The sequence below is a fragment of the Zingiber officinale genome, chromosome 1A (assembly GCF_018446385.1).
Source record: "Zingiber officinale cultivar Zhangliang chromosome 1A, Zo_v1.1, whole genome shotgun sequence".
Lineage (NCBI taxonomy): Eukaryota > Viridiplantae > Streptophyta > Magnoliopsida > Zingiberales > Zingiberaceae > Zingiber > Zingiber officinale.
Genome location: NC_055987.1, coordinates 177,237,525 through 177,309,613, shown reverse-complemented (window position 1 = coordinate 177,309,613; position 72,089 = coordinate 177,237,525). Strand labels below are relative to the sequence as shown.

Sequence of the window (72,089 nt, the reverse complement as noted above, 5' to 3'; positions counted from 1 at the left end):
GAGTCTTATTTGTCTCACCGTATTGGAACTTTGGTTGTTTCTTCATCTGGCACAACTCTTTTAGGGGAATCATCATCTAATGAGAATGCAATGTAATCAATGGTTTATGATGCTATGAATGTTGTTGATAATTCAAATATAGATGAAATACCAACACTTGAAGTTCAGAAAATGTATGATATGTTAAAGGCTAGTGAAAGAGAAGTGTGGGTAGGAATTCTATCTGGTCATTCCCAATTATTAGCTATTGCAAGGTTATTGAACATCAAGGTAGAGCATTATTTTTTAGAAAGATGTTACAATGACATATGTTAATTGATGTCTGAGTTAGTTCTTGCTGATAATGTCATGCCTGATAGTTTCTATAATACAAAAAAATTGGTGGGAGGTTTAGGTTTGCCTGTGCAGAAAATTAATTGTTGCATTAACAACTGCATGATATTTTGGAAAGAAGACAGTGAACTGATTGAATGCAGAATCCGTACTCACCCTCATTATAAGCATAGTAGTCGCATACCAGGAAAGAAAAAGAAAAATAGTGTATGTAAAATTATGTATTATTTCTCATTAACTGCTAGACTCCAATGCTTGTACGCATCTACTGCAACTGAAAGCTATATGAGATGACATCATGATCATGTGCACGAAGAAGGTATAATATGTCATCCTTGTGACTCCCTTGTATGGAAACATCTTGATACAACATTTTCCTCATCTGCAATGGAACTACATAATGTGAGACTGAGACTTTCTGTAGATGGATTTCAACCATTTGGTCAGTCAGAACGGCAATACTCTTCTTGACTAGTTATAATAACACCTTACAACTTACCGCCATGGATGTGTATGAAAAATGAATTCATATTCCTTATTGTACTTATTCCAGGGCCAACTAATCCAGAAGAGAAGATATATATTTTCTTGCAACCTCTCATTACTGAGTTGAATGAATTATGGAATGTAAGGACAGTGACTTATGATGTTGCAAGCAAAATTAATTTTAGATTGCATGCTTCATTATTATGGACGATCAGTGATTTTTCAGCATACTTAATGTTGTTAGGAAGAAGTACAGCTGGTAAATTAGCATATCCACATTGTATTATAGAGTTCAACGGATTTTCATTATCCTGCAATGGGAAGGTATCTTGGTTTGATAATCATCGTAAAATTTTACCAGTTGATCACTTTTTCAGGTGAAATAAGAAAAATTTCATTAAGAATGTTATAGTTAGAAAACTTCCTCCAACAATCAAGTTAGGTGAAGAAATCCTTGACCAAATAAACAGTTATGATTTTCTACCAGTATCTGAAGCTAATTGTGATGAGATAAATAAATACATTATTAGGTAGTGCAAGTGTGGTTGGAAGAAAAGGAGTATTTTTTGGGAGCTGCTATATTGGAAGTATCTACTCATTTGTCATAATTTAGATGTGATGCACATTGAGCAAAATTTCTTTGATAATATTTTTAATACCGTGATGAATGTGTATGGAAGAACTAAAAACATTGTAAAATCACGTGAAGAATTAAAAAAACTAGTCAACAGACCAAAGTTGCATCAGGATGAAACAACTAATAAATTCCCAAAGGCTTATATATTGGATAGAGATGGTAAGCAAGCTTTTGTAATTAGTTGAAAGAAATCAAATTCCTAGATGGGTATGCCTCGAATATGGCTCAATGCGTGGATATGAACATGCTAAAGATGTTTGGAATGAAAAGTCATGATTGTCATGTATTTATGCAAAGACTTATTCCAGTAGTTTTTATTATTTACTTCTCAAAATGTTTGGCAAACACTCATAGAATTGAGTCTATATTTTAGAGATTTGATATCAAGATGTATTATGATGGATGATATGCTTCAACTAGAAATAGACATTCCTCTCATAATATATAAGCTGGAGTGTATTTTTCTACCAAGTTTTTTTGATTCAATGGAACATCTACCAGTGCATTTAGCATACGAGGTATGAATAGCTGGTCTTGTGCAGTTCAGATGGATGTATCCATTCAAACAATTTTAAGGAAATTAAAGAATAATGTTCATAACAAAGTAAGAGTTGAGGAGTCAATCTGCAATGCTTATCTGGTTGAAGAAGCATCCTTTTCCTGCTCCTATTATTTTGCTGATAATGTGAAAACTAGACATTGCAAGTGTCCTAGAAATTCTGATGATACTCAGCCAATAGACCAATCTATGCTTTTTATTTTCAAGTTTCCTATTAAGCCAATGGGAACATATATTTCTAGATGATTAACTCAACAAGAATAACATGCTGCAAGAACATACATACTCTTAAACTGTGATGAAGTCAAACCCTACATAAAGTAAGTTGACTTCTTTAATCAAAATATTTATCCAATTTAAGTCGTTTCCCGATATCCTAGTTTTCTTAAAATTACCTTATTTTTCAGCTTGTATGAACAATAACTACAAGTATAAAATCCATCAATTCATACAAGTGAGATAGCTGAAAAGTTAGAGACAGAATTTGCATTATGGTTTCAAATCTATGTAAGTTAGAAAATAATTTTAATTTCTTACATCCATATTAAATTATCAGAGGCATATTTTATATTATAACTAATGTTATAGGTGTCCTATCGGAGAATATCTAATGTGTAAGATTCCAGGATAATCAATCTTGAATTTGGACCTCTCCGTAAGATAATAGTGTACTTTGGCTACTATGTTAATGACTTTAAATTTCACGTGACACAACGAGATTCATGCAGACTAACTTTCAATTTGGGTGTTTGCGTGAAAGGATCTATCAACAACAATGATTCTAGAGCTGTGCAAAAAAATCGAAAAATTGAAAATTGGACCGGAACCAATAGGTTATCGGTTCTGGTTAACCGGTTAAACAGTTAACCTATTTTAAACGGGTCTAGTTAACCGGTTTTTACTAGTTTACTGATTCAGTTCCGGTTTAAATTTTTTTGGGTCAGTTTAACTGATAAATCGATAAACCAGTTAACCGGAACCATTTAAAACCGGTTAACCGATAAATCGGTCTAGCCTATTTCAATTTTCAAATAGCTAGCACCAATGCAACATATCTTCACCAATTGAGAAGTTATTTCAAGTACCCGCAATTAAGAGATTTTTGAAAACGCTGACTACTTGTAAGGGATCTTTAATAGTAGAATATCTACAAACCCAAACCAACTAACAAGGCAAACTTCTTGATAAGATCCTAAATCAATAATTCAAAATCTTCTTTTATCTTGGAAAAGCAGGCAAAGTATAAAGGGGAGAGCATCTGATATATTTTTATTACTGATGTTGAACAACTGCGTGAACTTGCATCCGATATATATATATATATATATATATATATATATATGCAGCACAATATTGAACAACAGTTAATAAACTACCATGATAAACTATAGCTTTTGAAAAATAGAAGCTCCATTTAACATGTTTCATGGAAAATAATAATAAGATAAAGAAGTCAAAATCTTGTTATTAAGTTTCTAGTGAACAAGCTTGACTATTAGGAGAATCTCCTAGAGATAAAAATGCGATAACCTTTTCAGAACTGAACTTCATGGTGGAGGTGACAAGATGACACGCCACTAATAAAAATGCTAGCTTGTTGGTCACCACGATATCAAGTTGTGCAGCTTGTTCGACGATCAACTTGTAGCACTTCTTTGTTGAAACACTGTGCTCAATTTCAGCACATTAGGTGCTGTTGGGCATCATTAGCAATTCCAAATCAGCAACATTTTGTACAACACAGTCCACAAACTTCTTATTCAGAAAATAATCTTTTATTCAACAAGAAAAGATTTGTCCAAGTCTAACAATCTAACATTACACTAACAAATAACAACAATCTTCATCTAATCATCTTCCAAATAACCATTAACCATCATAACTAAAATTAACAAATAACAAATTAACAACAATCTTCATCTTCCAAATAACCATTAAATATCATAACTAAAACTAACAAATAACAAATTAACAACAATCTTCATCTTCCAAATAACCACTAACCATTCGAAAATATCTTAAAAATACATTAACACATGTTAAACATCAAACATTGTCTCTTTTCTAACACAAATTCAAGATTTCTAAAGGATTTAAAATTGAACTCTTCAGACTTTAACACTTCAACTTCAAATCCTAGAATCTGCAAATGTGTTGAAACGGAAATGTTAACATGAGAATAAAAGATTCAAACAAGGATTGCAAAGAATGCCAAATTTTAGATATAAAATAAAAAAAATTGAGAATATATTTTAAAATTTTCATAAAACTTACCTTTCACTTGATTCACCTAATCACTTCTCAATTCTGCATAATGATCTTGGTAGAGAGAAGCCACTATAAATTATCGAAGAAAGTACAATCCTTTTCTAATGGACTCAATTCTACAACCAAAAATATATGTTAATACTTTATTTCATATAAATTAAACATTACAAAAACTAAAATAGTCAAACATAATACCTGCTTTAAATTTTTGTAACACTAATAAATTTTCCTCAACTGTCATTGGAGACCCAGTAGCCTGAAACCAATCTTGAGCTCAAATCAACACTTGTACGATTCTAGGAGTTAAAGAACTTCTAAAAAAATCTCATACCCTACGTCCAGTGCTAAATGTTGATTCTGAGGCTACTACAGAAATTGGTATTGCAAGCAAATCACAAGCCATCTCTGAAAGTATAGGAAATCTTGCCTTGTTATTCCTCCACCAAGCTAAGATATCAAACCCTTTTGTATATGGATGGTTTGGCTCAGCCAAATACCTTTGCAATTCTAAAGTTGAATCAATTACAACATTGACTTTCAATTTTTGATACTGCATTTCCAATTGATGTATGATATTTTATCTATTTCTTGCATAAACATAAGAAACTGTTATTGGTACAGAAGCACTAGATGATCGAACCTGTGTTTTGATAATGACAAAGGGTTCAAGGTTAAGTTGTCTTGTGATCTAACAAGTGTTGAACTAAGTTTGTAGGAAAGTCCTAAGTGTACTTAGGCAAAAGTCCTAGTGGATTCTAGGCAGGTGAAAAATCCTAGGAGGAGGTAACCCTAGGTCCTAGGGAGTGGTAACCTAGGTGGAAAGTCTTGGCGGGTTGAGCACTTTAGGCGAAATCCTAGAGTCATGGATTCTAGGTGAAAATCTTGGTGGTCGTGGACCAGGTGAAAGACTGGATGGGTCATAAATCGGACGTCCAGCGGAAAAGTCCTGAAGTCTCAGGCGCTGAGCAAAAGTTCAGTCAGTCTAGAGGACTAGTTTGACAAAAGGTAATTTCTCATAAGAGGAGTATGTGAGGACGCATTCTCCATTGAGGGAACAGTAGGCGTTGGTTCGACCTAGGATTTTCGAGAAATCCAAAAATCAAAACCGGACAGTCCGAAGACTGTTAATCACTTATATTATTCATATTTTGTTGTGCTAACTTTGTTTTGCAGGGTATACTTTGTTTGTAGACTAATATGCCTTGCAGGAAGGGAGTTGCACAAGGAAAAGCTTGGATGAACAGTGTCCGAGATAGGGGTGCAAATGAGCCAGGCCACTCGTGAGCCACTCGTGAGTGGCTCGGTCAAAGCTCGACTCGAGCTTGAATTTGATCGAGCTTGAGCCGAGCCTGAGCCGACTCGTTTAACATTCAAGCCGAGCTCGAGCTCATTTAACACTGGCTCGAGGGCTCGTCGAGCCTTGTTAAGCCAGGTTAATTTAATATTTTAATAATTAAAATTATTATTACTTTTAAAATGAAGAATAAGTTAAGGAGGAGTTTGTGGCTAGAGCATGTCATTGATGTATTTGAGGTCTACGGTTCGAATCCCTACTTGAATAGACTTTTAATTTATTTTTCCAACTCAGGCTCGAGCTCGGCTCAAGCTTGACTTGAGCTAAACTCAAGCTCAAGCTTGAGCTCAAACTCACAAGCTCGATCGAGCTCAAGCTCAAGTCAAGCCTATGTAGTTTTCTCGAGCTCGAGCTCGAGCTGGCATAAGCTCGAGCTCAGCTCGGCTCAATACAACCCTGGTCCAAGGCACCTCTGGGGCTATTGGAGGCGCCTCGGGTGCCTTACTCGAAGGCCTCGTGCAGCAAGGTGTGAAGGAACCTTCAAGGAGCTTGAAGGTGCCTTGGATGCTGGGTGGAAGGCGCCTTCCATGGAGTTTGAAGGTGCTTTTGGACAGATATAATTTGTAGAAAGCGGATTTCATCGACGACCGAATCTATCGGGATAAATGCTTAGCTAGAGGCGCCTTCCATGGAGCTTGAAGGCGCCTTCAACAGCCTATATAAGGTAGTCTCGAGCCGAGCCTCAATAACATTGACTTTTGCGATCATTCTATGGCGTACTGCTCTAAAAGACGATCATGCGACTCCGTTATGCAACTCCGGTGACCAAGCAATGCAACTCCAACGACCGAAAGCATGACTTTCTAAGATCCTCAAAAGTTGTTGGTATATGTTTAATTATTGCACTTAATTGTACTTTCAAGTTGTAATTCTCCGAATTTATAGCGATTGCCCAATGAAAGCGATCAACGATCGCGGGCCTTGGACTAGGAGTCGTCACAGGCTCCGAACCAAGTAAAAGAAAAGTAATAGTGATTGTTTTACTTCTGCTCTATTTCTATCTTTCGCTACAATACTATGTATTTTTCGAAAAGTGTAAAAAAGTCACGAGCGCTATTTACCCCCCTCTAGTGTATCTCAATCCTACATCTGCTGTATCTGAAACAAGAACTTCTCATGAACTTGAAGAAACAGAAGCTGATGATGAAGTCATAAAAGAATCTCCCGACCCATACAATCTCTTGTAATCATCATACATCTCCTCCATGGCTTGTTTTACACTATCAAATAAGGTTCCACGTAGATCCTTCTCATACATATTTGTAAACATGAAAGAAAGGTATCCCAACTTTCATCTTGGGTCCATAACATCAGTCATAAAAATAACTTTATTCATCTTTGATACATCCCACCAATACTTATCAAATTTCTCACCCATAGAATATGCCATTGTACTTGTGTTAAGATCAAGACTCTTCTTCAACTCTTTTATCAAACCATCAATTTCACTAATATGAGACAAAATCATTTGAAGTGACATACTTACAGGCAGAAACTTCATTAGTGATATGATAAAAGTATTCCAAATAATCACACAAGTTCTTTGCATTATCCCAATCCTCACTAGAAGGCACATTATGATCATCTTCTTTTAGAGCTACTACCATATCACCATGCTTCTTAGCATAAGATTGAAAAACTTGAATATAATTTAAAGATGAGGAAAGCATGATGTATGTGGAGTTCCATCTAGTTGGAACATCCAAAGCAAGGTGCTTCTTGTAATCAATGTTTTCAAGTAAAGCTACTTTTTTTTTAATATTCCAATCCTAGCAAGAGACATTCTAATATACTTTATGGTTGCCCTTACATTCTTCACTGATTCATCTGTTATTTTCAACCCATCTTTGATAATTAAATTCAGAATAAGTGCTAAACACCTAACATGAGACATCTGCCCCCCTAATATGCAATTAGGCCAATTCATAAATTTTCTTTTCAAATACAGAATTGCCGTGTCATTTGAACTTGCATTGTCAACTGTCACGGTGAACACATTATTAATGCCCCAATTTAGCAATCATTTATAAATCAACTCACCAATATCATTGCCTTTATGACTAGAGACAGGACAAAAATTCAAAATTCGCTTATGCATCTTAAAGTCAGTATCAATAAAATGGGCAGTTAGACACATATAACATTCCTTTTGTTTTGAAGTCCAAGTATCAGTCGTCAAACAAATCCTACCACTTTCATTTTTAATAAATGACTTCAATTTATCCTTTTCTTCCATATATTACTTATAACAATCCCTAGTAATAGTAGACTGAGATGGAATAGAAAATGAAGGACAAGCCACACTCATTAAGTATTGAAACCCTTACCCTCCACAAATCTAAAAGGCAGTTCATCTACTATGATCATATAAGAAACAACATTTCTAATTGGGTTTGATCGAATTTCCAAGCCTGTAAATTGGCTTTTACTTTACCAGACACCTCATCAACGTGTCTTCCAACAAAAGTTAATTGACTTTGTATTACCTTTAAGTCCTTTCTATTGAGAAGATTGTTTGGACATTTAGGAATATGTTGCCTCAGAGATGTAGTGCCATTTTTGCTTGGATCCGCACAGTAAATATGGCTGCAATGCAAACACCTTGTCCTTTGAATTCCATCATCTTTATCAATATAAGTTTCAAAATGCTCCCAGACGATTGAATGCTTCTTTCGAGAACCAACACCACCCCCAGCTCTTTTTCTTTTGTTCTTGATATCTTCAGTCGATCGTGAGCCAGAGCTACTATCACTCTCAGTATTCTTGTTAGATTCTTCAGTTGCTATTGGGTCATTCTGCAATGTATTGAGCACATTTCTTCACGTCGCTTCTGTTTTGAAGTCCAAGTTTTAAAAAGAGGAAACAATAACTTTTTCAATTCTTCTGCTATGGTGATAACGGTGCTACCTGTGTGAGCATGACTGCTTCTTTGTGCTCTGACGGAGTTGGTGACGATGACTGACGGTGCTGTGGTGGCCTCTGATATGATGCAATCAGAGCTTCCTGTTCCTTCTGCTTGGAAGAAGGTCAAACTATCGTTGACTACGTCGGCAACACAGCAGCACGCTAGCACCGATCGACACAGTAGCACAAAATGGCGGGTGGCGGAGACTGCTCTTGGACAATGTCAGTGACTCAATGTCTGTGGTGATGCCTACCAGTCAGCTAGGCAAAAATCAAGAATTTGGGTGGAGTCGAGGAGAGACAGAGAGAGAGAGAGACGTGGTCACAAGTGAGGTGCTTTGATTTTGAGTTCTCTTTTAATTAGTTTGTATTTAAAAAAACCAATAAGGAGCCCACTTACCCAAGCCCACCGGTTCTCGGTTGGAACCGGTTAACTGACCAGAACCTGTTTAATCGGAACCGATTCAATCAGGAAGAATATCGGCCAGTTATCCAATTTTATATAGCTGACGGTAAACTAAAATTAACTGGAATCGATAAATCGGTTAACCGACCAGTTGAACATGCCTAAATGATTCTGAGTTTGAATATTATGGGAGACTTGAAGAAATCATAGAGGTTGAATATCCTATCTTACCCATCAAAAGATGTCTGTTTTTTAAATGTTCTTGGTATGATCCGACTCCAAATACAGGCATCAAAATACATCCAAACTATAATTTAATTGAGGTAAATGCAAACAAAAGCTTTAACAAGTATGAACCTTTTATTTTTGCGGTACAAGCGAGGCAGTTTTTCTATCTTGAATACCTCATGAAGAGGAGAAGACCTAGTGAATGGTTAGTAGTTTGTTAAACAAAGCCTCGCTCTACCATAGAAATTTTGAACTCTATAATCCAAAACCATGATGCATTTCAAAATGATACAGTGGAGATACATTTAGTAGATTCTTAGATTCAATCAACGTCTCAATTACTTGTAGATGTTAATATACCTTATGAAGAGAAAGATGATGGAGAGATGTCCGACAGTGAGGAGCTTATTGAACTAACAGAGTCTAGTGAGACGTACCTACAAAATGTTAATGTTAATGATTAGAATTCTAATATCTCACTAGTTGCACTCTATTATTCATTAATGTTAAGGTAAATTTCTATTTTAGATCTAAATATTTCTGGTTATATCACTAGTCATACTCTAGTAGTCATTATTGTTTTTATGATTAAAACTAATGTGCAAGAGTGTGTGTTATAATGTAATTATGCAGATATAGAAATGTCTGATGTTGGTGGCCAGATTGTTTTGCTGATTATTAAGTGTTGGTAAGTATTGGTATTATTAGTATTATTCACTGCATCTATTTGTATTAAAATATTTCTCATATTTTTATTTGTTAAATGCAGTTTTACCCCAGATGGTAATAGACTAGCTGCCTACATCACATCAAAATTTAAAGAGCGATTTAGCCCTGCTAGTACTACATGGAAGCGGGTAGACCAAGAAATGAAGTAATTTTATTACGATGATTTTTTGGTTAGTAATTTTAATTATCAAGATTTTTTATATTTTTTATAATAATTTGTGAATAAATTATTACAAAAAAGATATACTTGGGACATGAGATAGAATTTTATGCCACCTGGAACGTAGCTTGTGCCAAACTCTATAAAGACATGCTATACAAAGCAAGACAAAAAGGAATAAAATCATCATTTGTACCTAAGGACATTTGGGCTACATGGCGAGCCATCTTGGCTGCAGACAGATGGCAAGAAAATGCAATGACAACTTGAGCCAATAGAAAGAGTTGAGCTGGCTGGCCCTAGTACCGGAGCGACAAAGCATACCACTGATTCTGATCGATCGTCGAGCATGCCTTAGACTTGATGAGTTTACAATTAAAAAATTCATAAGAATTTTGTACTTGGATTATAAATGAATTCTTATATTTGGAAATATTTACATTCTTTAATATTTAGGAACAAGAGCTACAGCGACCTCCTACTTGTTAGGAGATATTTACCAAGACACACAAGTCAAAAGATGACAACTTTATAGATCGTCGATCATCGACATTAGACATAAAAATATACACTTGAATATATTTAATTATTAACAATGATGACTTATCATCTTAATAAATATCTGATAAAAATATTTTTTTAATGTAAATAGGAACAAATTGTTGCTAGGGTTGCACATGCATCTCAGCCTAGTTTAGAGGGAGGTGAGGAGCAGACTTTATCCACTGACTAGATAAATGAAATTTATTATGATGTGGTCGGTGGAAGGAAAAAGTTCTCCACCCTCTATGGTCTTGGGCCTTAGGCAAGAGTCGTATATGATCAAGAGATGACTCTTGGGGCTAGGGATCGTCCTAGCACATCATCTAGCACATTCGAATCATCTACTAGAGTAGATGCCTTAGAGCAAGAAAACACAGATTTGAAGACCCGACTCTCGAGCCTAGAGAGAGAATTTCAAGCGGAGCGACAAGTCTGATTGGATCTTGCGCAAATTGGGCGGGATATGCAGGCCTTCATGGCTCAGATGAGTGCAACGCCACATCATTTTACCTCTCAGGAGACTCAGGACCCTAATAACCCTCAGCACCCTAATACCCCCCTATTAGTATATTACCACATGTGTCTTGCCATTACATTTTGTTATTTTTTTTTGTTCACTAATGAAATTATCTCTAATGCTGCAGTATATCTTTTCAGGAACTTTGATATCTATTTTATACAACATCATCATGAGATATCCAAACTAGCATTTAGGAATGTAAATTAATTTTGTATTATTAAATTTAATATGTTATTCATAATTGTGAATTAGTTTGTTCTTTGTTTTAATAATAGTCTATCATATTAAAATTTTTGCAAGATTGATTACTACTAGTTAGTTTTGGATTGGATTTTCTTTGCTAGAAGGTATTGTATTATGTTTTTAAATGTTTAGATGTTGTTGGAGATGTTATTGGAGATGTTTTGATATTTACTTTTGTTTGTTGATTGGATATTTAGTTGTAGTTTTGTGCTTGGATTATTGTTACTAGAGATGTAGTATTATGCTTATGGTTGGATATTTACATTTAGATGTTATTTTGTGTTGTGTTTGTTTAATTGTGAATGTGTTAGTGTTGTATTTGTTTAATTGTGAATGTGTTGTGTTGTTTGAAAACCATCGTATGTGATGGGTTATATTGATATGGAATGTAAATAGGGATGAATGCAGAAACAAAGTGAAGCTGCTGGAATTCCTAGATATTAGTGACGGAATATTAGTATTCTGTCGCTAATTAGCGATGGAATATTAATTTTCCGTCGCATTTATTTCATGAAATTTGCCTAGGGTATACGATATCTTGCAATAGTTTTTTGGGTTTCGTCGCTAATTAGCAACGGAAAAAAATAATCGGTCGCTATTTTTTGGCCCAGAAATTGTCTAAATTATAAAAGCTTGCGACGGAATTTTATTATTCCGTCACAAATTAGAGACGGAATTGTTTTTCCATCGCTGATTAGCGACGGGAGAGTAAAATTCCGTCTCTAATTAGTGATGGAATAGTAAAATTCCGTCGCTAATTTGCAAATAAAATAAAGTATGATTAGATAATTAAAAATATCGTCTATAGTTAGCGACGAGTTATTAATATCTATCGCTATTATTGAACTAACACCGCTAACATAAATAGCGACGGGTTATTAATATTCGTCTCTAAATTTAGCGATGGAATTTTTTTCCGTTTCTAATTAGAGACGAAACTTTACATTCCGTCTCTAAATATAGTCAGCGACAAAAACAGTAGTGACGCTTTTAAACTGTCGCTATTCAATCGCTAAACGTGATTTGCAATGGAATAGCAACGGAATATTCCGTCTCTAATGTTATTTTTTTTCTCCATATCCATGGGGTCTGCACTAGGGGGGCTGCCAAGGTAGCGGATCTATCTTCTAATGCTATTTTTTAGTGATATTTCTAACCATATTAGGATGATTGACAACCATACATTGGAATCAAATTTTTTACTATATTTGAATAGTACGTAGCCATTCATTGAGATTTAATTTCTAGCTATATTGGGATAGTCCTCGATCATCCACTAGGATTAAATTTGTAACCATATTGAGATGATAATTTCCAAGAGTTTTCCTTTGCAGCTTTATGTTCACCCACAAACTCATCTCGCATTAGGTCATATGCCCCTTAGATGCACTAAGCTCTTAGTTTATTCCATGTTTTATCCTTCACTCTTCATGAAGCAATGTTAGCTGGACCTGTTTTGTCACGATGAATGTATCCCTTTGAATAATATTTGGATAGACTAAAAAAATATGTTCGTAATAAAGCAAGACATGAGGATCTATTGCAGAGGGGTATATTGTCAATGAGGCATTGGCTTTCAGTTCTTTATATATGAGTCAAATTGAGACAAGGTTTAGTAGGCTAGAACGAAATAAAGATACTCAACCAGTAACATGCAATTTAAGTGTCTTCTCACAACAAGCACGAGTGTTTGGCAACTAATGTAATCTAAAATTACCTTTGATTTTGTATAAAAAAGTGCATTGGTATATTCTCAATAATTGTAAAGAAGTTGACCAATATAGGAAGTAAGTTTTTTATATTATATAATTTGATTATTTATATATTATTATAAAATTATAACTTAAATATTTATTTATGTAGCGAACATCTGTTGGTTGCTACTCGGAATACCGTTCTAGTTCTCCTGTATAAAAATTTGTACAGACATAGAACTATCCTAGCTACCCATGTGCTCTACTGAAGTTAAATTTGGATTGCAAACGATGCTTAACATTATTAATCCAAGTTGTCCTTCAAAAGTTAAACTTGGGTTGAAAACGATACTTAACATTTTTACTCCAAGTTTAACCGATGTGATCTTCCTAAGTTAAACTATATTACAGAAGTTAATCAAATATCTATTTTAAAGATCGGCTTCCATGTTAAACATGGCGAGGTACTAGGCCTTCTTGGGTATGAGATCATCCACCACTTCCTAGACAAAGCCTCACAGAGAAATCAGATATTTAACTTCTTACAGTAAACTGGGTTTAACTATAGAGACCTCAATAGAAGCACATTATCGAAACATAAAATCGAAAAATAAAATTGATAACAAAAATGATAACTTAAAATCGATAGCCTCTTGTGTTTGATTTTTCAAGATCTATACAAAAACATGAACTAGTTATGATGCGGAAACAAATAACTAGTTATACCTTTCTTTGTAGTTAAAGACCTCTTGATCTTCTGTTATATTCCTCTCCTCCTCTTGGACGTCGTGTGGGCGACGATCTACCAAGATGAAATCCACTTGAACCACTTCTTCTCTCCAAAACTCTCGAGCCACCAAGGGATGCCAAAATAGGAAACTCCTCTTCTTCTTCTTCTTCTTCTTCTTCTTCTCCAAGTAGTCCGACCACCAAGAGATCTCCAATGCCTGATGCCGCCAACCCTTATGTTTCCTTTCCTCCAAGCAAGCCGCCGACCCTCAAGGAAGGAAAACAAGGGGAGAAGGGAAGGGAAGAGGGGCCAACCACTAAAGGAATAGAAGAGGAGAAAGCCTAGGTTTTTTTTTTTATGAAGGCACCCTCTACCTCTCTTTTATAATCCTTGGTCATGGTAAATGATATGGGTTAGGTTTCGTGGGTCCACGATAAGGAAAGTAAAGGAAGTAATAAACCCAAGGAGATAGAATAATATCGGCCGGGATATACCTCCAAGGGAGGTGAGTTTGTATCGATCGAAATATGCTTCCCAGGAGGAAGATCTGTATACCTCAAAAGAGGTAGGCTAATATCGACCGGGATATACCTCCAAGGCAGGTAAGTTTGTATCGATCGAAATATGCTTCTCAGGAGGAAGATCTGTATACCTTAAAAGAGGTAGGCTAATATCGGCCGGGATATGCCTTCAAGGGGGAAATATCTGTATACCTCAAAGGAGGTAGGATAATATCGGCCGGGATATACCTCCAAGGGAGGTAAGTTTGTATCGATCGAAATATGCTGCCCAGGAGGAAGATCTATATACCTCAAAGGAGGTAGGCTAATATCGGCCGGGATATGCCTTCAAGGGGGAAAGATTTATATACCTTAAAGGAAGTAGGCTAATATCGGCCGGGATATGCCTTCAAGGGGGAAAGATCCATATCACTTGGCGTATACCTCAAAGGAAGTAGGCTAATATTGACCGGGAGATACTTCTGAAGCATGTAGAATAGTATCGACCGAGAATGCCCTGAAGAAGGAATGTTAATATCAGCCAGGTCGACCAACACCTTGGAAAAATACTTGATAAGATATGACCTATTGCTAGTTAGGATAATTAACATAGAAGGGCGCGAACAGAAGCCTCACGAGGAAGGATAAAGATAAATATTTCAAATAAGATAATTAATGAGGATATCTGCAATAGGTAACCACATGACAGGTGTTATATATTTCGGCGGGAAATGTGCTTTTAGATTATTTTGCAGGTGCTAAACGACAAAGGAGGTACATCTGGGGTACAAGAAAGATTCCTTAAAAGTCATTTATCACAAGTACACAGCTTATGTCATCTCATAACAAACTCTAACAAACCGGGGTCCACTTCATGACTATGGAGGTTATATGAAGTGGTATAAAAAGAGGAATCCTCTCTGTTGGCAAGGTAAGTTCAGATCATCGTGCACATTCATAACCCTAATTTTTCAACTACTATTCATCTTCTTCCTCTTTCTTCCACACCGAGAGAGATTACTGACTTGAGCGTTGGAGGGCCTAGCCAGGGATTCCCACCCCGGTCTGAGGTCACTGACGGTAGTGTTGGTTGGTCTCTTGTGCGCAGGAAGTCTTGGAAGCTTCGGATCTGGGTTTTTTCTCTTCAGATTTGGATTTCCTCTTTGTCATCGAGTCTTCGTGGAGGAGGACCTTCGGTGACTCTATTTTTTCCCGATCCGCTTTGGGTTTCTCGGATTGGCGTTCTACGAGTATTATTCTTCATCAGCGTAGTGGGTTTCCTTCTTCCGGATCTCCGCCTTGTTCATCTTCTCAGACAGGATCAAATTTGGTGCCGTCTGTGGGAACTTCACCTGAATCTGAGACTATAGGATGGAAGAAGCCGGAAAATCAAACCTACTCACTATCAGTCGTGAGGATTTGGATTTCCTCATCAACTCTCACGTTCAGAAAGCCTTACAACAACAGCAACAACAACTTCAAGCCCACACCGGAGCTACTCTACCAACAACTCATAATCCAGCAATATCAACTACCGAGCATCGGAAAGGAAAGGAACTGGAAGAAGAAGAACATGCATATTTTCCTCCAGCTATTGTTTCTCCGACAAGACGTCCACAAGCCTTTCTTCGCACTCCCATGGATCAAGGGGGCAGGAGACCCGTGTTCCAAGAGTCCTCTAGAGAAGCACCAGATAGAGAAAAGCGTAAAATCAAAATGATAACTAGTGATAGCTCACCAGAGAAAGTCATCTCCCCATTCTCTCAAAATCTTCAGATCGGAGAATACACTGAAACAACAGATCCAGAAGATCATCTGTTGAAATTCGAGAACGTAGCATTATTACAACAATTCTCTGACGGGGTGAAGTGTCGGATGTTTCTCACTACCCTCGGAGGAGTTGCACAGCGCTGGTTCAAGAGATTGCCAGAGAAGTCTATTCGGAAATTTAAGGATTTCAAGAAAGTCTTTCTACACCATTTCTCTAGTAACAAAAGGTATCATAAGACTCCTTGGAGCTTGTTTTCAATTAAGCAAGCATCTAAGGAGTCCATTCGAGCATACATCAAAAGATTCAATCAGGTAGCTATTGATGTACCTAATGCTACCACTGAAATATTAGTTAGCGCTTTCTCTCAAGGTTTATATGATAATGATTTCTTTAAAGATTTAGTAAGGAATCCTCCTGTTAATTTTGATTCCTTGATTGAGCGTGCCATCGAGTTCATTAATGTGGAAGAAGCTCAAGCTGCTCGTAGAAAGGAGGGTGTTACCTCTTCTCCTACCCAGGTTAAGGAGAAAGCTCCGGCCCTTGTGCCTCCACCAAGAGGGCCTAGAATAACTCATCCACCCCATCGATAACCAGAGTATCATCCACAAGCTGTACAACATGTAGAGATACAGCCAGAGGCACCAAGGAGATGATGCACTTATCATAAAACTATCCGTCATCATACTGAAGACGATTTTGTTTTAAGAAATAAACGAGCTAATAGGGAGCGTTATCAAAGGCAGAACTATTATCGACAGCAGTACCCCAGGCAGCAAAGTCTACTCAAACTGGAATATCGCCCGGTTGAGCCTCGGCAGGAGGCAATACCAGTCCCGGCCGGTACCAGTTAAGTGTCAGAGAAAGCACCCTCTGAAACTGTGACGACTCGGCAGGAAGAAAACAGGAGCAATGCTGTTCGGGGCAATATCAATATGATTACGGGCGGACCCACTGATGGGGATTCTAATAGGGCCAGAAAAGCACATGCCTGAAAACTGAAAATTCATGCCGTGGGATGTAGCATGGAACGAGCGGCCGGTCCCGAAATAAGTTTTGGGACCAGAGATCTTGAGGGGATAGAAATACCCCATGATAATGCCCTGATCATCAAAGTTGTGATAGCCAACTACGCCTTCGCTCGTACCTTCATAGACACGGGCAGTTCTGTCAATATTATATTCAAGAAGGCTTTCGATCAACTGCAAATCGATCCGAGTGAGCTTCAACAGATCGTTACTCCTCTATATGGATTCACAGGCAACGAAGTACAACCGTTGGGCCAAATAAAGTTGGCTATATCTCTGGGAGAAGAGCCTCTGATGAGAACAAGAAGATCTTATTTCATGGTAGTAGATGCTCCATCCTCTTATAACGTGATACTGGGTCGACCCGCCTTAAACGAGTTTAGGGTGGTCATTTCTACTTTTTGTCAGAAGATTAAATTTCCTGTGGATGACCAAGTCGGGGAGGTGCGAGGTGATCAGAAGACAGCCAGAAAATGTTATGTAGAAATAATTCGAACTGAAGCTAACACCGCCCGAAAGATTCAGAGAATGGAGGTTAATGTCATTCGGGAGAAGCAGCCCGTCCTGGTTTATGAAGAGAAGGAAGAAGTTCAGATCTAGGTCGGTCGACCTGAAGCTACTACATATGTTGCGGCTGATCTTGATCCTGCTCTGAAAGCCGAATTGGTGCAATGCCTGAAGAAGAATAATGATGTATTTGCCTGGACGCCCAAAGAAGTCTCGGGCGTTTCTCCTACAGTTATGGAGCATTCCTTGCATGTCTTCCCAAATGCCCGCCCGGTCATGCAAAGAAAAAGGAGTTTTAGCGCGGAACAAAATCAGATCATCAAAGAAGAAATAACTAAACTTATGGAAGCAGGTTACATCAGGGAAGTATAATTTCCAAGCTGGCTAGCTAATGTGGTATTAGTCTCTAAGCCTGGAAACAAATGGCGAGTATGCATTGATTTCCGGGATCTCAATAGAGTTTGCCCAAAAGACTATTATCCATTACCTAGGATCGATCAATTGGTAGACTCCACTGCGGGATGCGAATACATCTCTATGCTAGACACTTATCAGAGCTATCATCAAGTTCCCTTAACTAAAGAAGATCAAGAAAAGGTCAGTTTTATAACATCTGAAGGTACTTATTGTTATAATGTTATGCCTTTCGGACTAAAAAATGCAGGAGCAACCTATCAAAGGCTTATGAATAAGGTCTTCTAGAAGTAGATTGGTAGAAATATGGAAGTATATGTTGATGACATCTTAATTAAGTCTCTTCAAGCTGCTGATCTATGCAGGGACGTAGAAGAGACCTGCAAGACATTGAGGCAATATGGGCTCAAATTAAATCCGAGCAAATGTTTATTCGGCGCGAAAGGGGGGAAGTTCCTAGGATATATGGTGTCTGAACGAGGGATAGAGGCCAACCCGAGCAAGGTCAAGGCGCTGCAGAACATGGAGCCACCACGCAACATGAGAGAAGCTCAAGGATTGACCGGTCGGATTACAGCCTTGTCTAGGTTTATTTCCAGGTCAGCCGATCGCAGTTTTCATTTCTTCAAAATACTTAGAAAAGCCAATAAATTTTAGTGGAATGAGGAATGTGATAAGGCTTTCCAAGAATTGAAAGATTATTTGTCTACTCTACCTGTATTAGCTAAGCCTATAGTAGGAGAGACTCTGTGGGTATATTTGTCGGCTAATGAAAATGCTATAGGTTCTGTATTAGTAAGACAAGAAGGAAAAGAGCAATAATTTGTATATTTTTCTAGCCATTTATTAAAAGGAGCTGAGTGTAGATATACTACACTAGAAAAGTTGGCTTATGCATTAGTCTTGACCGCTCGGAGGTTGCGCCCATATTTCTTATCACATGAAATTATTGTATTAACCAACAGTACTCTTGGACGGGTGTTACTCAATCCAGAGGCATCAGGTCGGTTGATCAAATGGACAACGGAACTTGGAGAATATGACATCCAGTATCAACCTCGATCAGCCATCAAAGCACAAGCTCTGGCAGACTTCATTATAGAAGTTCAAGGCCCTGAGAAGAAAACATTTGGAAAGTTTATGTAGATGACTCCTCAACTAGACAAGACAGTGGAATTGGTGTTCTTCTTATATCTCCAAGGGAAGACAGACTTCAACTCTCCATCAGATTGAATTACAGAGCTACCAACAATGAAGCAGAATATGAAACCCTGATAGCAGGATTGTAGGTCGCTCAACATATAGGGGCGGTTCGAGTCCTTATCTATTCTGATTCTCAGTTAGCAGCTCAACAACTATCAGGTAATTTTGAAATTAATAATGACAGACTCCGATTATATGCTGAAGAGTTCGATAAGTTGAAATCTCAGTTTCAAGAAGTAAATATACAAAAGGTTCCTCGATCTGAAAATCAGGTAGCAGATGAATTGGCTAAGTTGGCTTCTACTATAGTGCCATGGAGTCTAGATCGGCCCGTAGAACAAACTCTGTTAATATCTTGTATTGAAAGACAGACTGAAGCAGAAATTCAAGGTGATTGGAGGGCTCAAATCATATTGTATTTACAGCAAGGTATTCTTCCCAGTAATGTAGAACAGGCAAGGGTATTTAAGAAAAGAGTTGCTCAATACACTATGGTAGGAGAACAGTTATATAAAAGAGCTTTTTCTAGACCTTTACTCAAATGTATTAGTACAGAAGACATACAGTTTATCCTACAGGAAGTCCATCAAGGTTCATGTGGTAGTCATATAGGGGGAAGATCGTTAGCCCGAAAAATCTTATTAGCAGGATATTTTTGGCCTACTCTACACGCAGACGCCAACAAAGTGGTAAGAACTTGTATTTCTTGTCAAAAATATCAAAATATCTTACATCATCCCACACAGTTATTGAGAACTTCTATAGTTTCATGTCCCTTTGATCAATGGGGCATGGACATAGTGGGTCCATTTCCTATGGCAGCTGCACAAAGAAGGTTCTTATTGGTAGCGGTAGATTATTTTTCTAAATGGGTGGAGGCAGAACCACTTGCTCGGATTACTGAAGATGCAGTTATTAAATTTTTATGAAAAAATATAATCTGCAGATTTGGCATTCCTCATAAATTAGTCTCCGATAATAGAAGGCAATTCCAAGGGGATAGGATCTTAGACTGGTGCAACAGTTACGGCATTACTCAAGCCTTCACTTCTGTAGCTTATCCGTAAAGTAATGGTCAAGCAGAAGTAACCAATAGGGAAATCATAAGAGGTTTAAAGACCAAACTGGATCATGTCGGAGGTAGCTGGGTAGATGAATTACCCAGCGTTCTTTGGGCATATCGTACTACGCCTCGAGAAGCTACAGGAATCACTCCCTTTCAATTAGTTTACGAAGGAGAAGCAATAATTCCCATTGAGGTGGGAGTAGAATCTGACAGAAGACAATTATATGATGGGGACAATGAAGGTCGATGACTCATGGAGCTAGACTTGATAGAGGAGATTAGAGATAAAGCCGCTACTCGCCTGGCATCATATCGACAGCGGATGAGACAAAACTATAACAAAAGAGTTATCCCCATATTTTTCCAAGTAGGAGACTTGGTATGGAAGCGAATTAAACCTATCGGAGATGTCAGTAAGTTGGCACCACAATGGGGAGGACCTTACAAAGTGGTAGAAAAACTCACATCAGGTTCATATTATCTCCAAGATACTGAAGGGAGAATTCTAGAGCGTCCCTGGAGTGCAAATCACTTACAGCCTTATCGAACCTAACTACATCATACTACTCAAGAATGTGTCTGGAGAAACAAATTACAATTATTTAAAGTCCTCGGTGACTGAGGACAAGTATACCCACAGTTCATGTACTTTACTTCTTTTAATAAAACCAAGCAAGACAAATACCGCCACGGAAATAAGCATGGTTCATACAGATTGATAAATATCGAGAGGACTTTCATTATCTATTTCGAGCAATTTACAGGGGAGGAACCCTAAAGGCCTATTCAGCTCCCCTCGAGAATCCAGAGACTTTAAAAACTGCCACAAGGTTAGTACAAACATCATATTCTCACACAGAATGTAGTCGATCAGAAAATCTCATGAAGTAACTCAGACGGGTCTTCATGGGAGGAACCGGAGACTTTAAACCATCATAGAACATAGTCGATCGGGAAATCTCATGAAGTAACTCGGACGGGTCTTCATAGGAGGAACCGGAGACTTTAAACTATCACAGAACATAGTCGATCGGGAAATCTCATGAAGTAACTCGGACGTGTCTTCATGGGAGGAATCGGAGACTTTAAACCATCACAGAGCATAGTCGATCGGGAAATCTCATGAAGTAACTCGGACGGGTCTTCATGGGAGGAACCAGAGACTTTAAGCCATCACAGAGAATAGTCGATCGGGAAATCTCATGAAGTAACTCGGACAGGTCTTCATGGGAGGAACCGGAGACTTTAAATCATCACAGAGCATAGTCGATCGGGAAATCTCGTGAAGTAACTCGGACGGGTCTTCATGGGAGGAACCAGAGACTTTAAACTATCACCGAATATAGTCGATCGGGAAATCTCATGAAGTAACTTGGACGGGTCTTCATGGGAGGAACCGGAGACTTTAAACCATCACAGAACATAGTCGATCGGGAAATCTCATGAAGTAACTCGGACGGGTCTTCAGAGGAGGAGAGTTTTAACTATCAGAACATAGTCGATCGGGAAATCTCATGAAGTAACTCGGACGGGTCTTCATGGGAGGAACCGGAGACTTTAAACTATCACAGAACATAGTCGATCGGAAAATCTCATGAAGTAACTCGGACGGGTCTTCATGGGAGGAACCGGAGACTTTAAATCATCACAGAACATAGTCGATCGGGAAATCTCATGAAGTAACTCGGACGGGTCTTCATGGGAGGAACCAGAGACTTTAAACCATCACAGAACATAGTCGATCGGGAAATCTCATGAAGTAACTCGGACGGATCTTCATGGGAGGAATCGGAGACTTTAAACCATCACGGAACATAAGTCGATCAAGAAATCTCATGATTTCAGAGCCTAATCGTCTGCGGGTATACGGACATGAAGCCAGGATTCAAAAGGATTCTAGGCATATGATGCATTATTCATCTGGAAGCCCATCTATATGAAAGTCTTTACTTAAAAATTGTTTGGGATATTATACTCAGCTCAAAGCTCAAGAGTTTTATATAGTTCTTTATCCGATATCAGCCGGGATTATTCATTCTTTTGGAAATATAAAGCACACTGGATGTTATCTGCGGAAAGATTCATCAAGATAATGATTAACTTCAAAAGATGAGCAAGGAATTCTAGAATAAAGCTTATATTTAATGTTCAGAGGCATTTCAAGAGAGGCATTCTCAAATCAACACAATAGAAAAACAGGTAAGTATTAAAAATTTCCTATACAACACGGTCATTTAATTGCCAGACTTTGGTTATACTTCTTTTTATTGCTAGTTCTGCACTTACAAGCCTTTTATGAATAGTTTCTTTAAACATCTAGAAAAGGACCTTTCAGATCTGCGGGTAGTTCTTCGTTAAGCCTGCGACGATTTATGAAAGAAAGGGGAGGTTCCTTGGGTAAATAGTCACCCTCTCATAACTGTTGAAGAACTCCCGATACAGAATGATTTAAAACACCTACTATCCTACGAACGAATTCTGGAGCAAACGATGGAGATTTTAAGTAAGCCAGTCGCCACTCCTCCCATCGACTCTTCTCTTGCTCCTTATAGCTTTGGAAATCAGCCTGCAGTTTTGTGTTTTGATCTTTCAGAGCATCCTTCTCTGATTTAAGTTGTTCCAATTTCTTCTGGAGCAGTGACAATTCAACATCTTGAGCTTTCCTTTGCTCTTGTTCCTGTAGGATAGTGAAATCGTGAGAGGCTAGGTCTTGAGCTTGGTCATAAAGACAGACATTATGAAACTTCTCTACTTTCTCTAAAATAAGACTTTTATGAGAAGCATCTGAGAGAGCTTTCTCTTTTAAAGCAATCTCCAGCCGGAGACCAGAATGTAATCGATCCACCTGTAATTCCAAAGTTCTTCTTGCAAGCTCTTTATCTTTCAATAATTGCTGGCACTCCTCCAATTCTTGTTTCAAGGTCCCCAATTATCGATCTCGTAGGGCCACTTTCTCTTGCAGCTGAGCCAAGTCGCTATTAGAAGAAGGAGAAGTAGCCCTCAATGTGTCCAGTTGAGTTTTTAATTTTTGATTCTCCTGATCCTTAGTCGTAAGTAGCTGGTCGATATGTAGACTTGAGGCAAGGAACTAAGCAAAAGGATAATATAGTTAGAAATGAGGATACGAAGTTGACAACATATAACTAGAAATACTTACAGCTACTGCCTGACGACTGTGTCGATCAGCTCGATGTGGAAGACTAAGGCCTCTTAGTTGTTCTTGACCTTGTATCCAAGATTCGGCTAATAGGCCTTGTAGTTGTAAGTAGCCATAGCTAGATGGGTCAGAGGATCGCCCTAATTGAGAGGGTAGACCCACAGCCTGTTTAAATGAAGGTCAGGGAATGGAGGAAATAGGAGGTAGAGAAGAAGAAGAAGACGCAACGGGAGGAAAAGAAATAGTAGAAACAAAAGGAGCAGAAGAAGAAGTAGATGGAATAGGTGGCAGTACAGTGGAAGTTGATTCAGTCATAGGAACACTAATGGTTGAAAGAATAACACTTGGAGAAGATCTCCTGCAAGGTGTTCGTTTTGCTCGACGCCCAGAAGCCAAGGGAGGCAGGGCTAATGTGAGAGGTGCAGAAGACACAGAAGGGATAACGGCCACCTCAGAAGCAGAAGCAGAAGGAGCTGAAATAATAGAAGAAGAGGGGATGAGTAGACCGGGTCTCATCATCCTAAGAAAAGATTAGAGATAATGTGGGTGGGAGTTATCGGTGCCTTACCTCTCTCGAGAGAAATGGGCGCTGGGACAAGAGGAGCTTGCACAAAAGTACCAAAGAAATCACTAAAGGGAGAAGCCTCAGTAAGATTTGACTTTTTAACTAAGGTAACAAAAGACTCTTCTTCTTCCTCCTCCATGAGTGCGACAGCCTCTGCCCGTCGTTCTTCTTCATATAGTAAACCCAAGGTGGAAAAATTAGGATTCGATCGGCGGTCACGCAACCATTCTTCCCCAAGATTATTGGCAAAGGACTTAGTCATAGCAGGATTCTTGTACATAAAGGCTGGAAGAAGAGCATCAGCTGAAATGCAGGAAATAAACACCATTATAAAAGAGACATACTAATCAGTAAATGAGAAGTGAAATGATCATACGTACCAAAAGAACTATCCAAAGGAGTGTCAATGTTGCCTATCCCAAAGGGAAACATCAAACCCTCCACAATCAGATGCGGCAAGCTGAATTTTACTCCCCTTAGTTTAGATAGGGCAAGAGCTACAGAAGGATCGTTAAGAAGATTCTGAGTGCTAGGAAGTGGAGGCAGATCATATATCCATTGAATAGGAAACGGAGGAGGAGAAGGGAGACGCATATAGAAAAACTTGTGATACCATTCCCCTTGAGGACGAATTCGGTTGAACAAAATGGCCTTGGTACAAGTTTGGAATTTGAAAACACCAACATCTACCCGACGAGGGACAAAAAAGTGATGAAAAAGACGGGGAGACAAGGGAAAATCTAACAGTTTGGATACCCCGATAAAGCCCATGAGGATAGAAAAGGATTGAGGGACGAACTGATTTAGTGGAATATTAAAATAGAGACTAACATCACAGAAGAAAGAGTGAAGAGGAAATCGAAAACCTTGTAGAACTTGGTCTCGGAAGATAGATATACACCCTAAAGGAGGAAGATGTGGACCCTCATGGGGAGCGGGACAGATTATATAAGAAGGAAAACCATAGGTCGCCTGTAAGTCCACTTCTTCTATATCTATAAGGTTGGAAACACACGAGAGAAACCATGCAGGAGGAGATGCTGCCATAGAGAGACGATAAAAGAAAGAGGAATCAAGGAAGAGGAAAGGAGATGGAGGAAAGCGGAAGAAAACTTCGTAAACCCTTGTTTTTTCCTTCGACCCTGCGCTGAAACCCTCAAATAGAAACAGCAGGAGAAAAGAAGAAAAGAAAAGATATTTAGAAATTCCAACCGTCATAAATGAGTGATAAAATCAAAAGAAAGAGGTAAGGTTAAGTAATCTTCCTCGAAAAATATGCAAAGTTTCTCTAGAAACAATTCTTGAGAAAGCTTGGAGGATATAAAGAAAAATTAATCCAGTAATTATAGGGTCAGGTTATAGGTGTAATAAAATAAGGAGAAGTTAAGTGCGAGGCAGCAGGCAGGACTTAGTTAGAGATTACTGGATACGGTCTGTAAATACGAAGCGGGCGGTTCTGATGGATCGACCGAGACAAAGAGCACGCTAGTATGTCGACCAAAAGCTTATCATAATGAGTCAAATAATATACACTATGATAAAACCATCTGAGACTCGATTAATACGTGAAAAGGGCATATGAAGACATAGGGGTAAACTGATCAAGTAAAATAAATCGACCAATATTAGGGACATCATGATAGAAATGTGTCAAATCAGGCGAGACATAGCTACGCTATGAAATATCGGGCGATATTTATCAATCTTGATATATACCGTCCGGTCATGAGGAAACGATCTAAGACGTGACATGGTTGTAGGGTGACAAACCAAACAACATTGGACACATTTATATAAAACAGATAACTATCATGAGAAAGAGTAAAATTAACAACAAAAAGGGAATAATCAGCGTTACGTGAGATCGTCATTACAGAGTTTCTGCCCTCCTCTTTACAAGAATTTGAATTCAAGTCAAAGTCAGCTTAGGGTACAGATCAGGGGGTTTGTTCTCAATAAGTCTGCGACGGTTTAGGAAATTAGGAGGGACACGAGCTAAGTAGCTCTCCTCTTGTAACTGGTGAACCGCCTCTTTCGCTCCCGCAGTAAAGGCTGACAAGATGGACTTCACGATCGACCTGTTGAATTCGGGAGATTCAATCATGGCAGTAGCCTGCTCCCTGTAACGAGTATCTTCGTTATCCTTGTATACCACCAAAGCCATTTGGGAAGTCTTCAATTCAGCTTCTTTGGCAGAAACCTCGGTCTTAACTGAGTTAAGGGAGGTGTCTAAGGAAGTTATTGCATCTTCCTTCAGCTGCAAGGCTTTGAGTTTTTCAGTCAATTCTGCCTCATAATTATCCTTTAGTTCGCCAAGTTTGGAAGTCAATTCCTGGTTAAGGTCCATAACCGATTTAAATTGTGCTTGAAGATTTTCAATTTGCGTTTCGAGTTGTTTCTTGGCAGCAGCAGAAAACGCAGCAGAAGATAACTCAGCAACCTCTTGTCTTAGCTTGTCATTTTCAGACTTCAACCTCTTGTTCTCAGTATATAAGTTATGCATCAGTCGAGAAAAACCCATATTTTCTATCCATCGCTGGAAGTATAATAAAAATCTATAAGATAATAGTTGAGAAATAGAAAGCAGGCGTTAGTAAGCACACCTGATTCTCCTTATGAGAGAAGCGATCAACTGCCTCAGGAATAGAGAGCTCCTCAAAAAGGGGACAAACTTCATCCCAATCGCTAGTAAAAGAGCCCCCTAGTAATATGGGAAGAACGGGAATGGTGGAAGGACCAGCAGAGAAGGAGGAAGTAGGAATGGATGGGGGGGCAAAGACTAAATAAGAAGAAAGTGAGGAAGGTAAAGACCCAGAAGTCGGAATAGACAAGGGAAAAGTGAAAGATACATCACCAGAAGCACTGGCATTAGAGAAGGGTGAGTTAGGAAAACTAAGGGAAGGATAGAGTTCCGCCAACGTCGGTCCATCAGAAGGAAGGTCAGCCGAAGCAAAACCCTTTGAAACTAGCTCGTCAGTAGGGAGGATGAGCCTCCTTTTTGATGGAGGAGCTCTGGTAAGTTTGCGCCCTGGGCGTTTACCCTTAGAAAGTTCAGTTATCGATTTACCAGAGCTGCTAGGAGACGTGAGCTCAATGAGGGGAAGAGGGGCAGATGAGGAGACAGCAGCAGCCGCTGGTGAAGTAACAACGGGTAAAGAACTGGCAAGGATCTCTGCAGAAGGACCTTCAGGAGCTTCAAGAGCTTCAAGAACGCCCAAAGAACTGGGTACTTCAGCTAAAGGGGCTGGTTCTTCGATTGGAGGGGGAAGAACAATGGCAGCCAGAAGTTCGGTTTCTTTGGCGTGAATGACATCCTCTTCCAGACGTAATTCTTCATTAATCAGAGCGTCATAAAAGCTTTCCACTGCATAGAAAAGAGAATAGTTTAGTTAGTTAAAAGCAAGAAGAAAGAAACAAGGTGTTACCTAAAGGAACTCGAGTATCGGGTTTGACGGGGCTTAAGCCAAACAGGTATAGGAGATCAACCCGTAGCCACTTAAGAATAGAAAGTCGATGATTTAACAATTTCTCACAATAGATAGGGAAAGAAGGATGAAGATGAAACTCCTTGACGTCGGGCAAGGGGGGCAAGAAAGATTTCCAAGCATGAGACCAAGGAATGGGTCCTAAAAACTTTAAGAAGAAAAAACGGGATTTCCAAGCTTTGAGGGACGAGGGCATATCCCCCGAAAGAACCATTTTAGTCCGCGAATGAAACAGGAAGACACCAGATTCCGAACATTTGGGATAAGAGAACATGAAAAAATTTTGAGGAGTAGGAGGAATGTCCCGTAAGCGAAACAACATGTAAGTACCACACAGATAACGGAATGCGTTGGGGGCAAATTGTTGTAAAAGAATATCAAAATACTGGCTTATTTCAATCAAGAAAGGAGGGATAGGAAACCTTAAATCCCCTATCAACTGATCCTTAAAAAAGGTTACACAATCAGCAGGGGGACGATGAGGGCGATCATCCGGGTTTGGGATTATGATGCCATACTCTCGAGGAATCTCATACTGACGACGGATAGCCAGCCTAGCAATTTTATCAAAGGAAGAAGACATATGGACATACCACGGGGCAATTGCTTCCTCAGCCATGGACAAAAGTATAGGCTAGTGAAACAATAGATTACTTACTGAAGACAAGAAAGAAGATCGCCAAGAAATGATGAGCACGGGGTTTGGTTGAAGACTGCAATAAGAAAAGAACTCTAGAGAAGAGAAAAGAAGGGACAAAGTTTAAAAGGAGACGAAGGGTTTAGGGTTTGAAAAGCACACAACCATCGTCAGATCAAAACCTTTCTTATCTCAGCAGACGCTGAGAATCACAAGAGAAAGGCGAGAGGCCCACGTGACGTGGTGGTCAGAAAAAGTATGTGCCATATCATCATAAAAAACATTTATATTGGATGTGACGGATTGGATCACACTGGGGTTGGTAACACCTCGGGGTACGCTTCTAACATTCTCTCACCCGAAGAAGAGCCAATCACCAGCTAGGAAGCTTCGAAAGAAGACGTAATTAGATGGATATAATAAAGTAGAAAGGACTGATTTTCTTGACTAAGTCCAAGCTAAGGACAAAAATTTTTAAGGATGGAGATTTAGGCGAATAACAGATTTTGAATTAACGTCCTTAAGAAATGCAAACTAATATTGATCAAAATAATTTTATATTAGCCGGTATAACTTTGGTTATGCTAGGTAAGTATAATATTGATTTCAATCAGCGAAAAAATATTGGCTAGCATAATATTAGCTATTCCAACAGTTAAGATAGCCTCGGCCATGACAAACGACACATAAAACATAAGGAGAGGTAATAAGCACCACATCACATTTATTCTTATAAATCAAGAGGATTCAATAGAATCACTTAATTCAGTACAAGAGGTTGTTTTCGTACAATATTACATTTCCCTTCAAAACAGTAAGCCTCAGACAGATAACAAAAATTGCAGACATAAGCTCTTGAGACACTTGGAATATCTCAGTCCCACTGGATTCAAACTTACCAGGGAGCAGAGATGGAAACATTGTACCTCGTCCAGGCTTGTCAAGGCACATAAGTGGCAATATTTTGCCCTGGACGAAGGAAACAATGAAGCAGAAAGACTTAAGGGCAAGGGGATGGGTCTATTCAGACCATGATGGAAAAGTAAATGTAAAAAACCACTTCCTCTCTCAAGCCCTAGAGCTTTGCAAGTGAAGCAACCAAGCATAGCCCAAGGGTAACATGTGCTATGCCCTTCACACAACATTCATGGGTTATTTAGTTGCCTCTTCATAAGTAGTGAGAATCCCTCTGAAGTCCCTCGAGCCTTCAGAAATTGGACACCTTTGGATGAAAAGTCTGGACTGTGAAGTTTCATCTCTTAAGACAATCCCTTGAACCCTAGAAGTTGCCGGAGCAAAAATCCCAATAAACTCATATATAGATCTCACCTTGTCCGACAAAAGTCGCCCCCAAAGAGGAGGATCCGAGACCATAACCTTAGCAGTGAAAGGTGGCAAGGAAGGAAAAGAACTGAGATGGGTGGTGGATGAAGAGAAAGTTGTAGCCCTATTTAAAGGATCAAAAAGCTCACAGGATCACTATACTTGGTTTAATGAGACAGTTGTACACAAAATCTGTGAGGTTATTTTAATATCTGGAGCAGAATCACGGGTAGGAAAAGACAAAACCAGACTTCTGTCTAGTCAGTCGTCTACACCTCCTTCGACTAGACTTGAAGGGAAGGCTAGTGATATGGGTTAGGTTTCGTGGGTCCCCGATAAGGAAATGAAAGGAAGTAATAAACCCAAGGAGATAGAATAATATCGGCCGGGATATACCTCCAAGGGAGGTGAGTTTGTATCGATCGAAATATGCTTCCCAGGAGAAAGATCTGTATACCTCAAAGGAGGTAGGCTAATATCGGCCGGGATATACCTCCAAGGGAGGTAAGTTTATATCGATCGAAATATGCTTCCCAGGAGGAAGATCTGTATACCTCAAAAGAGGTAGGCTAATATCGGTCGAGATATGCCTTCAAGGGGGAAAGATCTGTATACCTCAAAGGAGGTAGGATAATATCAGCCGGGATATACCTCCAAGGGAGGTAAGTTTGTATCGATCGAAATATGCTGCCCAGGAGGAAGATCTATATACCTCAAAGGAGGTAGGCTAATATCGGCCGGGATATGCCTTCAAGGGGGAAAGATCTATATACCTCAAAGGAAGTAGGCTAATATCGGCCGGGATATGCCTTCAAGGGGGAAAGATCCATATCACTTGGCGTATACCTCAAAGGAAGTAGGCTAATATCGGCCGGGAGATACTTCTGAAGCATTTAGAATAGTATCGACTGAGACATGCCCTGAAGAAGGAATGTTAATATCAGCCAAGTCGACCAACACCTTGGAAAAATACTTGATAAGATATGACCTATTGCTAGTTAGGATAATTAACATAGAAGGGCGTGAACATAAGCCTCACGAGGAAGGATAAAGATAAATATTTCAAATAAGATAATTAATGAGGATATCTGTAATAGGTAACCACATGACAGGTGTTATATATTTCGGCGGGAAATGTGCTTTTAGATTATTTTACAGGTGCTAAACGACAAAGGAGGTACATCTGGGGTACAAGAAAGATTCCTTAAAAGTCATTTATCACAAGTACGCAGCTTACGTCATCTCATAACAAACTCTAACAAACCGGGGTCCACTTCATGACTACGGAGGTTATATGAAGTGATATAAAAAGGGGAATCCTCTCCGTTGGCAAGGTAAGTTCAGATCATCGTGCACATTCATAACCCTAATTTTTCAACTACTATTCATCTTCTTCCTCTTTCTTCTACACCGAGAGAGATTACTGACTTGAGCGTTGGAGGGCCTAGCCAGGGATTCCCACCCCGGTTTGAGGTCACTGACGGTAGTGTTGGTTGGTCTCTTGTGCGCAGAAAGTCTTGGAAGCTTCGGATCTGGGTTTTTTCTCTTCAGATTTGGATTTCCTCTTCGTCATCGAGTCTTCGTGGAGGAGGACCTTCGGTGACTCTATTTTTTCCCGATCCGCTTTGGGTTTCTCGGATCGGCGTTCTACGAGTATTATTCTTCATCAGCGTAGTGGGTTTCCTTCTTCCGGATCTCCGCCTTGTTCAGCTTCTCAGACAGGATCAGTAAAAAAGGAAAGTTTTAAATATAATTAAAACTTCCTTATTTGTAGCCTCCCTTAAAAAAAGAAAATTTTAATAACAATTAAAATCTCTCTCTTTTAAATTTCTTATTGTACATGGCAATAAAGGAAAGTTTTAAAATTAATCTCTCTCTTTAAAACATGTAGACAACTACAAAAAAGGAAAGATTAATTAAAACTTCTTCTTTAAATCATGGTTATAAAAAAGGAAAGTTTTATCAAAAATTAAAATATCTCTTTTAAAACATTATAGATAACTACAAATAAGGAAAGATTAAAATCTCTCTTTAATCTTTTGTAGATAGCTATAAAAGGAAAGATTTTAAAATTTTAAAACTCTCTATTAAAACCATGTGGATGGCTATAAAAGAATAGATTTTAACAAGAATAAAATCTTCCTTTTAATTTCCTTGTGGATGTTAAAAAGGAAAGTTTTAAACAAAATTAAAATCTTTCTTTTAACCATTGTTGATAACTACAAATAAGAAAAGATTTTAATAAAATTTTATTTTAAAACAAAACTTCCTTTTCCTTTACCTATGGTCGGCCCCATGCTTGGTCACCAAGCATGGCTTGGCCGACCACTACATGAGCTCAAATATAATGTTTGGCCGACCCCCTTGCTCCAAGCAAGGATGTGCCCGACCCATTACTTGGGTAAGAAGTGGACTTTGTGGATACAAAACTTTATAGAGGCTACAACAGGGGTCGAGAGGAGAAATTATTTTTGGTCTCCCGATGAGCTTGAGCTTCCTGTGTTCGCCCCGAACACCCAACTCAAGTTCATCAATAATAACTCATACCATTAAAGAGTTATTATTGAACTATCGCACCAATCCCAAATTACATTATGAGCTCTTTCTTATTATGAGTGCATTAATCTCCCTATGTTTAAGATATCAAATGTCCATTAATTAAATAAGTTACTGACAATTCAGTTAATTAATAACTAGCTCCAAGAGTAGTACCACTCAACCTTATTGTCATGTCGGAATAAGGTTTACATGACAATTCTTATGAGCTCCTCAAGGGGACATCACCAACCTAGATCACTAAGACACAGTTTCATTCTATAATCAACAACACATCATATAAATAATATCATTTCCCAACTTATCGGGCCTATTGATTTAACGAACTAAATCTCACCCTTTAATAAATTAAAGAAATAAATATTAAGTATACATGTTTGTTATTATATCATGATTAAGAGTACGCACTTCCATAATAACAGAGGTTTTGTTCTTTTATATAGTCAGTATAAAAAAACTCTCAAATGGTCATGCTCAATACACACATAGTGTACTAGTGTAATTTTATAGTTAAGATAAATTAATACTAAATTACACTACAACCACTCCAATGGTTTGTCTCATTCCTTCTTGGTTATGATCTACTATTTATAATTTATAAGGAACTGATAACATGATCTTCTGTGTGGCACCTCACACCATGTTATCTACAATATAAATTAAATGGACAACTACACTTAGCATAAATGTAGACATTTGACCAATGTGATTCTTATAAATGTTTATACAAAAGCTAGGCTTTTAGTATACATTCTAACAACATCTACAACTACTATCACATAAAGTTCATTCAAATTAATTTTTGCAATATCATGAGAGAGATTTTTCACAGTGGTTTAGGGATAGAATGATAAAGTTAAAGAATTTAACAAATTCAGATATCACAAACGAGTTGTACTATTTAGCGATAAGATCTGATGTTGAAATTCAACTATATGATGCTTACATTGTAAATAGTATTCAACATCATACGAGGTCCCGCGATTCTCGCAGAACTACTTAGAATAGTGGTGTTAGCGTACCATCATCTGATAAGGGTGACAATTTGGGGGTTTTTAGAGTGTTGAAGGTTGTTTAACTATTTTACTCTTTCAGGTATAAAGTACAATTACTCTAGTGTGAATGATTCCAATGTAATCTAAAAAAGAAATCAATGGTTGAAGAGTTTGGTCTCTTATGTATTGACACTTGTAAAACATATTACACTAATGACTCATTCATTTTGTCCAACCAAACAAATCAAATTTATTATTTAAATGATATAAAGCGTGAAGACCATTTGAAGGTAGTGCAAAAAGTTCAACATCGAGAAATATACAAAGTAACTGAAGTTGATGAAGTATTTGAAGAAATTGAATCTAGAAATAATTTCAATATTGAGACTAACCAATATATTTCATCTAATGAAGCAACTTCAGTAGTTGGTGAAGACTTAGAAATATCCCAACTTTGTAGATTATATATTAAGCATCAACTTTTAAATATATCAAATGCACAAGTGGAGCTGGGTAGAGATGCTCAAAGTTTTCTCAATGATGAGGATGAAGATACTGAAATTGATAGTGATGCAGATGATCAATTATCTCTTTCAGATGATGATAACAATTAATTTTTATTTACATGGTATGAGTTGTTTTTCTTCATTTTAAATTCATTTATATAAGATAAAGTTTCATTAATTACTTGTAGATACATATATATGTTGATGCATATTTGTTGATCTATATATGATGAGTATGTGACAGTCATATCGCCCAAGAGGATTAAGCATCTACTCATTCAGCATACACCTAATGATGATAGTTCTCCTAGTGGTTAGTTGTTTTATATTTACATTACAAAAGTTTTATTTAGTTAGCTATTTATTTAACCATTTCATTTGTTCATTGTTAACACTTTTGCATTTAAAGGTCTCCTTTTCGACTGATAGGTAAGATCAATCAATTGATAAATAAAAATAAGCCTTGATTTGAAGGATATAAAAGAAGGGTGTCAAGGAGATTTTCGGGGCCGGTTCTCGAGAGGTTGGAGGCAAAGTACTGTTGTATTTCCTACCATCAAGAGGCAATCAAAAGTGACAAAAGAGAAAGTAAAGCAAAAATCATTGTGTAAAGTTATTTTTACTTTTATTTATATTTGTATTTTTATTTTCTTGTTGTGTTCTTGTAAGAACAAATTGTAAAAGGCTTCTCTGCCTCCAGAAGGTATTTGAGAATGAAAAAGATAGTAGCAGTAGTTGTTAGGATTAGACCTTAGACATAGTCGCCTTGGGAGGCGGTGAACCAAGTAAAAGCAAATGTGTTAGGGTGGTGTTGTGCTTGTGGCATCGATTTTGTTTGAAGTTATCCATTGCACGTTCAAACAACAAGCACAAAATAGAGATGAAGCAATGAGAGCTATTCACCCCACCCCCTCTAGCTCACAAGGTCCTAACAATAACATATTCTTCAATCTCTAGCAAACCTTGATCCATCGAGTCAATCACCAACCTTTGTCATGCTAAGTCTTCATGTGTATTTTACCAAGTCCTTACACAACTTCATATACACATTCCAAACACAAGTAAATCAAACTTAAACTTTTTTGCTTAACACCTCAAAATCTATGGTCGAGCCCCACCACTAACTGCATGATTGCACTCACATATTTTACTCCCTTTTATATGTGATTTAACCTTAATAAACATCTATGGATCAAAATGCAAGTGTAGAACCATCATTGTAATCCAAAATACCTAGGAACCCATCCATGACCCATACTTGTATTTTTGACTACTAGATTATATTCATGCCATAATGGATAACCGTAAGTTAAAATGCAAGTGTTAGACCACAAGCGTAATCACAGAGCGAGGTCTAAGGTATTTATCCATGCATGCTGTCTCACTTAAATTTTGATTTGTAGATGTTCATCAAAATGAAATAACCATATATACTAGTGTAGTCATATCAAAGTGAAGAAATAATTTTATTCTCATGAACAACCATAGGTTTTTGCATATTTAAGACCACCGTTGTGCTCCTAGAGCTCCCAAGAACTAATTTATATTCTCACACTTACAATACAACTATTTTAGCTAGGTTCACTATGATAAAATAATTATTTTCTATTAATGGATATCTATGGATCAAAATGAACCACCAGTTGCTCCTTGCATTTTCATTTATGGATATCTATTAGATAAAATGGTTATTTCATCTTGATGAACCTACAATAGTTTTTTTTTTAAAATATAAGTGTTAAACCTGTAGTATTATCTTGGAACTTCAAAAATTCATCCATGCCGGCAATCACATTTATAGTTTGATCATTGTAGGTTCTTTAAGGTGAAATGGGTATCTCACCTTGATCAATATCCACAAATCAAAATATAATTGTCAGACCACTAGAAAGATTTTAGAGATTTCGAAAACTTATCCATTTCCTTACCACTTGCAATTTGATTATATCAAATCCATCGAGGTAAAATAGCTATTTTTTCTTGACGAAATCAATAGGTCAAAATGCAAATGTGAAATCACTGTACTTGTATACTCTCGAGAACTCATTCATACCTTTTTTAAAGATCACATATATACTCTTGGTTCAATAGTAATTCGAAATGATTCAATTAATTCTAAATGATTCGAATTGATAAATATTAGATGAAACTCAAAATAAAATAAATGTTAAAAAAAGGAGGAAGTTCTAGTTTCTATCATTCCTTGGTTCCCTTTTAAAAACTAATAGTTTCACATGGTAGTTGATAGAGTGGAACCTGGTAGTTGGAATGGTCAAAATATGGTTAAGTTGTCCAAATTAAATTCATATGCTTAGATTCTTCGTAGATTGCGAATTTAATAGAAAATATATATAACAAGCGGCTAGAAATCTATCTTCTTGTTTCCTCTATTTAACTTGTTAATTAATTGAAGTCAATATTAATGACGATTTGATTCTTGTCTGATTAGCCAAATGCCATGTGATCACAAGCAATTTGATTCCCTGTTTTCACCAAATTAGCATATGGCTTAAGGGCTCACTCACATTTGATTATTGATCAGATTAACGCATAATGACACCATACCATATGCCTACCTTGTGGAAGTAATCAACTCCTTCATAATAACACATTTAATTAATTCATCATACTTTTTGATAGATAAATATAGATATTAGTTAAAAAAAAATTTGTTAGCAAATCAATCGACTAAGCTTGCCCATTGCTACCATCACAAAAACCATTACATAATCTTGAATGACAAAAATTTATTGGAACAAATGTCGTATGAACCTTAAATCATAACATTTTTTTCTTACTACCAATGAAAGCCTCGCTTAGCAAGAAATTTCAAATTTGTTTTTAAATAAATGTAGATTTCTTTTTCAATTTTAAACTAACAGCAAGCCAATAATTTTAACATGGTTCCAATTCAAATCAATACGTCATCCAGCCTAAGATAGCAGGTGTAGAACATTCATACAAATTAAGATAAAACACTTAGGGTTGTAATTGAATCAAGGGGAGTCAAAATTTAGGTGTTTAAGATTATTTGATAAGATAATAGACTCTTTCTTAAAATGAATCAAGTCATTAAATGGTTGTTTAAACTTGACTTAGTTTCTTATTTATGAGCTTAAGTTTGATTCATTTAGATGTTATCGAGTTTTCAATTCAAATTCGTTTGATTGTTTAAAAGTTTTATATTTTTAAACTTAATTGATTGATTATGGGCCTGATAATATAAGATTACTTGTTCATTTTAAAAGTTTGTTTGTTTATTTACCATATTAATAAGAGTTTTATTAATGAACATAATTCATAAACTTTGTTCGTGAACACTGCTCATGAATATTATTTACGAATAATTCATAATCTCTATTCATTGATATTAACAAGTTGAATTCATGTATTATAATCTATCCATTTAGTTTAACATATGCTATTCAAATTTATTCATTAATTTAATTGATCTATGTATATTGAATGAACATAACAAATTCTTACCAAGCAAAATATCAAACTTACGAATATTTGATTTATTTGCAACCCTAGAAATACTTAAATGCTTAGCAGATGATTGCATTAATATAATGAGTAAGAGACAAAAGTCAAAAGAGTACTTCTTTTTTTTATCGAATCGTTAAAGGAGCGCCCCTCTTTGATTTTTTTTTTTTTTATCAAAAGGGCACCCCATCCCTTATATAATGACACAAATACTCTCTGACACATTGCATGCTTTTGACACGCGTATTCTCACCTATATTCCCATCTAAATCAAATCACGTTGTGGTAGCTATGAAATCATAGCTGTTATACAGTTGTAATAACTATGATTTTGTAGCTGCTATACAGTTGTAACAGCTATGATATTGTAGCTGCTACAACTAAGTTGCCACACAGTTATAACGACTATGATTTCGTAGCTGCAAGGCCAGATCCCTTGGTCCAAAAAAAAATGGACCAGGGGATGGACCACTTGTAATTGCGGACGGATTATGACCGTGATTCAGTCGCAATTGGTTGTGATCCCTCCCTGGATTCACCATCCCTCCCCCACCCCCCATTATAGTTTGGGTTGGGCCAGGTGGTCGGAGGCCACCCGAAAGTCGCCTCCTGGGCTAGGCTGCCTCGCTAGTTGCCCACCATCGGTGGCCTCCGACCACCTACCCCTACCCAAACTATAACCGGAAGGGAGGGGGGTGATAGTGAACCCAGGGAGATATCGCAATCAATTACGTCCAGATCGCAGCCACAATCTGATCGCAATTGCATTTGGTCCATCCCCTGATCATTTTTTTTTTGGACCAAAGGATTTGCCCTCCATAGTTGCTACAATATGTATATTGGGTAAACTTTGAGAGACCATAACTTTTGATTCGAGTTGAATCAAAGGATGCACATATATCAAATCGAAGATCTATGAATAGCTTCGATTTGATATATTGTATGTCCCATGATCCAATTCGAATCAAAAGTTATAACCTCTCAAAGTTATACTTTGTAGTTGTAGTAGCTATAGTTTTGTAGCAGAGATCTTCAATTTGATATATTGTGTGTTTCGTAATTCAATCCGAATAAAAAATTATGACCTCTTAAAGTCAAACTTGTAGTTTTAGTAGCTATGATTTCGTAGCTGATATAACGTATATGCTAAGTAAATTTTGAGAGGTTATAATTTTGACTAAAGTTAAACCACGAGACACACACTATATCATATCAAAGATATATAAATGAGCTTCGATTTGATATATTGTGTGTTTCATGATTTAAACTGAATAAAAAATTATGACCTCTTAAAATTGAACTTATAGTTATAGTAACTATATTTTTGTAGCTGCTACAACTGAGTCACCATACAGTTGTAGCAGTTACGGTTTCGTAGCTTCTACAACATGTATACTGAGTAAAATTTGAGATGTCAAAATTTTTAACTTGGGTTGAAACATAAGACACGCAATATATCAAATCAAAGATCTCTAAATGAGTTTCAATTTGATATATTGTACGTCTCATGGTTCAATTCGAATAAAAAATTATGTTTTTTAAAGTTGAACTTGTAATTGTAGTAACTATAATTTAGTAGTTACTACAACTGAGATGTTGCATAGTTGTAACAACTATAATTTCATAGTTGCTATAACATGATCCGATTTAGGTGATTCATATGTGAGAGTGCGTGTGTCAGAAATATACAATGTGTCAAAGGGTATTTGTGTTATTTTATTAGGTGGGACGTCATTTTGATAAAAAATTAAAGTGGGAGCGCTCCTTTTACAATTCAATAAAAAGGACACCTTTTTTTTTCCCCATGAGTAAGTACATTTTTTTAATTGTATAAACAGTTACAATTTTTTAATTAATTGTTATATTTATGGGCATAAGTGGGGATGAAAGTTTAATGATATATGAGGGCTCAGTGAGTGAGGTGGCTAGGATTACTATAAACATTCACATTAAACATAAATTTTACCGATTTGAAGCCAACAACTTCTATAATAATTTGTTCAAATGTTCACATTTTATCTGCATATAAGTTAGCCTCTCTTTGCTAAATCTTCTTTTAAGAATCATGTTTGGTACAAAAACATTATAACTAGCTCTAGGCTTGTGAGGCCACTAGGAAACGATCTCACAAGTTGTACCTTAAACTAGGCACTACGCCACATGCTAGGACCATGCATGTGACTTCATATTCTGGGCTAGTGTTCTCATATTATGGGGCTAGTGTTCTGTAATGCGCGTAGTCGACACTTGCCATGAGAGAGATGGTTAAGAACTAACTTATAAAAACAAATGGCATCACGGGACGAGAGCAACAACACTATAGTCTTTTCCAATGGGAGCACAGCTATTGGTGTAACGATAGAATATTCAGATTATCATTTAAATATTCATGATTTGAATCTCAGTTATAACGAATTTGTAAAAAAAAAATTTTCCAAATAGGACACGCAACTAAAGGATGCTGGATTTCTGGACTGCCCGCTGCGAGCGCTTCCCGATTTATCCTGGTAGCCGGTGGAAAATTTCCATGGGGTCGGGTTGGTCACCCCAGGCTCGACGTTACCCAACCTGATTAATCATTATTTTTCTAATGGGAGCACTGAGTTATGATGCAGTAATAAGGGAGTTTCGTTATTTTCTAGATATCTACGGTTCAATTATCAGATACGACATATTTATAAAAATTTGTATTCAAATGAGAATTACAATTATGGGATGTTGGATTTTTGGATTGTCCATAGCAAGTATTTCTCGATTTATCTTGATGATAAATAAAAATTTCATAAGGTTAGATTGATCATCCTAGATTCGATGTTGCTCAATTTGATTAATTATTTTTTTTTTTCTCATGGGCCTTTACCTCTCGAGCTAAAATGCCATAATTTTTGTCTAGGACAACTTTGTGCTAAAATTTACATGGTAAATTTTTGTAGTCGCTAAACTTTAATTTTGCAAAAAATAGTGTCGTTTGGTGCAAAACAAGGCCAATTGTTGCGGGGCATAGGCTGTCACATGTGGGACTGAGTTGAATTTGGATTAATGAATATGGTTCAACGTACCCTGGTTTTAGTTTCACTTTAGATGGTGTTTCCATGTCTGTTAGTCAGCACTATTCTCTACCACCCCTCTCCTTCCTGTGGCAAAGTCCTGTTGATCTCCTCTCTTCCTCCACGGCCTATGGCTAAAGTATAGGTTGGAGGGTTTAAGCGACTAACAAATTATCCAACATAATTAAATTAGAAATCAGAACTAGGCTTTTCGAGATGTACAAGGTGGAGGCCACCTTATGGGTTCCAGGACCGCTCTTACATAGAACTAATTACCCTTTTAAATTCATGAAATACTTGATATATTTGCCACATGACGTATGATACTATCAACATATCTCACAGTCAAATGTTATCAAGAGGCTTTGATCATAGATACAAACTTCGTACCACATCATTATTCTCCGATAACAGCTCAACAGTGAATATGCCAGCACAACTATACAAGAGCAGGCAAAAGGTAACAGATGGTGCATAATTTACTATATTAACAGCCTCTTAACCAGTTTATTCCATATACATACACAGCAAGCTGGCATGATCTAAACGGACTCTACTTTCTGCGCTTCCAGTGCTTGAAATATGTCTGTCCGAGTAACAATTCCTAGTTTAAAAAACATTATTAATTACTAGTAGCAAGTGATATATCATTGAGTAAGTGAAATTACCACATAACATAAACAGTTTTTATCATTTTGCGTTTCTTACCAATAACCTTCTGTTCCGCATCTAATATAGGCACCCTGTGGATCTTCATCTTAAGCATTAAAGCTGCTGCATCTGCATAATTTTGACCATAGGAAACAATTCTTAACCAAATCTAACAGTCAGGTGTCGTATATAGAAGAGAAGTATCATGGGTGAGGAAACATACTTAGTACCGTCTTGTCACCTGAGAGTGTGATTGCAGGAGAAGACATGATTTCATTAACCTTGGATTTCAGCTGCAAAGCAATAATTGGATATTAGGCAAATACAGTTGCAAGAAATAATAAAGGGGAAAATTGGATTTCTCTTTTTGATTCGGCATTGGCAAATAAGTGATCCTAGATAGTAATCTTTTATCCATCAAATGGAAACCAGTGAACTAGTAGAGAATGGTAGAGTCAAAATAAGATGAAAAAGTTTGAAAGGAAATAGAATGACTTCCTATGTGTGGTTACATGGCACCTTTTCAAGAAACAGCTGAATTCGACTCTAGATGATTTAATATGACCTTATTTATTTTTCCACCTAAATAATTTATCATCTGATGATCTTCCAACACGTAAAGGTAATCAGCCATGAAGCCACTGTTCAGTCTAGGACACATGAACCATTCATTCAATACCAATCACGCAAAAGGGGCACGTAGCAGTAAAGAAACCCCATGAGGTTGGGATCAACCCATAGTGTGTCCAGTCTAGAACACATGAACCATTCACTCAGTACCAATCATAAACAAGGGGCAGATAGCAGTAAAGAGAAGTGGTTTTCCTTTGGGGTCAAACCATAGGCAGTAGACTGCTAAGTACAGGACAGAGCAGCAACACTAGCTTTTAGTTTTCAGGTGACAGGTTCATCATTTTTTTCAACACAATAATTTCTTCAAGAGCGTGCCAAAGTTTATCAGCATCTAGGGATCCTTGCAGAGATCCCCAAGAGTGCTTGAAACTGTGAGACAAGCGGAAAGAAGTTTTTTGAACCAACTTGATGGGAGATTTCTTAAAGAGGAGATTTAGGACCCATTCTCGAGACAAGTGATGGTGAACTCTGCATGCATTTGTATTTGATTCCAACAAAATAGCCTAGTATTGATTTTTATCCCTTATGCATGATGATTATGGAGACAAAGTTATTCTCCATATTTCTTTAGTAGATTATACTTCTCATGTCTTTTTACTCTTGATCCATCAAGGGTTTTCACATGTAAATCCTAATGTTTCCTAGTGTTTCCTATGGGCTAGTAGATGCATTCCATGGTCCCCAAAAGTAGACGTATTCCTAATGGATAGAAGTGATCGTTAGTAAGATGACAAGTCTAAATGGTAACAACTACTATTTATTATGTTCAAGAAGAGGATTGAACACTTGCTTTACTTATTATGCTCCAATACTTGGCCATTTGGCTCAGCCCAAGTAAAAAAATTATTGAAATTGGAGATTACTGCAAAGGCAAATACATGGATACATATAGCAACAGGTGGATGAGAATGTTTGTAACAATATTGCAGATGAAAGTAATATACGTATACTATAGAAACCCATAAATATACAAATTATTTTAGGTTAAACTCTTATTAGGTTTTGAAAGACTACTGTGTACTTATTATATTTTTAAAAAATTATTACTATTTTTGCCTTAATTGATATTTTGATTGCCTGCTTTATAGATTAACTTCTACTCATTGACGATTAGAATTTTCTGAGCAAGAAACCAGTAAGTTGAAGGATTACTATAGTAATATAACTTCTAGCCACATCAGCTGACTGTAAATAATTGGTTATATGGCTTATTGTAAATGCAATAATACTGAAAAATACATGTGATAAAATTAGAAATTATGGTATATCATGTCCTTTCCTTTCTAGTTTGAACAGTTGACTACAATTTCATCACAGCTCTATCAAAATTCAACTTCAAAATTTACTCTCATCATAGGTTTAGCCAACATAGTCTCAACTTTGCCACAACTCTTTTTACAGTAGAATTCTGCATTCTGCCCTTAAATTTTAAGAGCTATAGTAAATAGTAATGAACATTATAGGTTTGGTATCCAGGAAAGGGAATTGTGTAGAAGGTCAAACCAAATATAGAAAGCCATCCTTAATGAGTAGATTCAGACTCTTTGTAACCGCAAAAGGAAACATCGAGGTATTGTTTACATGTAGAGAGGGAAAGAAGAGAACAGCGGAGGAGAGAAAAGAAGAAAAGAAAAGAGGAGGGGAAAATCAAGCTCTTTGTTCCTAATTGTTAAGGCTTGGCACTATTGAAATTATACCCAGACGAGCATGAAGCATTAAGGTATTTCTTATGGTGATAATCCAATTTCTTAATGCTCTATCGACACAAAATAAAGAAAACACATTCAAGTTTACAATTAGGTAAATGTTTGGAGCACTGCAATTGTGTTACAATATTTAGGAAACTGATAATTAATGCTGCTAATTATGCTACACTGATTTCTACTAATTGCTGCTGATATGTATGAAAAGCCAATTCAAGGCACAAGGATGTCAACTTTAGAGATGTGCCACTGTGGTCAACAAATGTATCTCGAAGACATCATGGACGGATGCAAACCTTAAAAGAAGATTTATATGTTGCATGAGAGATAAGGTAACATTTCACTAGCATTTATGTACAGGAAAAATGCTTGATAAAATTTGGACAAAAATCAAATGAGCGCCCATCATTTGCGTTTTCGTAGGCACCCTATTTATGATTAAAGTCAAATGGACGCCCCATTTAAAGTGGCATACCCAAAATACCCTTATATTATCTGATCATTTAGTCGTGTAGAAGCTAGCAACTAGCTTCTACAATTGCAAAAGCTAACAACTAGCTTCTACAATACATTATGAGAAGCTAGCAACTAGTTTCTACAATTCAACTAGCTTCTATAATAGTGACTTTATATCATTTTGATTTTGCTTATTTGAGTGATAAACTGGTTAAAACAATATTTTAACGAGCAAAATAAATGATTGAGACTCCATGACACTTATCACATTTCAAATGAAGATTATTTGATTATAATCGATCGTGTATGTTAGCTTCTACACCTTGTAGAAGCTAGTTGTAACGTTATATCATTTTGATTTTGCTTTTCTGAGTAATAACTTGATTAAAACAACATTTTAATGAGCAAACCAAACGATAGGATTTCATGACACTCATTACATTTCAAATGAACACAGTCTAATCATAATCGAGCGTGTAAAAGCTAGCCGGTAGCTTCTACAACAGCGCTGAACCCAAGAGTATTTTTGGATAAAATCATGAGAGGTGTGCTCATTTGACTTTTTTTTAGAAAAAGGGGTGCTAATATGATGTTTCTATTAATTTGGGGCGCCCTTTTGATTTTTGTCCATAAAATTTCATGTGTATAGTTGTATTACAAATGTTTCTACTTTACAAAGTAAAGGTGAGTGTAGCTACTAGCAATGATTGGAAAATATTATGAAAAGGGAATTTTCATGAAATTTCAACAAGGCATTTTCATGAAATAGAACACGATGAATGAATAAAGATAAAAATTTATAAAATGTTTAATCATAACCGTTTTAGGCCCTTCATGGAACAAAAAAAGTAACTGCAAAAACTGGAGACTTTTAAAATGGATAAAATCAGTTGGAACTCTCTATCCTAAAATATCAAAATGGCAATGTGCCTATATTTTATTCAGCTTTCCATTGAAATATAGAATTCCATAAGTTGAACTACAATTTATCATTAGTGTAATGGCATATACAATAATTTATATGATGTACCAACATGTTATTATGCAAAGATGAATTAGGATGGGAAGGAAACTAGAACTGACACGACCACATAATTTTAAACAACTAAAAGGGTACAGCCCTTGCAAGGCAGAACAAACAGCAGCATCACATTTGAGCTGGCAACTATTAACATGCCAATTATCGAATAGGTGATTAACACTACAATACACAAATTTATGTGTGGTGCGTAGTGTTTTAAATCGCGTAGCGTTGGTTCATAGCGTTTTTGTCTTGTCATCGCGTAGCGTAAATAGCGAAGCGTATAGCGCAAGCTTTTCGTGCACGTCAATGTTTAAATTAAAATATATATATATATATATATATATATATACTTATATAAGTAAAATAAAAATAACATAACCTAAAATTAATCATAAAATATCCTATAGCAACAATTTAAAAAGTCTTATAATTAAAACAACATAACCTAAAAATAATCAGTATCATCCAATTCGATATTACTATCATCATCAATAGTGTCTATGGTTGGAAATTTTCCACTATCAAAAGTTGCTGGAATTACTCCTCCATAATTTTCAGCATCAAGATGATTATCTTCCACATCAATAAGACTCAACCTTGCTTGTTTGTCTTTGCTTCCACCTATTATATAAGAGATACGGCATTTAAGAATCAATTATAAGTAAAGTAGATATAAATAAATAATTTGTATATGCTTAGTGCTTACTTGAATTTTCAACAACTTTTTTTTTTTTTGAATTCGTAGGAGGAACTTCAACTATATCCTCAACATCTTCAATTCGCTTATCTGAGTCGAAAAGACTTTCAAAAGTAGCCGACGACATACTCACAATAGGATCACTTTCAAATAATTCATCATCTTCAAGCCATTTAGTAGTTACGGGGAGAACTGGACCTTCTTTCTCAGTTATCCATTCATCATCCGAATTAATTTCATCAACTACAATGGGATCAATCTTGTCTCTCCTCCTAATGCTTCTCTCCCTAAGCTTGAAGTTATATTTCACAAACACCAACGCATTCAACTTTGCATGTTCAAGCCTATTTCTCTTTTTTGTATGAATCTAATATTACAAAGAAGAAAATATATATATAAAAATTAAAAATAAACAATCATATGAAAATTATAAAACAATTAAAATTCAAGTAGAGTTAGAAACTTAGAATACTCACCGATTCAAAAGTGCTCCAATTTCTTTCACATCCAGAAGCACTACAAGTGAGACCAAGCACTCGAATTGCAAATGTAGTAAGATCGGGTGTCTTACTTCCAAAACGTTCCCACCACGAGACTAATAAGTAATAACATTAAAAAAAATTACAAGAATGTATATAATTTTAAAATATAAATGCTAGTATAATTTTACAAGAACGTTTACAAGAAGAAAATTTTATCCGGAGTTTGCAACATTCTTGTTCGTTTTGTTATTGGAGTTCCAAATTCTCCTTCAGCTTTATTATACAAGTCCAATTGGATGTCTGCTTTAAGACGATCATCAGAAGACAACATCCTATCCATGCAAATATACAATCCATCTCTAACTTCATCACAATCAGAAAATTTTTCTTCATAACGCAATTGCAGGTTCAAATAGTACCCGACCGCGTGTAGAGGATGATGAAGTTGTGGAGTCCATCGTGAATCAATTTTTTCCAAATGGGCTTATATTTTCTGTCAACTCCCCCACAATTAAATTTTATTGTCTCTTTTGCCTTATCCATAAGTTCATAAATATATCCCATGATCGATCTCTCCTCCGAATCAACTTTCCTTAACACACTTACAAGAGGAACAACACTCTTAACACCAAATGCAACATGTGGCCAAAAGTTGGGATCATTAATAACAATTCTCTTCACGACCTTCCCTTGAGTTGTTTGAGATAGTGGTGAACTAACCCAATCTTCGGAAGCAAACATTTGTTCAAGTGGCCTTTTAACCTTATACATACTCTGAAGAGTGAGAAATGAAGTAGCAAAGCGAGTAACAGCGGGACGGAGAATTTCTTTACCGTTTGTATACTTTCTCATCAAAGAAACTATAGTCCCATGACCGTAAAGGAACTTCACAACCATCTTATCTTGCTCAATTGTATTAGAAAAAATCTTCAACTTTGCAATATCCTCCAACATTAGATCAATGCAATGCGCCGCACAAGGTGTCCACCAAATTCTATGTCTAGTCTCCATAATTTTTTTCCCCGCCTTAATGCAATTCGAAGCATTATCCGTGACAATTTGAATTACATTTTCCTCTCCCACCTCATCAACAACATCATCAAGATATTTAAAGATCAGTTCCCCATTTTTAATAGAAGTTGATGCATCAATAGATTTCAAAAAGAAAGTGCCAGTGGGACTATTTACCAAAAAATAAATCAAACTTCTATTCTTTCCATCCGTCCAACCATCGGACATAATAATGCATCCATATTTTTTCCATGCTTTTTTATGCTCCTCATATATTAGGTTGATGCCGTCAACCTCAGCTTTAAGTATCCAAGTTCTTAACTCATGCATTGAAGGAGGCTTGAACCCTCTTCCATATTCCTCAATGCCCTCAACCATAGGCAACCAATAAGGATCATTCACAACATTAAACGGAAGTGCGACAGAGTATATAAAACGACCAACTCTACGCTTCACATCAACCAGTAAATCTTTTTTGTATGTCGAATTTAGAGTTGTTTGTCGAGGTTCAGAACTAACAAATCCATGAAGGGTACCTTTACCTTTTGATTCACCACTACCAGAACATCCAATTGAATTTCCTCCTACACTTCCAACTTTTGATGATTGTGTACTCATACTTTGGGGACCTTCACCAATCTCTCGTAACAATTCGGTTTGTTTGCTTTTAGATGCTCTAATTTTGTCAATTGATTCTCTAATTTCTTTCTTAATATCATCCGGAACACTAACACAAGGTGCAACCCCTTTATGAGTTTGAGCTAAATGTTCTTTCAAACGAGTAATCCCTCCATTCGATATATGATGACAAAATTTACACCGAACAGATTTTTCCCCTTCATTTTGATAACAATATTTCCAACCAATATCTTTTTTATCTTTTTTTTGACAAATTCATAGACATTGCAAATTCTAACCAGACAATCAAAATCCTAGAAAAACAAAAGAAAAAAAATCAGAACAAATAATTAATTAATTAGAAAAAAAATGGGAATCAATCAAGGCATCTAGAAGATCGATCATTGGATCGATCCAAGAAATTGGATTAATCCTGTGATCGATCGAGATCCTTTCTGTTCGAACAGAAAGAGTCTGGATCGATCACTGGATCGATCCAGGGCGTCTGGATCGATCACTGGACCGATCCAGGGCGTCTAGATCGATCACTGGACCGATCCAGACCCTGGATCGATCGAGATCCTTTCTGTTCGAACATGTCGGGGATGACTTCTACGAAGTTTGATATGGTGAAGTTTGATATGGCCTTAAAAAATCGCTTTTGGCGGATTTCTTCAACATGTCGGGGACGACTTCTACGAAGTTTAATATGGTGAAGTTTAACATAACCAGGAACTTCGGATTATGGCAAAGAAGAGTCAAGAACTTGTTGGTGCAACAAGGCACAGTAAATGCGCTAGGAAAAAGGAAATGGGAAAACATGGAGAGATCATATTGGGAAGAACTTCAGGCGAAGGCAGTGGCAACAATTAGGCTTTGTTTTACTGACAATATGATGTACCATGTCATGGACGAGGAGTCATAGGTGGCAGTTTGGTAAAAGTTGGAAAGTTGGTACATGTCAAAGTCATTGACAAACAAGATGTATCTTAAGCAAAAATTATTCAAGCTGAAGATGACAAAAGAAACCGATCTGAGCCAGCACATCAACGTATTTAACCAGATTATGAGCGATCTGAAGCAGATTGATGTGAAGATTGAAGACGAAGACAAGACATTGATGTTGTTAAATTCTCTACCTTCATCTTCTACATACGAGAATTTGGTTTACTTTGATGTGGGTAAGGAAATTCTCAAATTAGAGAAGATCACAGGTACGTTGCTAAGTTTTCACCAAAAGAAGAAAACAAGCGATGAAATTTCTAGGGAGGAGGACTTGTGGTAACTAGCAACCAAGAGCGTGGTAGGAACAAATCTTGACATGAATCTGGTAACAACAAGGCTCGTTTTCAGTCGAGAAGAAGGTGATCACGTGCTATAAATGTGGAGACAAATGTCATATTAAGAGAGATTGTCCAGAGACAAAGAAACATATTGCAGAGAACAAAAGTGGTTCAGCAAAATCTGCAAGCATAGTTGAAGAGGAAAATTCAGAGAGCGATGATGGAGATATGCTAGTTATGTCGAGTTCGGAGCAATTGACAGATGCATGAATTTTAGACTATGCATGTTCATATCACATGACTCCAAACAAAAGATTGGTTTGACACCTATAAGACAGTGGATTCTGGTTTAATGTTGATGGGAAATGATGCATCATGCAAAGTTATCGACATAGGGAATGTCAGAATCAAGATGTTTGATGGTGTGATCAGAACCCTATGTGATGTTAGATATATATCAGAGCTAAGAAAGAACTTGATCTCGCTAGACACACTAGATGGTATTAATTATAATTACAAATCAGTAAGCGGGGCGATAAAAGTCAGCAATAGAGCTCTAAAGGTAATGAAAGGACAACAGGGAGCATCTATAAGTTGATAGGGACTACAGTTATAAGTGGAGTCATCATGGTGGAGTCTGAATCAGACAGTATAGTCTTGTGACATATATGGCTAGAGCATTGAGTGAACGTGGGATGCTAGAACTTTACAAGAGAGAGTTGTTGAAGGGTATCAAGACATGTAAGCTTGAATTATGCAAATTCTGTGTTCTTGGGAAACAGAGCTATGTGCAATTCAAGACGACAACAAACAAGATGGAGGGAATTCTAGACTACGTACATATGGATCTTCGGGGACATCACGTGGAGAGCACTTGTATTTTATGAGTTTTACTAATGATTACTCACGAAAGGTCTGGATATACTTTATGCGTTACAAGTTGGAAACTTTTACAAAGTTTAAACTGTGAAAAACTGAAGTGGAGAACCAGACCAGAAGAAAGATCAAATGTCTTAGGTCAGATAATAGGATTGAGTACACAGATTCAAGGATTCAGGAAGTTTGTGAACAACATGAGATAATGAAGCATTTCTCGATTCGCAAGACATCTCAATAAAAATGGGATGGCGGAAAGGTTGAAATAGAGCAATTATTGAGAAGGAAAGATGCCTTAGGTTAAATGCAGGGCTAGCAAAGAATTTCTAGGCAAAAGCGGTTAACATATCATGTCATCTCATTAATAGATCACCAAGGGTAGCACTAGAAGACAAAATATCAGAGGAAGTATGGACAAAGAATTAAGTGGATTACTCTCATCTTTAAGTTTTTGGATGTCCAGCCTATATGCATATATCTAGTGAGGAAAGATCAAAGCTGGATGCGAAATCAAAGCAGTGCATTTTCCTGTGATATTAGAAAGGAGTTAAAAGCTTCAAGCTTGGAATCTTAAGGCAAATAAGGTGGTGATCAACAGAGATGTAGTGTTTGATGAGAAGGCTATGCTACATTGTATTCAGGAAGAAGGAAAGAAAACACTGCAACATGGAGAAAGATGTTATGTAGGTGGAGCTACAGACTCATGAATATGATGAGTCTAGCTCAGAGCACATGGAGCATCGCACTATAGCTGGTGGCAGAACGAGACGAGTCATAAAACCACCCACCATATACGAATTTGAAAATTTGATATCTTATGCGCTTATCACTAGTAGCGGGGACCCTATATGTTTTCAGGTGGCGATACACAGCTCTGAGAAAGACAAGTGGACGGATGTTATGGCTGAGAAGATAAAGTCGTTGCATAAAAACCAAACATGGGATCTAGTGAAACTTCTTGAAGGTGAGAAAACTATAGGGTGCAAGTGGATATTCAAGAAGAAAGAAGAAATGTAGGGAGAAGAAGTGAAGTTCAAGGCTCAGTAGGTAGCATAGGAGTATTCACAGAGAAACGGGATTGATTACAAAGAAATTTTCTCTCCAATAGTAAGATATACGTCAATTAGAGCAATGTTGGATTTGATGGCACATCACGATTTGCAGCTGGAGCAAATGGATGTGAAGATATCATTTCTTCATGGAAATTTGGAGGAGCAAATTTTTATGTCGCAACCTGAGAGATTTAGTCAGCTCGAACAAGAGCAGTTAGTTTGCAAATTGAAGAAACCATTCTATGGATTGAAATAATCTCCTAGGCAATGGTACAAACGTTTTGATTCATACATGATTTAAAACGGATATAGGAGAAGTGAGTATAATTGCTGGATATATGTGAAGAGCCTTAAAAATGAATCACGGGCTTTCTTAATACTATACGTAGATGACATGCTCATTGTTGCAAAAAAGATGAAAGAGGTCGATAAATTGAAGAGGCTACTGAGCAAAGAATTTGACATAAAAGATTTGAGAGAGGCCAAGAAGATTTTTGAGATGGAGATTCACAGGGATAGAGCTGCAAGGAGATTATGGTTGTCTCAACGTAGCTATATGGAGAAGGTGTTGGATATGTTCAACATAAAGAATGTAAAGTCGATGAGCATACCCTGGCGCATCAATTCAAGTTATCTAGTACACAATGTCCAAAGATGGATGATGATATCCAAGAGATGTCAAAGGTTCCTTATGCTAGTGCGGTTGTTTGTCTGATGCATGCCATGGTTTGCACGAGACTAGATTTGGTGTAAGCAGTAAGTATGGTAAGTAAATTTCTCCCAAATCCTGGTCGCCCATGCAGTGAAGTGGATTTTCAAATACTTGAGAAATACAACTAATTATGACATCATGTTCAGTAAATAACTGGAAGATCTTTCAGTTGCTGGGCAGAAAATTTAGATAATTGGAGCTGGTCTACTATAGGATACATGTTCCCAGTGGTAAGAGGACCTATCAGTTGATAATCTATGATACAATCTATTATTGCATTGTCTATTACAAAGTCAGAGTACATGTCAGCAGCTGAAGCAGCAAAGAAAACTTTATGGCCTACAGGGTTGGTTGTAGGTTAGAGAACTGAGTGTTCAGCAAGATGGAATCAAGTTGTTATGAGATAGTCAAAGTCCTATCTATTTGGCGAAAAATCGAGTGTATCATACGAAAACTAAGCACATTGATGTGAAGTTTCACAAGATGACTACAAAGAAGTTCAAGCATTGCTTGAACTTGATCCATATCTTTAGATGTTAGGGGAAGGAAGCCTAAACCCAGATATCCAAGTGAAATTTTATTCAAATAATCGTGTTCTTCGAAGGGGTGAATATTTACCAAGGTGGAAACTGTTGGTGGATCATATTTGGATGAAGGCCAATGCGATGGGTGTTATCGAAGAAAAAATCTATTAAAGTTTTTCGTAACAGAATTATGTTATGATTTTTCATAACAAAATTCTGTTGTAATTTTTTTTTAATAAATTCTGTTACGATTTTACTGGATGTGGGGTTTAGCCACTATTTATAGGGATCATTGTAAACCTATTGTATAATCACTAGAATCATGAAATATGATTCAATTGTGTAAAGAGAATTCTAATAAAGCTTTGACCGTTTTTGTGGAGTAGGCACACCGCCGAACCACGATAACTCTTCTTATTCCTCTTTTTCTTCTCCTTCCTCATGTTTGGTCCTTTTGTGCGTCTTTGTCTTTGTTGTGAGAAACAAGGGTAGATAAGTCTTTTTATCTTTTGTAAATAAGTTGATGCTGCTTAGGGTTGTGTGGTTATATAAACGATGTATTTCTCCTGAAATAGGGATGAATTAAAAATCTCTTTATTACAACAATGTCTAATACTTAAATAAAAGGCAGCCCGGTACGCGAAGAACAAGGGTAGATAAGTCTTTTATCTTTTGTAAATAAGTTGATGCTGCTTAGGGTTGTGTGGTTATATAAACGATGTATTTCTCCTGAAATAGGGATGAATTAAAAATCTCTTTATTACAACATGGTATCAGAGCAGGTTTCTGATCCCTAACCCTAACCGCCGCCGCCTGGCGCATCTTCTTCCTCTCTGCCCTAGCGCCGACCAAGCTTTCCCTTCCCTTCTTCATCGCTCGCGCGTTTGGTCTCTGGTTTCCTTGGTTTCCTGCTGCCGACCACACGCGGACGCCCTCTCTGCTTGCACACGCTGCGCCCTCTCTGCTCGCGCACGCGGACGCCCTCTCTGCTCGCGCACGCGGACGCCCTCTCTGCTCGCGCACGCTCTCTTCTCGCGCACGCCGCGGACGCCGTCTCTGCTCGCGTACACCCTCTCTGCTCGCGCACGCCGCGGACGCCGTCTCTGCTCGCGCACGCCGCAGACGCCTCCCGTCCACCCAACGCCGCGGACGTTGCCATCGGCCAGAGCCACCAGCAGAAGCCTCCAGTAGTGTCGGACAGAAAGCACAAGAAGCTGCCTCCTGTTCCAGAGTTCTCTGCCTCCTGCACTTCCCCTTTCCTCTTCTCTTCAGCCTAGTCTACTGCCGCCGCCCTTCCAGAAAAAGAAACATATTTTTTTTTTTTGTGATCTTAATGGCGGACAACGCTAGCGAATCCTCTGGGATTTCTGTGAACCCTATGTCTTCTTCAGGACAGGTACAACCAGTTTTCATAATGACAGGCACTGGAGGATCCGGTCTTCAGATCGTATCAGAAAAATTGTCTGAAACAAATTATGCATCATGGGCAGTTGCCGTTGAACTTTATGTCGAAGGCCATGATAAACTTGATATTCTTCATGGCACTAAAGTAAAACCAGATGAGAAGGATCCTAGCTTTCGCACTTGGCGGCGTGACAATATTCAATTAATGACTTGGATGCTTAACTCTGTTAATTCTGGCATCAAACAAGTCATTCTTCATAACAAAACGGCGTACGACATGTGGAAGACACTAGAGCAGATGTATGGACGTCGACATGATATGCTGCGTACCTATCAGATCAGCAGTCAAATTTTCAAACTTGAACAAGGTTCTATGTCCGTCACCAATTATTTTGCTACTCTGAAGGGGCTGTGGGATGAGTTTGACTACTACCGGATGGAAAATTGGAGTTCCACGGATGATCATCAGAGATATTTAAAGCTTCTGGAAAAAGACAGAATTATTAAATTTTTAGATGACCTTACTGCAGAGTTTGAAAATTTAAAAGGGCAAATCCTTGGTCTTGATCCTACTCCCTCTCTAGAATAGGTTTACTACAAAATTCTAAGTGAAGAAGGTAGAAAAAGGACCATGAACAACAAGGGGATTTCCGCTGTAGGCCCTCCGATCGGGGAGACCTCTGTCTTTATTGGTTCTGCAAACAAGTTCTGACCTGGGGGAACTAAAAGACAAGGGGACAGATTTTGTCGGCACTGCAAGAGGACTAATCATGATTCAGATTTCTGTTGGGAAAAATATCCAGAAAAGAAACCTGAAAAATTTAAGCACAACGCTAAGAAGGCTCCTAATAGTAGTAATATTGCTGTCCAAAAGATAGAAAATAAAGAGCCTATCGGTTCCTCTGTGCCTTCTACCACTGGACTGTCTTCTACTGATATTGTTAATCTCCAGCATCTTCTCTCTCGGCTTCAGGCTTCATCTTCGGCCTCTACTCCTGCAGACTCTACTCCCTCTCAGGCGCACACAGGTATTCGTGGTCTGGGATTAAGTGTTACTGGTCCCAACTTTTACAGCCCCTGGGTCATTGATTCAGGAGCTACGGATCACATGACAAATGCCGCTAACTCCTTTATTTCTTACTCTTTATCCTCTGGGCAGGAGAAAGTGATCATTGCAGATGGAACCAAAGCCACTGTTGCTGGCAAAGGGTCCATAAAACTTACAGATCATTTTTTCCTATCCTCTGCACTTCATGTTCCTTCCGTCTCTATTAATTTACTTTCTGTTAGTAGCATTACTAAACAACTACACTGCTCCGTAACCTTTTTCCCTGATCATTGTGTCTTCCAGGATCTGGAGACCAAGCAGACGATTGGGACTGGCCGTGAAGTAGGGGGTCTCTATTATTATCAGCTTGAAACAACATCTGCTCTGAAATCTGCGGCCAAGTGTTTAGAAACTAAGCATCAAGAAATTCTTTTGTGGCATTCTCGGTTGGGACATTTGTCTTTTCAGTCTTTGAAAATTTTATTTCCTAGTCTTTTCTTTTCTGTTTCTCTTCAGTAATTTCAATGTGAAATCTGTCAATTGTCCAAACATTGTAGAACACATTTTTCTGAGTCTTTAAAGAAGAGTTTATCTCCATTTGATCTTGTTCATTCGGATGTGTGGGGGCCCTCTCCTGTGCCTTCTTTGGATGGCTATCGATATTTTCTCTCCTTTATTGATGACTACACCCACTGTACATGGCTTTATTTGATGAAAACCAGGGACGAAGTTCCTCGTCTTATTCAAAATTTTTGTAGAATGGTTGAAACCCAATTTAACTCAAAGGTGAAGATTCTTCGTTCTGACAATGCCCGTGAGTACTTTGCCCAGTCTCTAAATACTTTTCTTGAGGATTTGGGAATTCTTCATGAGTCATCCTGTCCCTACACACCACAACAAAATGGAGTGGCCGAGAGAAAGAATCGTCATATTCTTGAAACAGCCCGTGCACTTTTATTTCAACGTCACTTACCCAAATATTTCTGGGCTGATGCTGTTTTTGCAGCCGCTTATCTCATCAATCGATTGCCATCTAAAGGTCTCGGGAACCGGTGTCCTCTCACTATTCTTCATCCTTGTGTAGAGTTGTTCTCCCTTACACCTCGGGTTTTTGGTTCTCTTTGTTTTATTCATGTTCTTGGTCCCAAGTCCTCTAAACTTGATCCTCGTTCTATACGAGGAGTTTTTATAGGATATTCTACTTGCCAGAAAGGCTACAAGTGCTTTGATCCTATTACTAGGACGAGATATATTTTGAAGGATGTTACTTTTTTTGAGTCTGAGTCCTATTATTCTCCTCAGTCTCATCCTCAGGGGGAGAATATTACCTCTTCCTTTGTACCTCAAGTGGTTCCTCAAGTGATTTCTTCTCCTATTCCACTGGATGTCATAGAAAATAGAAAAGATGTCCCACCACTGGGAAAAGATGCTCCGTCACTGGGAGCACAGTCTTCACCAGATATTATTACTTACAAACGACAAAGACGCAAGCAAGAACCTACTATTGATCGGCTAGTTGAATCGGATGCTCTGGCTCCTGATCCTGTGTAGCAGTTATCCTCATCAGTTGAGTCAACCGCACCTCTAAATATGAATGAGCTGAACCTTCCGGTTGCTGTTAGAAAAGGTGTCAGGTCATGTACTCAACATCCTATCTCCAACTACGTTTCATATTCTCGTTTGTCTCCTTCATATCATGCATTTGTTTCACAGTTATCAAATCATGCTATACCTTCTTCCTATTATGAGGAAGTAAGGGATTCAAGGTGGCAGGAAGCAATGAACGACGAAATGGAGGCTCTTAACAGAAATGGTACTTGGGAATTAGTTGATCCCCCGAAGGGGAAGAACTTGGTTGGTTCTAAATGGGTCTATGCTATCAAGTATAACTCAGAGGGTGAAGTGATTAGATATAAAGCCAGACTTGTTGCCAAGGGATTTACCCAAACATATGGGGTAGATTACTTGGAAACTTTCGCACCAGTTGCAAAGCTGAACTCTGTCAGGGTAATTCTTTCTCTTGCTGCTTAATATGATTGACCTCTATTTCAGTTAGATGTCAAAAACGCCTTCTTGAATGGTGACCTTTGTGAAGAAGTATACATGTTGCCACCTCCTGGAATTGAAACAAAAGGAAAGGTTTGCAAGCTAAGAAAAGCTTTGTATGGGCTTAAACAATCTCCCAGAGCATGGTTTGACAGGTTTTGCAAAGTCATGATTTTGTTTGGCTTTAAACAAGGGAATGCTGATCATACACTCTTTATAAAAAGGAAAGGGGACAACACTACCATTCTTTTGGTTTATGTTGATGATATGATAGTTACAGGTGATGATGAGGTAGAAATCCAGACTCTTAAGTCCAAGTTAACATCAGAATTTGAAATTAAAGATCTTGGGTCATTGAAGTACTTTCTGGGCATTGAAATTGCTCGATCAAAAAAAAGGGATCTATGTGTGTCAGAGAAAATATGTGTTGGATTTACTCAAGGAGACAGGGAAGCTGGGTTCTCGGCCAGCGTCTACTCCTATAGAAGTAAATCATGATCTTACTAGTTCTAGTGGGGAAGATCTTACAAGTCTGGAAAAGGGAACGTATCAAAGGCTGGTTGGAAAATTACTCTATTTATCTATGACTAGGCCTGACATCACCTATGCTGTTAGTGTCGTATGTCAATACATGCATGCTCCTAAGACTATCCACATGAAGGCCATTGACAGGATTTTAAGGTACTTGAAATCATGTCCTGGAAAAGGCTTGCTGTTTAAAGGAGGTGGTGATCTGAAGGTGGAATGCTATTCTGATGCGGGCTGGTTCTCGAGATGATAGAAGGTCCACTTCTGGCTATTGCACTTTTTTGGGAGGAAACTTGGTAACTTGGAGAAGTAAGAAACAAAATGTTTGTGCACGGTCCAGTGCTGAAGCAGAATATCGAGCCATGGCACATGGTCTTGCAGAGATGTTGTGGTTGAGTTTTTTGTTGACAGACATAGGATTAAAGGTTGAATTACCTCTCAAGCTGTATTGCGACAACAAGGCAGCAATCAATATTGCAAATAATCCAGTACAGCATGACCGGACTAAACACATTGAGATTGATCGTCACTTTATTCGGGAGAGACTTGATTCTGGAGAGCTATGTCTGCCTTATGTTAAGTCTGAGGACCAACTTGCTGATATGTTTACAAAAGCTATACCCCAAGCTGTGTTCGACTCTTCTCTTAGCAAGTTAAACATGTTTGATATATATGTTCAACTTGAGGGGGAGTGTTGTGAGAAACAAGGGTAGATAAGTCTTTTTATCTTTTGTAAATAAGTTGATGCTGCTTAGGGTTGTGTGGTTATATAAACGATGTATTTCTCCTGAAATAGGGATGAATTAAAAATCTCTTTATTACAACAATGTCTAATACTTAAATAAAAGGCAGCCCGGTACGCGAAGAACAAGGGTAGATAAGTCTTTTTATCTTTTGTAAATAAGTTGATGCTGCTTAGGGTTGTGTGGTTATATAAACGATGTATTTCTCCTGAAATAGGGATGAATTAAAAATCTCTTTATTACAACAGTCTTGTTACTGTGATCTCTCTTTCTCTTTTCCTCTTCTTCCGCGTTAAAGGTTGAGAGGTGTTGCCCCCTCTTTGCAAAACAAAAGAGGACTAGAAATCATATCACAAGTTCTTGTTCATAGAAACTAGGTTAAAACTTAGGTGTGGCAGCATCAAACTTTGCTCCAAGTTGTGCACATGGTTTAAAGAATGAGCATGCATGATATACAACTGAGTGCATATGGCATAAAAAATAGGTTCACACGAGATAGGAGAGAGATAGAGAGAGAGAGGAGTACACGTGGTATTAAAAATGGATGAACATAAGAACAGGAGAAAGGAAAATAATAAGTACATATAACAAAGAAGAATGAGTAATGCACAAGACAGGAAAAAAATTCAAGGACAGACAACCGAGGTTCCAGGCAAACCTGCAAGGGGCCTGCATAGACTTTGTCCACAGATAATAGGGCAGTGTCAAGTTCCACATTTTACACTTATATTCGCTACTATACATAGGTCAGTTGAGCCTACCTATTTCTTTCATGCACAAAGGTTTTTGAATCCTATACCAAAATGTTACCGTCCATAACCCTAAAAAAGATTAAGACAAAATCCCGCTGGTCAACGGACGCGATTCCTCTCCGGTATATAATAACTTTGCATTCTTTGGTTGTTAACGGACAGCAGCTGCAAAAGTATACCTAAGATTTTGGCTAAACATATGCCAGTAATGAAACAACATTTCCTATCAGCACTAGAAACACACCCCCACCAGGTTATTAATGAGAAAAAAAAAGGGAAAAGATTACTAAATTAGTATAAAGTAAAGAATACATACAAGATACATGTGGAGGAGGGAGATGTGGAAGTGTAATGATAAAAGTAAATGAAGTACGAAACAAACCCCATTTGATGCTCTGGATTTATCTTTCTTAGAGATAACACCGATGCACCTCAGTTGTTCATCGATCACCGGAAGCCCCGACACGAACTCAAAATTGTGATCGATCTCTTCCAGCGTCTGCTCAGGCCTCGCCATCCGGACAGGAGTCGACATCACCGTCGCCAACGTCGCCGTAGGCTTCATCTGCTCCATGGATCCGGTCAGTACACCAGCGAAGCAAAGAACAAGCAAGATTCTAGAAACGAGACCGACCTTTTCGTTGATGATCTGGGTCTCCAAATAGGCGCGGAGGTCATCGTAGCTAAGGAGCGAGAAATTATCCGGCCACTCCCCTGATATGACGACTTCTGGGTTCTCACCGAGGCCCGGGCGGAGGTCGTCGGAAAAGGTAGCGGAAGCGATTCCAGAGGGAACCGAGGCGCCTCGCTTGGATCTGAAACCGCCTTTGACGGAGCCGGAGCGGAGAGGCTTCGATGAAGCGGCAGTGGGAGTTAAAATGGAGGCGAAGAGTGGGCGCTTGAGGCAGGATTTGAAGGTAAAGTGGAGGGCGAGGGTTCCATGGAGAGAGCTGCTGCCAGCCATGGCGGATTGCTGTCGTCACCGATGTGGCGATGTCCAAAGGCACACCCAGGAGAGAAGAAACTTCTAGTAAGCAATGCCAGCGGCGCTACGCCAGTGAAGAAAAGGAAAGCCAGCGTTCTCTATCGTTGGTTCGTTATACGATGAGATGAGCCTGCGAGAGAAGCCGTCGCAGGCGAAAGTGATCCACGTGGTGCAATCAGAAGTCGCCATCGAATGACTAAGGCATTAGTTTGGGCCGCCATCGTTATCTATTTGGGCCTACCATGTGGGCTCCTTCAATTCAAAATATAAGAATGCCTGTTCATGATTGATTTATTAAAAGTTGCTGATAGATATTCTAATTAATATTAAAATATTTAATATAATTTTTTTTTTTTTATTTCTTGACTATCAATAACATAGTGTTTTGGTATTAACCTACTATTGTAGTGATTTTCTTGACTATTGCAATGTTACACAGTTTGCAATAACAATAAAAGCTGTCGCAAATCCATGCCATTAAGAAGTTTTTTTTTATAGTTAGGCTCGAAACCTAAAATATACCTTTATTGAGTCTCCCTAGCTTTTTTATTAGATATATTATCCGCTTGACAAAAGCGGTCAAAACCACACTAAGTAAGCCTTTACTTCAGAGGGTTGGCTGACCAAAAACTCTTTAGTTTATAACCCAAAAAAATAATTGCTAGAAAATATAATCATATTAGAAACTTCTTGAAAATCTTAATTATGTTATACTATATTGTAATCGATTTATGGTGATTCCATATTCTACCCATTATGCATTTGTCCTACGTATTCTTCAATACAATCAAAGAGATTATGCATAAAGTTCCATAATACAAAGCTTTCATTAACTTACAAGCATATTCTAATTTTAATTAGGCATGTGATATTAATGAACTTTGTTCTTTTTTTAGCTCAAATTAAAACATATCATTTTTGCTAGAAACACATACTATAGGCTTCTTTCTTAGAAGTTTAAGTTGTTTTATACATATTGGTGGTCAATTTATAATGGTTCTGTCTACTATGTATTATTTTTTATATTTATATGCATATAGATAGATGATAGATATATACATCGGCATTTTACTGAACTACGTGTGAAGAACTTTCAATATTATCCATTTTATATATCCAATTTTCATAATTCAAAAAACACATATCACATGCTCATTAAATACCCTGCTCTTTCCAATTTTATTTTACCTATTCAAAAATTTTCTATTTTTAATTTATGTTATCGAATTTAGATATCAAAGCTTGAATACATTGAGGATGCTTGTAAAAATATATTGATTTTAGTTTGAAATGATTTGAAGTTCTCTAGATTCATCCTTCAATTTCGGATAAAATTGATTGATGGACTTACATCATTCAGAAATTTAAAAGTTTGTTATTTTTCAAATTAAGGGAGTTTTAAGAATCCATTAATAATATTCATTAGCGAATATCATTGTCTTAGGTCTTAGGATGAACTTTCGATAAATTTTCTTAAGCTAATCTGAGTGGGCATTCACATGCCGCCATTAACGTTTCGAGACCATCATGAATAGCATCATCTCCTACGGAGTCAGTCTTGAAATTCAGCCATGCTCTAAATTTTGAGCATTCACATGCATCCCTAGGCCAGCTCATGTCGCTCAACAATGAGGAGTGTTGTTAGTGTTCAGTTGGCATAATCAATTTGTTTGGTCGCTGAAAAGGACTGAAGATCGTTGAGTCCAAACCAATTATATATTGACGACTAACAATGGCGTTTTCTATTAATTATGTTGAAGATCTAAGCAAGGATAAGTAGTCACATTCTCATACAGCTCTCTCAATGATAGTTAGTGTTGTTGTTAAGTAATCCAATATAATTTTTTTGGTAAGTATGGTGAGCTACTACTGTACAAGCTGTCTGCATTAATTTTGTTCAATAATGGTTTAAAGTCATGAAGGAAAGTCTTAGCGCAACGATAAAATTGTTATCATTATGATAAAAAAAATCACGAGTTCGAATTATGAAAACAACCTCTTATAAAAAATAGGATAATTTGACTACGTATAATAGATCCTTTCTCAGGATCCCATGTAACAGGAGCTTCGTGCATCAGGTTACGTACAATGAATCCTTTCTTGAAATCCCGCATGATGAAAATTTTGTGTATCAGACTATCCATTAATAGGTTAAAGCCATCACTAATGTTTGCCTGACAAATGGAAGAAGTCTTACAGACGTGAGATTCATGATGGAAAAATGAAATAAATTTGAGACAACTGAACATATATACATTTAGTTGATTGGAGATAATAGTTGGCAAACAAATGCTTTCGTGATCAATGTTTCAGTTGACCTGCCAAAGTTTGAGTCAACTAAATTTAAAGAGAACAACTAGTTAAAGTTAAGTTTATCCAAGGTTAATAGAAGGACAAGGAGAGCTCATCCAACAACAAGAAAACAATCATTCTACAGATATTCTATTGCTTTCGAATTGTTGATAAAGGATTTAAGTTAAGTTTGTTTATGTATTGATAAGTGTATCAATTATGTGGGATTCAATAGAATGTACATAGGGCTCAAAGAGCTTGTGACTCCATGTCGTTGAGTTGGCAAGTGATTTGATGGCTCTATGATTTTGTAATGAGAATGGCTCAAAAGTGATCGATGGAGGATGGTATAGAATATTTAAAAAATTCGAAAAAAAAAAAATACAAGGTGATCTTGGGATAAAGAATATTGAGCTCTTGAATTTTTGGAGAAAAATGTATTTAGGCAAGAGGTTGAAGCAAGGGCAGAGCCAAGCTTCCATTTACCCGGACTGTAGGGGGGGGGGGGGGGAGTACAACATGGAGAAGCTATTGATTAACACAATTGAAGAAAAAAATAATGCGTGAGAAAGAAAATTAGTCTGAGGACTTTGAGAATAACCCGAGGGTTGTAATTTTTTTTTTTTTTTGCTCTGCCACTGGGTTGAAAACATAATAACAAGCGTCTTTGGGCAAGAAGTGAAGACCTAATTAAGGATGACGAGTCTTTAGGCAAGAGAAGTAAAAGACCTAGAGACAAGAATCTTAAAAAAAAACATCATTGAGGATGATGTAGAGGTTATAAACTTGTTAACTATGTAAGTTATGAGAAATTACGTGTAAATTGTAATATTGGACTAATATGTTTTTAGGAAACATCATTAGAGGATAATTGGTAAACTAGATAGAGACTAGGTAATTAGCATGTAGAGAACCTTCGACCAAGGAATAACATACTTTGGGTTGTAGATGGTACGTAGTAGAGCTTGATCTCAAGATTTGTGTAGGCTTATAGGGTTGTATATTGAGTAGAGCTGGAATCTCTAAGCTAATTCAATCGACTAGATCTGAGTGTATGTCGATTAGTGTGTTAAGCCAGCTTGGGAGTTATCTAAAATTTTTTGTTTAGAAAATAGAATGTTTGTACTTGGGCCCCAATAGATTGGGCTAGGTTACATGTTATAAAAAGAATATAAGAACTACAACAATAACAATCAAATCTTATTCCACTATGTGGGGTTGACTATATGAATCCTTTAATATCATTGGACTCTATCCTCTACTATATTATCATCTATATTTAAATAAATTTTATCTTATTTTATTATTGCTAGCTAAGTCTTTTTTGGTTTTTCTCTTCCTTGTTTGATGTGTGTATTTGTCATAGTTTTGCACCACCTAATTGGAACATTTATTGGTCATCTAAATATATGTTCATACATTTTAAACGTATTTCTTAGAGTTTTTCCTCAATAGAAGTAATTTTGACCTTCCCTTAAATGCTCTTATTTCTTATTCTATCTCTCCTCATAAGTTTAGACATCTACCTTAACATCCTCATCTTTGTAACTTTCATCTTCTATTTATGTACTCGAGTCATAGCCCAACATTTAACATCATATAACATAACAGGTCTAACCGTCATTTTGTAGAATTTTCTTTTAAGTTTTAGAGGTACTTTAGAATCATACAAAACACCTGAGGCTAACATCTATTTTAACCATCCTTCTTGTATTATATGGAAGATATTTATCTCAACCCCTCCATCATTTTGTAAAAATAATGCTAAATTCTAAAAGCTATCAGTTCCAGACAACTCGTCGTCTCCCATTTTAATAATTATCTCATTACTTCTAATATTGCTAAACTTAAATTTCATATATTATATCTTTACTCTACTAAACCTAAACCTTTCACTTCTAGTGTTTTCCGTTAAAATTATGATTTAATATTTACTTCTTCATGTGCCTTATCTACCAAAATAATATCATCTACAAATAATATGGACCACGGTATTGTATCTTGAATGTGTCCAGCGACTTCATTCATGATTAGTGTAAAAATATAGGAACTTAAAGTTGATCCTTGATGTAATCCTATCTTTATTAGAAATACTTTAAGTAATGTTCCTAAAGTCTTTACTCTAGTCGTTATATTCTCATATATATCCTTAATTAGTTCAATATATGCTACATTAACACATTTCTTTTCAAGAATTTCCTATATAATTTATCTTGGGATTCTATCATAAGTTTTTTCTAAGTCAATGAATATCATGTGTATATCTTATCTTTGCTCTTAATACTTTTCAATTAGTTATCTAAGAAAATGTACAATTTCTATTGTCGACCTTTCAAGCATGAATCTAAATTGATTTTCGATCACCGTAGTCTCCTTCCTTATTTTTTTTTTCTATTACTCTTTTTCAAAGTTTCATGGTATTGCTCATTAGTTTAATACCCCTATAGTTTGTACAATTTTATAAGTCTTCCTTATTCTTATTGATCCGGCGGTAAGAATGGGGGACCCCATTTAGCAGAGTCAACACCACGTGGAGGTCGAAAGGTAAAAGGCCAACCAGAAGCTTGGCCGAGCTGATTATGATGGTGATAACCGGCTGAATCTTCCGAGCGGAAGCGATACACCCCGGCGGGGAGTCAGGGTTCCGACGCTCATGATGAACAGTATAGTAGAGCCGAGCGGGTGGCCCGCTCGGCCGAAAGAATGAAACACTGCGAACAGTCCCGAGCACGCGACCAGGAAGCTCCCGAGCGGATCAGGAAGCTCCGACCGGTCGGACGTGAGGAAACCGCCGACCGGTCGGACGCTCGGCATGGAGACAAGGACAGAAACATCCTCTGACAGCAGGAGATACGCAGGATCTTAAGGCATGGGCTCACTGTCCCATCAATGACGTGCTCAGACTGTAGCAGTAAGGGGTCAGGAAAGCCCATCTAACAAGCCCATACTAAGGTATGGCACATAACACGTGTGCACCTCGGTATGAGTGCACATGCCTCTTCACAGCCCTATATAAGGGTCCTCACCCTTCGCCGGAGGTACGCTCTCTCGCATGTTGGAGCCTCATATCTACTGTCTGCTTGCCTGACTTGAGCGTCGGAGGGTCGTCGCCGTGGACCCCTCCCCGGCCCGACTTCTGTGCAGGTTCGCCAGAGGTCGATGCAGCTGGCCGAAGATAGGGGAGAGCACCACGTGCCCAGCGTCCGTCGATTCAGCGACTCGGACAGGATCACTTATATAAGAAAACTAAAGTATTTACCCTTCATTGATTAGATGTTTTTTTTCACTTTTAATATTTTGTTAAATAATTTTATAAGTCATTTAATATCTTGTTTCCCTAGACATTTCTTTACCTCTATCAGAATATCATCTGGTTCAATTATTTTTTCATTTTGTATCTCATGAGCTTGTTCTACCTTTAAAATTTGAATTCTACAATAAAAATTAAAATTTATATACTCATTTGACCTACTTATCTTATATAAATTAAATTAGTCATCTAAACCTTCAATAAAAAGTTGATAAAAATATATTTTCTATTATTTTTTTATTCTCCATCATTTATTAATACTTTATTGTATTCGTCTTTGGCGTAATGGCCAGGGGTCGATTCTCAGGAACTGACGACCTGGGGTTTACCCCGCCATGCGCCTATGGCCTGTGTACCTGCATGAACCTCCCTTCATATCCGTGGGGCCGGCACTAGGGGGGTCGCTAAGGTAGCGGATCTACCTTTTTATTGTATTCGTCTTTAATACATTTTATTTAGATAAGATCTCTTGTCTTCTTCTCTCTCACTTTAGATATTTTATAAATATCTCTTTATACTTTTTTTTTAATTTAATTTTTAATATAATTGTTCAAAAGTTTTATTTTTTGCTTCATTCACTATTTTCTTAGTCTCTTTCTTGGCTATTATTTTTTTTTAAGTTATCCTCATTCTTACAAATATATAATTTCTTATAGACTATATATTTTTCTTTGACTTTCTCATTATACTACCAAATTTTTTTACTTAGTGGTGCATTCTCATTTGACTCATTGAGTATACTCTTAGCTATTATTTTCAACTGTGATACCATCTTATCCTATGCCATATTAGAGTCATCGTATATTTAACCTAATACTTGCACTACTATCTTTTTCTTCAATATGTTATATTTCATATTTTTTTAACTTCCACCGCTTAATTATAAGAGTCATGTATATTTTTTCTATTAATACTATGATTGAAATATATATCCAACACTACTAACCTATGCTGAATAGTTAACTTTCTCCAATGATGACCTTGCAATCTTTACAATCTTTCTATCATTCTGTCTAATCATAAGAAAGTCAATTTGTGGTTTTTATTTCCATTTTTGAATGTAACCAAGTGTTTTTCTTTTTTTCTTAAAAAATATATTAGATAGTATAAGGTCATATGTTATCGCAAAATCTAATATAGTTTTCTCTTCTTGATTTCTTATTCTAGACTTATAACTCACATATACCCTTTCATATTCCTCATTTTTCACTTGACATCCTCATTTAGATCACCTCTTATTAAAATCATTTTATTTTACAGAATATTTTATAATACTTCATTTAGGTCATCCCAATATTTTGATTTGATATTTTCATCTAATCCTACTTGAGGTGCATATATATTAATTATGTTCATAGTTTTATTCGCCACTACTATCTTAAGAGCTTTAATCTTATCCCCCTTTCTAACTACTTTTATAACTTCATCCTTTAATGAACTATCAACAACAATATGTAGGATCATTACGCTAGAGGGGGGGGGGGAATAATACTCGTGACTTTCATGTTCATTTTTCACAAAACAAAGAATAGGCAACGGAAAGTAAGAAACACAAAATAAGGACACTAGAGATTTACTTGGTGCGGAGAATGTGATGACTACTACTCCAAGGTCTGCAATCTTTGATCGCTTATGTTGGACAACCACTATAGTATCGGAAAATCTTTACAAGTTTAGATTACAAAGTTGAAGTATACAAGTTTTGTATAAAAAAACTTGTTATCGACGACTTAGAGAATTTGATCTTTTGACATGATCGTTGTCGAAACAACGTTTGGGCGTTGTCGAATTGTTTCCGGAGCACTCACAGGAGCTGAAGTTGTTCTGAAGAAATTATGTCGAAGCTTCTAGTCGAACCCCTTTTTATAGCTAAGTTGGGCGTGATCTAGATCTACTTATCTTGAGATTAGTGTTTGACTCGACACTGATCGATAGACCGATCCCCTTAATCGGTCAACTGAACCCACTAAATCCACCCGACTTTCCATCCAGATGCTGCCTCTCCGAGTAAGATCTTTGTTCGGTCGACTGATCCAGTAGTTCGATCGATGGAACCCTTGGAGAAATTACCTTTTGCCAGACCGGTCCTCCATAGTGTCTAAACTTTTACTCAGCGTCTGACATTTCAGGACTTCATGCTAAACATCCAATCCATGATCCGTCTAGTTTTCCACCTGGTGTCCACGTCCCCAGGATTTTCACTTAAAGTCCTTGACTCTAGGATTTCATCCGAAGTTGTCGACCTATCAAGACTTTGCCCAGTCCCCTAGACTAAGACTTCATTGCTTAACTGTAGCTAAGACTTTCCACCTGCCTAGAATCCACTAGGATTTTTGCCTAAGACAACTTAGGGCTTTCCTGCAAACTCAGTCACACTTGTTAGATAATAAGACAACTTAACTTTGAACCCTTTTTCATTATCAAAACACAAGTTTGATCGTCTGACACTCCCTACACCAACACAATATTTACTCTAATTCTTGTTTTACTCTTTCCTGTATGACATAACTTAAAATATGAGTTCTCTATCATCATTACCTTTTTACCTATCCATTTTATCTCTTGTATATACAAAATACTAATTCATTTTCTAATCATCATATCTACTATCTCCATTATTTTATCAGTGAGGGTTCTTATGTTCCATGTTTTAAATATTAAACTATTAATTTTCTTATAATATTTGTTCTTATCCAACCTATGATGTGAGAACTCTTACTTATTTAACACTACACCCAAGTTTTCATGGAGATGTAGCAGTCCTTATTGATATGTTACAGTCGGACCCTACAACATAAACTTTTATATATTTAACACTACACCGGAGTTCTGGAGATGTAGCGATTCTTGCAGAGATGTTATAGTCGAACCTTACAATGTGTTCCTTCTGGCGAACAACTTAGCATTAGCATAATAGTTTAATATATCAATTCATTAAATATTTAACATAGTGTAATGCTGGCTGACAACTAAACACAATCCTCCTCTATTCAGGCTTGGGATCAACCATGATAGGATAATTCTTAATGGACGGAGTTCATGTTTAAAAAGAATGAACAAAAATATTTAGCTTATCTATCCCTCGTATAAATAATTAAATTTTAAAAACTGAATATATAGCTGATAATTTTCTTAATAGAAAATAACCAAATTTAAAAATTTTGTTTGAATCATCTTGCTCGCATGAGTTACATATTTGCCTTGTTTAACCTAGTTAACCCATCAGGACTACTACCTTAATAGTTTGATCAATATAACCAATATCCTTGGCCAAAATGCTAGTTAACCACTTTGGATTGACTACTATCCCAAATTGGATTACAGACTTAGCTAATCCAACCAAATGGAACAATCTACTTATTCTCAACAATTCTAATTAATTCGATTAACTCATTCAAATCATCCACCTCACCTTGCTTGGTTAACCCTTAGCTTCGATCAACACGATTAAATCATTGGATTCATTTGACCTTGTTGGCTTGTCAAGCCTACTTGATTCCTTTAACCAAATTAACTCATCTAGCTTGACTAATTTATTTAGTCCATTAAAACTCCTGCTCTCATTGGTATAATCAACATGACCAACATCATTGGCTTGATTGCCTGATTAACTTAATTGATCTTTTAAACCCAACCAATGGTTCGTCTAGTTTCACCAATCCAACCAACCAACTCATATCCACAATTAATCTATCCTAATCGATTAACTTTTTTAGTTTCTCAACTCATTTAGCTTCACCTGTCCACTTGGCCTATCTAGCATAATGGACCTACTTAGTATGCTCTACTTATTTGACCATTAAACTCATTCAACCTAACCACTTTTATAACTTAATTGCTTGCCTAACTTGTCAGCTCATTGGACATATTAGTTCGATCAAGCTTGCTCAATTTGATTGATCTAAATGGACCAATTGGTTAATTTACCTAGTTGCACTAACCCACCTAGCCTACTTAATCTATTTAATATGTATGACCTACATAATTCAATTGACATTGTTCCTGTCTGAGATTACTACAGGGTGAGTCACCAGAGAGCAACTACTATAGAGAGAATCCTTAATGATCTAGTGATGAAGAAAGCTCTTGAGATCTTTGCAAACACTTAGTAAGAGATTAGAAGAGGAGTTAAGGTGGACCTAGACGTGACTACTCCAATGGTCATGTTAGAGAAGTAGATTGATTGGATAAGAATGGTTTAAAGTAAGAATTTGGGATCGCTTATATGTGCATGCCTGCGCTTGTGAAAGTGGGCTCCCTTTTATATTGTCTCCTAAGAGAGAGGTATGATCTCACATTTAGGTCATGGGATTGCTATGTAGATCCACATACTTTACACCCCCACCCCCTAGTCACCCTATGCTCTTCATTTATCACGGTACTCATGTTGTCCATGATAAAAGGGAGGGAGTTAGTGACCGCATTTGGAGGTATCTAGAATGGGTTGCGCTGAAGGTGTCGGATGTAGCCGAGTTGGAGAGGTTGGTATTGTAAGACCGTTGCGGCCGGCTAGAAGGGGGGTTGGATAGCCTGTAAATTAAAAAAAAACGAAACCTTTTTCGAACTCTTAAACTAACACTTGCATAAAATAAAAGTAATAAATAAAATCAGAAAAGTAAAAGGCACATCGAGATTTACTTGGTTACAACCGGGGAGGTTGTTAATCCAAAAAAATGTAGCACTAGTGTCTCCTTCAGGCGGAGAAGCCTTTTGCAGCAATGAAGCGCACAACAGAAGCTAAACTAAAGGAAAGCGTACAAGTGTAGAAAGAATGCTTGAGTTCTGAATGGATTCAAAGCTTCTGGACCAAGACTATATTTGTAATGCCCGAAAATTCTCAAATTAATTTTAGAAATATTCTATTATTTTTCTGAAATTTTAGAATATTTTTATGAAATTTTTAGAGTAGCAGAAGTAGCAAAATTAAATAAAAACATAAAACAACCTAGGCGGGAATTGAACCCGAGACCTATTAGACCCTACGACTTATAAATGACTTTAGTAACCAAGGGGCCCCAGCAGGGGTGTGCTGAAAGAAGAGGAGAGCAATTATATTTAAGGTTTAGTTGGGATGTATTAATCACTTAATATAAATAGGGGATTTAAGAGGGAATTTATTATTCTGGAACGACAACTTTTCTCACCCTTAAACCCTCACCGTCGCCTCCCTCTCTTCCTCATCCTCTCAGCGCACAAGCCCAAGAACACCTAGGGTTCCATCCCTAGGATCATAGGAACACTTTCCGGCGACAACTCCGGCACAAGGACGTTCCTCTCCGCGAGAAGAACGCGTATACGTAAGAAGATCGTCGAAGAGATCTTCTTCTCCGGAAACTTAGCGATCAGATTGTAAGGAAACTTAGCGCAAGATGTAAGTAACCCCTCACCTGCAATATAAGTAGTTAATCGTATGTTTTTAGGTCCTTAGTTCGCTCTTATGTGCTTAGTGCAGCCATATGCAGAGTTAGAGCACACCAGGTGCTCGATAAAATGCCTAGTACAGTTATATGCTACAGTAGGCGTTTTAATAGTTCAGTTAAATGTCATAGATGCACTTTAAATAGTATACTTAGTCTTGCTGCAGTTTATATGGGACTACGGTCCAATGGGTGGGCTCCCATAGTCGCCTCTAGGTTCAGATAACCTAGTAAAAAGTAAGATAAGATAAATCAGTTTATAAACATTATTTTACTTTTATCAGTGGCACTGTACTGGACTCTCAGATGTCCTTGGGTTGGACTCTCATAGTCATCCCTAGGTTTAGATAACCTAGTAACCCTACTAGATTCGGAACTTGCTACCTCGGGTCTAGTTAGGGATGCGCGCATAGCAAGTACAGTTGCCGGGCCCAACAGCAGCATAATTATTATGTTTACCTATTTATGAAAATAGTTTTCAAACTTCACAAACCAGAGATGTGAATACAACTTAGCTTCAGTTTAGTTTTCTTATTGATATAACAAATAGCTTAGCTTATGTATTGGTTTAGTTTGCTTGTTGATACAATGAATAGCTTTATGTTCAGTATTGGATTAGCACGACTTGTATGCCCATATGCCATGTTTTAGCATTTTCAGTATGATCATCAGCATGTATTTCAAAAAGCATCCTTGAAAGCATGATTTCTTCAAATGCATGTTTTAGTGAGGTAGATGGTTCTTACTAAGCTCCCAAGCTTATAGTTCCTTTTTCCTTATACTGCAGATAAAGGTACAGGGAAGATGGATTAGCGGAGGCTGGAGATCAATGCGATCAGATGTGTGTGGGAAGGAACTTGGAATAAAGATTCTTGGTGACTAGTAAGTCTAAAGACTTAGTATTTCTTATAGTGTTACTTTTCCGCACTTTTAGATGTTTAAGGGTCTTGAACTTTGAAAATGTGCTTAGATTATTAGTTGTCCTGATATTAGACAGCTAACCATGAGTAATGATATGCCTAGTAGTGGTATTGTGCTTTTAGTTGATTTCTGAAGGTCCTGTACGAGTTCGGGTGGGATTTCTGTAGAAAGCAGAAACCCAATCGATCAGCTGATCGATTGAGGAGTTCTCAATCGATTAGACGATCGATTGGAAGAAATCCCCGCGTACAGAACGCTATTGAATCGATCAGCCGATCGATTGAGGAGCCGTCAATTGATTAGCCGATCGATTGGGAAGCGATCTGCCGCGTACAGAAAGCTGATGAATCGATCAGCTGATCGATCAGACGATCGATCGAGAATTTAAATTTTGTGAACAGAGAGCCTCTGAATCGATTATCGGATCGATTGGCCAGGCTGGATCGATCAGCCGATCGATCCAGAATTGACCCCGTGCACAGTAGCACGTTGAATCGATTAGTGGATCGATCAGACAACTCCAATCGATCAGTCGATCAATTGGAATGTCTGATTTCAGCTAGAAGTGTCTAATTTCAGCTTTTTGATCAAATAGAAAGTTAAGTTCCCTTCTTTAGCATATGTACAACTTTAGGAGTGTATTCTGAGTATAATTTCCAGATTTTATAGTAAACAGCAGAGAGTTTTAATTATTTCAGTTTTTCCGCACCTTGATATTTAGTGATAGCCCAAGAATAGTTTAGCATAATGTAACCCCCGGCCTTACAGCCTAGTCAGTAGAAGGCGGGTCGTTACAATATTTATAGCCTTGGTCGGGACGTCTGGAAGGGTTCTGGGCGCCCCAGACCCTAAGTCAACTCCGGTTGACTTTTTTCACCTCGATT

The 72,089-nt window shown here is 37.4% G+C and overlaps 2 protein-coding genes across 3 annotated transcripts; both read right to left on the bottom strand.

Annotated features, from left to right (window-relative positions):
* Window positions 1-40,309: 40,309 nt before the first annotated feature.
* LOC122038505 lies at window positions 40,310-59,354 on the bottom strand. Its single transcript, XM_042598283.1, has 5 exons — window positions 58,915-59,354; window positions 58,663-58,845; window positions 40,912-40,981; window positions 40,746-40,817; window positions 40,310-40,641 (listed from the first exon to the last, which is right to left on the bottom strand). The coding sequence occupies exons 1-5, from the start codon at window positions 59,242-59,244 to the stop codon at window positions 40,580-40,582; spliced, it is 717 nt and encodes a 238-aa protein (XP_042454217.1). The 5' UTR covers window positions 59,245-59,354; the 3' UTR covers window positions 40,310-40,579.
* LOC122038504 lies at window positions 40,988-47,761 on the bottom strand. 2 transcript variants are annotated; one of them, XM_042598282.1, is made up of 2 exons: window positions 45,211-47,761; window positions 40,988-45,125 (listed from the first exon to the last, which is right to left on the bottom strand). In XM_042598282.1, exon 1 carries the CDS (start codon window positions 47,310-47,312, stop codon window positions 46,092-46,094), a length of 1,221 nt encoding a protein of 406 aa, XP_042454216.1. In that variant the 5' UTR covers window positions 47,313-47,761; the 3' UTR covers window positions 40,988-45,125; window positions 45,211-46,091. The 2 variants fall into 2 exon arrangements, with proteins under 2 accessions (XP_042454216.1, XP_042454215.1); XM_042598281.1 differs by having other exon boundaries at window positions 40,988-45,568; window positions 45,678-47,761.
* Window positions 59,355-72,089: the final 12,735 nt, after the last annotated feature.

Bases quoted from the DNA above. Each gene is read 5' to 3' on its own strand.
- LOC122038504 (XM_042598282.1), bottom strand. From the start codon at position 47,312: ATGAGTACACAATCATCAAAAGTTGGAAGTGTAGGAGGAAATTCAATT.
- LOC122038505 (XM_042598283.1), bottom strand. From the start codon at position 59,244: ATGGCTGGCAGCAGCTCTCTCCATGGAACCCTCGCCCTCCACTTTACC. The intron at 58,846-58,914 runs GTCGGTCTCGTT...TCCATGGAGCAG, and splicing joins CCCAGATCATCAACGAAAAG to ATGAAGCCTACGGCGACGTT. The intron at 40,818-40,911 runs GTATGTTTCCTC...AAAATTATGCAG, and splicing joins AGGTGACAAGACGGTACTAA to ATGCAGCAGCTTTAATGCTT.